The sequence below is a fragment of the Dendropsophus ebraccatus genome, chromosome 1, assembly GCF_027789765.1.
Source record: "Dendropsophus ebraccatus isolate aDenEbr1 chromosome 1, aDenEbr1.pat, whole genome shotgun sequence".
Classification (NCBI taxonomy): domain Eukaryota; kingdom Metazoa; phylum Chordata; class Amphibia; order Anura; family Hylidae; genus Dendropsophus; species Dendropsophus ebraccatus.
This window is the reverse complement of record NC_091454.1, coordinates 11,579,118-11,651,206: the sequence shown is the minus strand read 5'-3', so window position 1 is coordinate 11,651,206 and position 72,089 is coordinate 11,579,118. Positions and strand designations below refer to the sequence as shown.

Here is a 72,089-nt window from a genome sequence, read left to right as displayed (position 1 = left end):
TAAGAGGGCTGTGATCTCCCAGATGAAGAATCAACCAATCAGAAGAGAGAATAGCTGAGCAAGGACTTCTCTTCAAAAAAAAAAAGTTAGGGCCCTATAATTGCATGGAGCAGTAATCTGCCGGATCAGTCCGATCAAGAGAACGATCAACTGAAGAAGAAATCATCAGCTGATCATTGTTGTTCAAACCTGCTTAAAATCATCGGCATCTGGCTCAGCATCACTATGTGTAGTGATGCGTGGCCTAGGGTTGTATTAACATCTGCTGCTGCCCCCGGCACTAAACCGGAAGACGCCCCATCTCCACTCAGCAATTAGCATCAGGATTTTCTAGTTTCTGAACTATATTAATATCTGATCAGTCTTAGGCCGTGTTCCTACATTTACTGTACACCACCTCATGCAGTAACCAATAGATGTATGGCCAATTATCCTGGTAACAGCACATGACCTCTAGGGAAGGGGTGGGAGTGTGGTTTCGTCCACATGCATTTCTCTACATGTAGAAATATTGTCTGAATCGCGTTTTTCATGGTTTTTAATTACTTAAAAACATAAACAAATTTCCACATTGAATCAATGATTAGAGCCGTCTGCATATTGTCTGATGGAATTCTTACCACAGGATAGGTAGGTAATAGCTCAAGTCGTTACATTTACCACCGCCACACCAGACCTCACCAATACCACCATACTGTGACTGGATAACACCGCCACACCAGACCTCACCAATACCACCATACTGTGACTGGATAACACCGCCACACCAGACCTCACCAATACCACCATACTGTGACTGGATAACACCACCATACCAGACCTGACCAATACCACCATACTGTGACTGGATAACACCACCATACCAGACCTGATACCACCATACTGTGACTGGATAACACCACCACACCAGACCTCACCAATACCACCATACTCTGACTGGATAACACTGCCATACCAGACCTGACCAATATCACCATACTGTGACTGGATAATACCACCATACCATAGCAGACCTGACTATTACCACCATACTGTGACTGGATAACACTGCCATATCAGACCTGACCAATACCACCATACTCTGACTGGATAACACTGCCATACCAGACCTGACCAATATCACCATACTGTGACTGGATAATACCACCATACCATACCAGACCTGACTATTACCACCATACTGTGACTGGATAACACTGCCATATCAGACCTGACCAATACCACCATACTGTGACTGGATAACACTGCCATATCAGACCTGAACAATACCACCATACTGTGAATGGATAACACCGCCATACCAGACCTGACCAGTACCACCATACCCCCCTCCAAAAGACACCAGATTTACTGGCAATTCTGAACGGGGAGTGGAAGACTAAAAGAAAAAAAAAGTTGTTTCCTTCCACCTGTTCTCTGGTGCTGCCCACCTGCAAGGTGCTGCCCTAGGCACCGGACCTCGGGTGCCTAGTGGTAAATATGGCCCTGGCGTTGCAGACGGCTGATGACACTGAAAAAATAATAAAGATTATACATACCTATTCTGCCCCAGTGTCCTGCAGCCTCTGCCTGTGTTCCCTGCTCACTGCTGATGCTTCTGGCCCCGTCTCAATCATTGGCCGCAGCACTGCCCCTTTTGGCCAGTGACTGGCTGAGCGGCCTGTCACTGAAGAGACGGGTCAGGAACATCAGCGGTGAGCAGGGAACACAGACGAAAGACTGCATGACACCGGGGAAGAATAGGTAAGTATAGACTTTATTATTTTTCTTGTAAAAAACAAGGGCTGCACAGACATTGCTAATGAGATAGGTACAACCACCAGACACCTCACCCAAGTCTACCAGTGTGCAGACCCCAAGTTACAAAAAGTTGCATGGATCCACAGGGAGACATACAGGGTTATCCAGCTACAATCCGTGACTACACTAGGGTTTATTACCATCTTCTACCCTGGAAGAATTAACCAATACTGCTTGTGGGTACCATATTTTACTCAAATAAAATTGCTATGTTCTTCATATATACAGAAGTTTTGGAGGTAAATTACTTTTCAGTGACAAATGACATGCAAATGACAGGTCGCCCGACACTGGTGGGCAATAGGTGGTGCAAAGACAAAAAAGTCAAAACACGGGCACAAGTATTCTCTCTACTCTCAAGTCTACTTATTCTTTTTCTAAAGTTCCGGCAGAGCACAGTACTACATTGGTTTGGGACTCTCTCGAAATCCCCCTCTCTACTTCTCTGAACTTACTCTACTTCTCAGCACGCAACCAAGCCAGTACGGCTATACTACCTCTCATGCTCTCGGCACAAGTCTTGTCAAGTTCACAGTATATTGCCAAGACACAAGTCTACTGTACACTAATGTATCAAGTATTTCTTAAAGTTAAGAAAAGGTTTTTTATGGTAACAGGACTCGCTGATTATTACCTAAGCACCTACATCGTAATCACACAATCCTTGGGGCATCTCTCCTTTCTGTTGGTGGCGGTACCAATAGTCCGGGTGGGTCACAACTCCACTCCAGACCACCGTTATAAGTGCCCAAGGGACCCTCTAACAGCCCGGCAGGTCACCGGCCAGAGGGGAAAGGGTATAGCCAGCCTCACTAAAATAAAAACAGGCGTGCCATCATACCCGTGTGCCCAACCGGCACTGGCGTCACAACAACCTAACATCTGGCTGAGCTATATCCCGACCAAGCACTACTGTAGTGGAGTCACACAGCACCATCTAGCAAGTGACCGGTCGAGCCTCACAGTGGGGCAGCAGCACAAAATGATTGCTTATAAAATAGAGGTTGTCCGAACGGGGGACTTTTTGGTTATATGCCTGGGGAGTGGGTGATTGACAACAATAACCTTGACACTTACATCCTTGACTACCACGTCGCTGCCAGTATCGAACTGCTCACCCTTCCCCTCAGTTTGGCCACTTCTAAGTTCTGGGGTTTGTGACATTACAAGCCCGTCTAGCCAGTCAGTTGGTCCCACCTCAACCGCTGATTGGCAACATCACGACTAAGATAAAAAATATACAGTATGGGGGAGATTTATGAAAGAGTGTAAATATACACCTGGTGTAAACTGCCCACTGCAACCAATCACAGCTCCTCTTATATTTTACCAGAGCTAAAAGCTGAGCTGTGATAGGTTGCTGGGGGCAGTTTACACCAGGTGTATATTTACACCCTTTCATAAATCTCCCCCTATATGTATATATACCGTATTTTCTGGCGTGTAAGATGACCCCCTAACTTTCAATAAGATTTTCAGAGGGTATACTGGAGCCCTGCTGCGGTCAGGCAGGGGTTAACTGCAGCTAAAGAAAAAAACAACAACAATCAACTCACCCACGACCCGTTCCCGGCAGCCGAGCGTCTCCAGTCCCGTTCCAGGCATAGGCAGTGTGACCCACACTGCTAGTGCCGGAGGTCCCCGAAGCTCTCCTGGGCAGCCGAGCGTCTTATTGGAGAAGTTTGGAGACGCTCGGCTGCCAGGAGAGCTTCGGGAGAATGACAGAGGCTTCGGGGACCTTCGCCGCAGGCAGTTTGCGTCACACTGCCTGCTGCAGGAACAGGACTGGAGACACGCGGATGCCGGGAACGGGTCACAGGTAAGTAGATTTTTTTTTCATTTTTTTTTTTTATAGTGGTCGCCCCATACGGTGAGGATGCGGCCATTTTTTAGCTTCCCCACCGTATGGGGCGACCATACCTGACATATAAGACGACACCCAAAGATTTTTCAGGGTTAAAAAGTCGTCTTATACATATATAAATGTATATATATGTATCTCAGATCACACATTAGATACAGTACTAACTATTGCAACTAGGGATGAGCGAATATACAGTAAGGACGAAGAGAAGCGCTTCGTCCCTATCTGTATTCCACTCATCGGGCTGCTGATCCGCCCCGCGCCGCTCCTTCCCAGGTGCTGGAAAAAGATCGATCCTGTCCTGGGAAACGATTCCCAGAAAGGGATCCATCTCTAATTGCAACCTATATAATAAACTTATTATAATTTATATTTTTTATGATGTTTGGTGTTTGATATGAAAAAAGAAATTCTTTTCTATCAGCCATTTTGCCACAATAAGCATATCGTATCACATGACTAGAGATGAGCGAACCTGGAGCATGCTGGAGTCCATCCGAACCCGAACTTTCGGCATTTGATTAGCGGTGGCTGCTGAACTTGGATAAAGCCATAAGGCTATGTGGAAATCATGGATATAGTCATTGGCTGTATCCATGTTTTCCAGACAACCTTAGAGCTTTATCCAAGTTCAGCAGCCCCCGCTAATCAAATGCCGAACATTCGGGTTCGGATCGACTCGAACCCGAACCCGGTTCGCTCATCTCTACACATGACCATCACTGGGAATGCAAAAATGCTGATTGGTTCTTATTTACATTATAAAAACCAAGTTTGTTCTCTGTTTGTTGAGCTGCTGAGTGACGCTGTGAACCTCGACCTTGGGGAATCTAGTAGAAATGTTCTATTTTTAAAAGATGTTTATTGAATTATTTAAAAAGAGAAAAGTAATAGATGGGACATGTGAGGTATCAGTGCATATTTCTGGATTTTATAAGTGGGTAATATACGTTATTCTTACATATGTCCCTGAACAGGTTAATAGTGACTGATCTTGTGCTGCTCAGCCCTGCCCTGTGTACACAAGTATAAACCCGCCCTCTGGTTTCTGTAGTTTCCTTCCTCTCTTCCTCTATCAGCCATGGCGTCTGCTGATCTCAAACACGAGCTGGACTGTTCCATCTGTCTGATCACTTATACAGATCCTGTAATGCTGAGATGTGGCCACAACTTCTGCCGGCTCTGTATTGGTCGTGTGCTGGATACACAGGACGGGGCTGGAGTTTATTCCTGTCCTGAATGCAGAGAAGAGTATCAGGAGCGGCCTGCACTGATGAGGAACATCGCTCTGTGTAAGATTGTAAAGAATTTCCTGGATGCTGAACCACGTCAGGAGGAGGTCACTGAGATTTACTGCACTTACTGCTTGGACTCTGCTGTACCTGCTGTGAGATCCTGTCTGCACTGTGAGGCTTCTCTGTGTGATAAACACCTGAGATATCACAGCAAGTCACCAGAACACGTCTTATCTGAGCCCAGCACTTCCCTGGAGAAGAGGAAATGTTCTGTCCATAAGGAACCTTTAAGGTACTATTGTACTAAGGACGCCATCTGTATCTGTGAGTCATGCAGATTGGACAAAAATCATCAGGGACATCGGGTAGAGATGCTGGATGAGGCCTTTGAGAAGAAAAAAAAGAAACTAAGAAATGTTCTCCAGAAAATAACCACAAAGAGAAAGGAGGCTGAGAAAAGAGTCCGGAGTGTGGAGGAGCGCAGGAGAAAAGCTCAAGAAAAAGCAGCTGGAGAAGCCGAGAGAGTCACTGCCCTGTTTACAGACATCAGGAGACGACTGGACGACCTGGAGAAGAGGATCCTGAGCGAGATCTCCAGGCAGGAAAAGGAAGAGTCACTGTCACTGTCTGCTCTGATCCAGCAGCTGGAAATAAAGAAGGACGAGCTGTCCAGGAAGATGAGACACATTGAGGAGCTGTGTAACATGGCGGATCCACTGACTGTCTTACAGGAACCAGACACAGGTGACTTGTGTGATCCTGAGGAGGGGGGAGGTGATGAGGACACAGGGGGACATGATAGACAGCTCCATGATGTAGATGACCAGGACGTGGCTGTGATTTCAGACACATTCCGCACATTATGTGACATAATAATAGGTTTAAGAATCAGGATCTATGGGGAGGGTCCTGCAGACATATTACTGGATGTAAACACAGCTAATAATTGTCTCCTCATATCACATGATCTTAAAACTGCAACCAGGACAGAAGAGGAGCAGAATCGTCCAGAAACAGCAGAGAGATTCCAGTGTTCTCAGGTGATGAGCAGCAGGAGATTTTATTTAGGGCGACATTACTGGGATGTGGAGATCAGTAGATCAGGGAGTTGGAGGGTGGGGATGTGTTATCCCAGTATAGACAGAAGGGGAGGTCAGTCACTCATTGGATATAATAACAAGTCCTGGTGTATGGAGAGGTGTAATAATCAGTATTCAGTGAGACATGACAGTAATAAGATCCTGTTACCTGGTAATATCTCCAGTGATAGAGTCAGAATCTGTCTGGATTATGAGGCCGGGCAGCTGTCCTTTTATGAGCTGTGTGACCCCATCAGACACTTACACACCTTCACCGCCACCTTCACCGAGCCCCTTCATGCTGTATTATGTGTATGGGAAGGTTCTATAAAGATATCAGATAGAACAACACATGGCAGAACCCATCATAACCTAATAAACTGGTAAGAGAAACCTAGACTGTGATAATATTTACCTAAGATAATGAATGAGAAGGCAGCTATGGGTAATGATTCTTACATGGCAGCCATCCCCATGGACTCCCATCATGCATGTCGGTTGATCGTTGCTTTTCAACATTAGCTATTACATGAAACGATTATCATCTGGTAAACAGCCAAGTATGGCTGATAATCGTTTTGTGTAATAGAGCCTTAAGACTTGATGACATGGGTGGATGATCTGCTGTGTTGGTACCAGGTGAATGCTCTTTGCTATATTTACTAACCTTAAAGGACAAGTGCCATGAAAAACTTTTTCCCAGTAATTGAAGCACATTACAAAGTTATATAACTCTATAATATGCTTCAATCACCTATCTGCCTCCCTCCCTAACTCACACAGACCTTATTACTGTTGTCACCATCACCAGGCAGCTCCTTCTTGTGAGGATGAGTCATCAGCAGGAGGGCTGGTCTAGGTCCTGTTACACCAGCCTCCCCCTCCTTGTCAGGTGACTCAGCTTGCTCAGCTCCGATTGTCACTTGCTTATCTTCTCTAGTGACATGACTTATTCACTCACTGAGTCCACAGCAGCAGGAGAGAGTATGAGGGGAGGGGGAAGCTGCCTATGTGCCGGAGTCAGTCGGAGGAAAGATAAGCAAGTGACATGTGACAAGTGATGGCTTGCAGTTGTTCAGCCAATGGGAGCTGAGCAAGCTGAGTCACCTGACAAGGCAGGGGAGAGGGGAGGCTAGTGTAGCAGGAGAAGGAGCTGAGAGAAGAGCTTGGCGATGGTGACGACAGTCATTAGGTCTGTGTGAGTTAGGACACTTCCTGGTGGGGGGTGAAGGGGGGAAAAGACAGGGAAGGGAGGCAGATAGGTGATTGAAGCACATTACAGAGTTATATGACTTTGTAATGTGCTTCAATTACTGGGAAAACGTTTTTCATGGCACTTGTCCTTTAAGGGCCCTATTACATGGTCCGATATCGAGGAGGAACCAAACGCTGACCTGTCAGGTCAGTGCTCGTTTCCTTGTCGCTCCTCGCTCGCTGTCTGTGCTATTACATGCACAGACCTCGATTGTGGAGCTGCGGGAGGGGCACATGGAGCGACGGGCAGAAGACCATCACTATTGTGATGAGAACATACTAAAAGACAACGATCAGCCTTTCAACATGAGCTATCACACAAAATGATTAATCGGCCAGAGCGGTCGTCAATTGGCCAAGTATGGCTGACAATCGTTTCATGTAATAGGACCCTTAAGTTATTTTCACACTCAGCATTAAATGCACGTTTCATTAGCGTTAATTATCGCTATTTTGTCGCAAATTGCGCAAGTCGTGATAGAATGGTATTTTTGCCACAATTCCATCAAAATTGCAGCAAAAATATAGCTATTTTACAGCGAAATTGCTAATTTGTGTCAAAATAGTACTAATTAATGGTAAACAAAAAACACACATTAAATGCTCTGTGTGAATATATCCTAAGTGTGTCAATCAAGGTCACAGGTAGCTTTTACCATAGGGTCCTATTACACAGGTTGATTATAGGCAACAAGCATCCCTAGAATTCTGCTGATAGTTGTCTGCAATCAAGCGATGAGCGCGAAAATGAGAAACAAATTCAAGATTATGTTTTAATAGTATAAAGGGCAATATCATCTAAGACCAAAGAATAGATATCTATAGCTACTATACTCATAGTGCCTGCTCCAAAGATACTAACAGACTTACAAAGTGTTTCATCTATTCCGTACATGGAACCATAATATTGTCTAAAGTAATATATCATGATTAGAGATGAGCAAAGTTTTTAAAAATTCAGTTCAGGTTCACAAATTCTTGGCGAAAAAAATCCTGAACTTAGGAACCAAATCTTAACGACCTGCACTAAAATGGCTAAACAATTGTTTAGCTGTTTTAGTGCAGTTTAGCTGTTTGCTTATCAATACTTACCTTTCCGCGCTCCGCTGGGGGACTCCTCTGTGTGTCCAGTGTCCCCAGCCTCTTCCAGCCCGCTCAGCCAATTACTGACTGAGATGGGATTGCCCCAATGCTAGTGAATGGCTGAGAAGGTTGTCACTCTCCAGACAAGAGTGACAGCCTGCTCAACCAATCACTGACTATGGCGTTGTTCCGTCTCCATAAGTCACTGATTGGCTGAACAGGCTGTCACTCCGGAGATGAGAGTGACAGCCAATCGGTGACTAAGATGGGACAGCGACACGGCCAGTGTCAGCCAATCACTGGCCATGAAGCTGGTCTGTTTAGTCAATAATTGACTGAGCGGGCTGCAGTAGGCTGAAGACACAGAGGAGGACACTGGATGAGCTCGGACAGGAGAGCATATTTTTTTTTTTTCTTTTCCACAAAGTTTTGCAAACTTTGCTCATCATGATAGGTATAATATCTATATCTAGAGATCTGGGGAGTAAACTAAACCCTCATGTGAAAAGAATGCGTGAACTCAATAGAATAAGAAATGGTAGGCTCTCAAGAAGCTTCCTCATAGGCATAAAAATAACAATAAAAAGTTTTGGGTTAAAAAAACAAAACACAAAAAAAACCAACTCTTTAATATATTTATTTTATATTTCTTAAGAATTAAGAATGAAAGTTAAAATCAATAAATCATGAAATATCATAAAACAACAACACTAGATATATTGCATAGAACTATATAGCACAATCCTAGTCCATATTATCAGTTTTGGTCACAATGTATATCATAATATATCCATGTTTCATATCCACAAATATCAGTTCTTGGCATCGCAGGGCCCTTGCGTGCTGACACAAAGGGGGACATTTATTAAGTCCAGCGTTTTTTACGCCGGACTTATAAATGTCCCCGCATCTCCGGCGCTACGGGGATTTATGTAGAGGCGGACTGCCTCTACATAAACCCCGTGCGCACCAGTGCGCACAGCCGAAAACCTACGCCACCTGAGAGGTGGAGTAGGTTTCGGCGTATCTCTGCGCATAAAAAATGATAAATCGTGCGGACTCGAGTCCGTGCCCTCCGTAATGCCCCTTCACACCCCCTCCGCGCCCCCCAGCGTACCTGGCGGAAAGTGCCAATTTGCGAATATTTTATTCGCAAATCGGCCATTTGCGAATAAAAAAATACGCAAATCGGCACTTTACACCGAAAATCATCCGTTCGCCGGATGATACATGTCGCCCTTAGTGTGAATATGCCACTTAACTTAACAGAGCCGAATCACCCCCACAATATAATCATATACAGAGCTGAATCACCCCCCACAATATAATCATATACAGAGTTGAATCACCCCCACAATATAATCACATACAGAGCTGAATCACCCCCACAATATAATCATATACAGAGCCGAATCACCCCCACAATATAATCATATACAGAGCTGAATCACCCCCACAATATATTCATATACAAAGCTGAATCACCCCCACAATATAATCATATACAGAGCTGAATCACCCGCACAATATAATCATATACAGAGCTGAATCACCCGCACAATATAATCATATACAGAGCTGAATCACCCCCACAATATATTCATATACAAAGCTGAATCACCCCCACAATATAATCATATACAGAGCTGAATCACCCGCACAATATAATCATATACAGAGCTGAATCACCCGCACAATATAATCATATACAGAGCTGAATCACCCCACAATATAATCATATACAGAGTTGAATCACCCGCACAATATAATCATATACAGAGCTGAATCACCCCCACAATATAATCATATACAGAGTTGAATCACCCCCACAATATAATCATATACAGAGTTGAATCACCCCCACAATATAATCACATACAGAGCTGAATCACCCCCACAATATAATCATATACAGAGTTGAATCACCCCCACAATATAATCACATACAGAGCTGAATCACCCCCACAATATAATCATATACAGAGCCGAATCACCCCCACAATATAATCATATACAGAGCTGAATCACCCCCACAATATATTCATATACAAAGCTGAATCACCCCCACAATATAATCAAATACAGAGCTGAATCACCCCCACAATATAATCATATACAGAGCGGAATCACCCCCACAATATAATCATATACAGAGCCGAATCACCCCCACAATATAATCAAATACAGAGCTGAATCACCCGCACAATATAATCATATACAGAGCGGAATCACCCCCACAATATAATCATATACAGAGCGGAATCACCCCCACAATATAATCATATACAGAGCTGAATAACCCCCACAATATAATCAAATACAGAGCTGAATCACCCCCACAATATAATCATATACAGAGCCGAATCACCCCCACAATATAATCATATACAGAGCTGAATCACCCGCACAATATAATCATATACAGAGCCGAATCACCCCCACAATATAATCATATACAGAGCTGAATCACCCCCACAATATAATCATATACAGAGCTGAATCACCCCCGCAATATAATCAAATACAGAGCTGAATCACCCCCACAATATAATCAAATACAGAGCTGAATCAAACTTTTCCCAGTATTGTATCACAGGCTGTGAGAAATACAGAAAGTACGTCTATAATCTTAAAAATTAGAGCCAATTTCAAAATTTGAACATCATTTTCGATCTCAGCACCCCAAAATTAGTTAAGTTCAACTGTTTTCATGTCGGAATCTTTTTGGCTGTTGACCAGTATAATCAGGCGGAGCCTGACTGGTCATGTGACACAGAGTCGGGAGAGAATTGCGCTCATTCTCACGATCGGTGCAGGTGTGAACACTCAGACCCGGACCAATCAAAACTTTTCACGTCTCTATGACATGGTAAAAGTTTTTCAAAATGACTGTGACACTTTAAATATGATGTGTTTCAATATTAAGTTGATTACAGACTTTGCTAATGCTTTCTTCTTTAATAATCTGCATGCGTATGTAATATTATATATGTATACTATATAGCTAATCTTCCACATGTATACACAAATGCAATCCACATTGTTATAAGGATCCTTGTGAGTCTTCCTTCTATTGTTAAAAAATAAAAGTCAAATAAAGAATGGTTTATACTGTTTTGTTTTAAAGTTTTGATTGCTTTTTATAAAATTTTTTGTGATATATAATTTCATAAAATCTGCAATCCTGGTGCGGTTTTTTTTTTGTTTCCGTTTACGCCGTTCACCGTGTGGGAACAATAATGTTATAATTTAATAGATCGGACAATTCTGCACGCTATGATATGTAATATGTTTATATTTTTATTTTTAAGGACAGAGCCAATTTCGATTTTTGCGTTTTCGTTTTTTCCTCCTTGTGCATCAAAGGCCATAGCAGTTGCATTTTTCCACCTAGAAACCCACATGAGCCCTTATTTTTTGCGTCACTAATTGTACTTTGCAATGACAGGCTGAATTTTTGCATAAAGTACACTGCGAAACCAGAAAAAAATTCTAAGTGTGGTGAAATTGAAAAAAAAAAACGCATTTTGTTTATTTGGGGGAAATGTGTTTTTACGCCTTTCGCCCTGGGGTAAAACTGACTTGTTATGCATGTTCCTCAAGACGTTACAATTAAAACGATATATAACATGTATAACTTATATTGTATCTGATGGCCTGTAAAAAATTCAAACCATTGTCAACAAATATACGTCACTTAAAATCACTCCATTCCCAGGCTTATAGCGCTTTTATCCTTTGGTCTATGGGGCTGTGTGAGGTGTCATTCTTTGCGCCATGACATATTCTTTCTATCGGTACCTTGATTGCGCATATACGACTTTTTGATCGCTTTTTATTACAATTTTTCTGGATTTGATGCGACCAAAAATGCGCAATTTTGCACTTTGGGATTTTTTTGCGCTGACGCCGTTTACCGTACGAGATCAGGAATGTGATTAATTAATAGTTCGGGCGATTACGCACGCGGCGATACCAAACATGTTTATTTATTTATTTATTTACTTTTATTTATAACCTGGGAAAAGGGGGGTGATTCAGACTTTTATTAGGGGAGGGGGCTTTTTATTGACAACACTATATATTTTTTTTTACACATATACTAGAAGCCCCCCTGGGGTTAGGGTTATTCCCCCTAGGGGACTTCTAGTATAAGTGCTTTGATCTCTTATTGAGATCTCTGCAGCATAGATATGCTGCAGAGATCCATGAGATCGGCACTCGTTTGCTTTCGGCTGCTGCAGCCGGAAACAAGCGAGTGCCAAGCCAGGGACGGCGCCATCTTGGAGCGGTCCCCGGCCGGCTTCAGAAACGGAGATTGCTCCTCCGGGATAACATCCCGGAGGAGCGATCTCCGCCACTAAACACCAGGGAGATGCTGGATCCGGTAATCGGATGCAGCTGTCATGTTTGACAGCTGCATCTGATTACTGTATTAGCGGGCACGGCGATCGGACCGTGACCGCTAATATCTGCGGTCCCGGGATACAAGCGGCACCCGGGACCGCCGCGGTTCAGAGCGGGGTCGCCGTGCGGCCCCACTCTGAACGCCCTTACCGGCAATAGGGCGTACCTATACGCCCTTTGTCGTTAAGGAGTTAAACTTTTATTGGGGGGGAGGGTTTTTTGATGCTTTTAAAAACTTTTTTATTACACTTTTTTTTACACTTTTATTTACTGTAAATTATGCAATCATTAAATTGCATGTACTGATCTATGCTATACCATAGCATAGCATAGATCAGTGTTATCAATGATCTATGTATAGAGCCTGCCTGAGAGCAGACTCTATACATGGATCGCTAATCCAACAGGATGGAGGTAAGGAGCTTACCCCACCTGTCGCTGCGGGGTTCCCGATCACTCAGTGCTCTGTCACTGAGCACCTTAAACGTCACGATCGCTGTAGATCGCTGCGTTTAAGGGGTTAATGAGACTCAGCTGCGGGATCGCAGCTGACTCTCATTACCTGCGGCCCTGGACACTGATGTGAGCGGGATCGCTCTCTCTGCAGCGCTCCCGCTCACATCAGAAAGCCCCCGTTAGTACAGGAACATATATATACATTACTACTGCACGGGGTATGTGTAGTAGGAATATACAGATTACTGACTAATTGAAAAAAAGAAGTAAGGCTATGTTCACACAGAGCGTTTAATTAGCACTATTTTACCACAAAAAAATAGCGCTAAATAATGCTGATAAAACGCTATGTGTGAACATTGCCTCAAATAATGCGCCTGCACAAATCTGTATACCTTTACAGTACTCTGTGAATTTATGACAGCATTCATTTTGGGGGAGGAGCATGGTACCTCTAGATTTGTCAATCTATGCCCACTCTTTTTTTGCAAAAGCACTTCAAATCTGACAAGGGCATCTCTTATGTAAGAAAAGACTTCTGTCTTGCCACGCGACCCTACAGCCCAGATATGAAAAGTATTCACATGCAGTACACAACCAGTACTTGTCAGAAATGTTTGCGTCTCCTCATGGCAGCCTCCCAGAGTCATTATGACCATCTTTACAGTGTTCCATAGTGTAGCTAATGCCTTGGATTTCTTTGGAACTGACCGATAGGGCTGTATTTAGACATAATGTTGTCCTAGGCATTTTTCGTGTTTGTGCTCCTTATCTGGGAGGCACCACCATGTCGCACTGCCTGATCATCACATCACGATCGACTGGGGCTGAGTTGTGACCCACAATTGGCAGCCTGTTGGTCACAATGTGGCCCTATTCACTTGTACAAGTGATGGAGTTGTGTGACATGATGGCTTCCGATCTAGGAATCACCAGCCCTGACAACCACCAGCCCTGAAGGTCCAGCAATACATCTGTCTATAGTGTACTACAACTCCCAGCATATCCTGAGGGCTGCAGACTGTCAGTACATGCTGGGAGTTGTAGTGCCTGCAGCTGTTGTAGTTGGGTCCTATACACTGAATGCTTTGTGGCATATAAGAATACAGAGATCTGTGGGGGCTCAGTGCAGGGACGAGACCCCAAAACATCACTAATAGGGGATAGGGGGAGATGTTTTTGTTCTATCCCCTATTAGTGATGTTCTGGGGTCACCTCCCTGCACTGAGCCCCCACAGATCTATGTATTCTTATATGCCACAAAGCATCCAGTATATAGGACCCAACTACAACAGCTGCAGGCACTACAACTCCCAGCATGTACTGACAGTCTGCAGCCCTCAGGATATGCTGGGAGTTGTAGTGCCTGCAGCTTTTGTAGTTGGGTCCTAGTTTAACGGTTTGCGCTAGTGTACTGTAGTGATGGGCTGTAGTGAGGGCTGTGTCAGTACACTACCGCAAACATTACACTGACCCTTATAGATCCCAATGGCACACAGGCTCTGCGTACTATAGAAGTGATTACAGTGCAGTTACTAATGACTCACAAGTGACGTCTCCTCGAATTGTCGTCGTTCACTTTTTGCTTTCTTCTCCATCTGGCGCAGCCATCATGAAGACTTCACTGACCACAACTCATCTGCAGGCGGGCAGCTGGGGGTGACTGGGGAAGGGAGGCAGGGGGAGCAGCTGGGGTGGCAGGGGGAGCAGCTGTGGGGGCAAGGGGAGAAGATGGGGCAGGGGAGAAGCTGGGGGGACAGGCAAGGGGAAGAAGCTGGGGGGACAGGCAGGGGGAGAAGCTAGGTGGGCAGGGAGAGCAGCTGTGGGGTGCAGGGGGAGAAGCTAGGGGGGCAGGGAGAGCAGCTGGGGGGTGCCCAGGGAGAAGATGGAGGGGCAGAGGGAGCAGCTGAGCTTCCAGGCTGAGCTTCTGGCACACACTACCTCTATTACAAGCCGGAAGCTCATAGCTGCAGCCCCGTGGTCCCGAACTTCTGCTCGGCGACACATGTGACATCATCGCTCCGAGCAGGAGAGAAGTCCGGGACCACGGGGCTGAAGCTATGAGCTTACGGCTTGTAATAGAGGTAGTGTGTGCCGGAAGCTCAGCCGGCTTCTGCACAACGCCCCCATCGCCCCCAAAATAGTGAGGGTGAACATAGCCTATGGGCCGCGTTAGATAGAACAATTATCGTCCATAAAGAACGATATCACCCTTTATCAGCCAAGGAATACGTAAATGCTCATTCTTCACCTAATTGGGATGTTTCAACCTATTTTAAATTACTGGTTGTTGGTCGCACATATAAAAACACATGCGATGCAACGCGTTTCGTTTGAACGTCTTAATCGAGCTATGGTATGAGATAGGCTATGAAAAAGATGCTTAGTTGAAAGGCATTGCATCACGTGTTTTTATACGGAGTATTTTACCCGAGGATTTACAATAAACGGAATATTAAGGAAGTTTTGCTGCGTCTACTTTCTACATTGGATCTGTAAATGATTGCCGATTTAGGAGATCAGCGTTCATTGAGGCTACGTTCATACAACGTAAATTTTCTATTAATCCTGGCCGTTGTTACTGATTTGCAACAACGGCCGTGTTTAATAGAAAATTTATATTGTGCTGCAGTCTATGGAATCACGGCGGGAGTGTATACACATAGTATACGCTCCGGCCGGGATCCCTAGCGGCTGCAATGAAAACATGTCAGTTTTTTGCGGCCACTATTCATTGAATAGTGGCGGCACAACCCTGACAGTGCGCACAATGGAGAGTGCGGCTCTGGCCGCACTTTCCATTGTGTGTAATGGTGAATTGGGATGCGGGCGCACATGGATTTGTCCGCATCCCAATTTAATAGAAATGAAGTTTATTCCGGCCGGTACTGCAGTAACGGTGGGGATAACCTTAACTGAAACATACATTGTGTGAACGTGGTCTGACTTTGCGACTCATGAATCTGGTTACTCTGGTACAGTTCTGACCTGCGCCAATACACAGATTACGAAAAAGTCATTTATTTTCCAAGCTCCAATTTTGCTTACCGCCAGCCGGTACTGTTCCTTCACTATGTCACTACATTAGCAGCGCAGCCACAGTCCTTTTCTATCAGCGTCCCACGTGGCGTGTAGCGCACCGCACCATGCAGCTCAATACTGGTATTGAGTTGGCTTTTATGCTCCTCCCTGCTCTCCCTCTAATCAGAGGGGAGCCACGTGACACACATCGGGCCAGTCCTGGCGGCAATTCCCCCTTCTCCCTGCAAAACTGCATCCTCCCAGCATGAAAGCTCCCCACGTCCCCGGCGAGCACCATCGCTCTTCTGCAGCACCACTTTCTCCAGCTCCCGTTCGTCCCAGATGCTCCCTCTCGTCCGTGACTCAGACCGCCATAGGTATCGGCATCCCATATTCCCTGGAGGTAGGGGGAGGACAGAGAGTGTGCGGCTACTCCATCATGCTGCTAGCCACACTACGACTCAAGAATCGAATGCAGTGTAAGGCTATGTTCACGCGATGTATAACAACGGCCGCTGTTTTACATGGTCATCCAGCCGATACTGCATTATCAGCCAGATGAACATTGTTTATTTCTATTTGGATTGCTGGTTAATTTGGGTGTGCCTGCAGTCCAGTTAACCATAGAGCTCTGTGCGATGTACGGCTGTCAGAACGGCCATACATTGTGTGAACGACTACTGACCACAAATTATTTGTACGGGCAGTGAGCAACGGCTGTTGTTCAATACAGCGTGTGAATAACGTCCACTGCTTACATAGAGTTCCATGCAGGACATTATTTTATGACAAGAACGGCCATTGATTTAATCGCCAACAACGACCGTTCTTATCATAAAAAAATACATTGTGTGAACATAGCCTAAAGGCCGATTATCTTTAACAAGCGTTTCATCTGTTAATCGTCCAAAGTAAAAGTGCCGGCGAGTGAGCAAACGCCCGCTCATCGGCTGATTGGATCTTTTGTGCAGCCGTAAAAGTCAACGTTATCGAACATCGAGGGATTAGCAGCCGACGACGTGTATAAATGACCGCACAAACAGCACAGATATTGCCCATGCGGCCCATCCGCTCTATTACTCTAAGACACTGCGAGCGCACTCAGCAGCGCTCTTTTGCAGCCGCACAATAGGCCATGTAAAAGGATCCTTACTGTAGTAATATGGGCCCCATACTGCGGATATCTATAACTTCTTCAGCCCCTCCTGTTTCGCCTTATCAGAGAATTATTTGTTGCAGCAATAATCATCGCATGAGCACCCATCAACAAGATCGCTTTTACACAGGCCGCTGCTCTGTGCCGCTTTTATCGGCTGAATGAGCGTTCCTAGGTACACTCATTACTGATAATCAGCCAGTGTAAAAAGCCTTTACACAGACGCTCTCTGTCACTGTGTCCAGGTCAGGTCGGAGAAGATGTCCCCACTCCAGTACTGCTGCCTGCCTGTATGTGCAGTAGGGCCGGCTCCAGGATTTTGCGGGCCCTTGGGCAACAGAGCCTCAACGGGCCCCTCATTTACACACTATGCACAATAACGTGAGACACCACTAACATGTACAAACATACATTATTGACATAGACACTGACTGACTGACACTGACACACTCAGACACCAACACACAGCAGTTACAGCTTAGTCTTCTCCCTCTTCCTCTCTGTCGGGTGCTCTCCACACTGTAAGGTTGAGGACCTTTGGGTCATGTGATCAGGTCCTTATCTCTTTTCTCTCTCTGTGCAGGTCCTGTGTCTTTTGATGTTCAGTTCTCACCCTGCACTACAATGAGCGGGCTGAACATCAGAAAACTGTGGGCCCCACAGTTGCCCAGGTAAGCCTTGTGCTGATGCCGGCCCTGATGTGTAGGGTGGGGAGAAGATGTCAGGAAAAGTACTGACTACTATTTAACATGAGTTTGTGATTGGCTAATGCTAAACGCATCCACATTCACACCCAATTATAAGAGGTTGTTCACACTTACATTAGCACATTATCTTAGTTTTGTTATTTTTATTACCCCCCCCCCCCCCCCCCAATAATAATTCCCTTGTTTCTAACTTATTTCAAAGCACTTTACACTCAAATAAGTCCCCGTTCCCATTAGGGCTCACAATCTTATTTTACCGGACTAGTTATACTGTATATCCAAGCAGGGCCGGGACAAGAAGTTTTGGTGCCCTAGGCAGAGAAGGCAAATGGTGCCCCCCCCCCCCTTTGAACTTAGCATTATCAGAATCGGTCCTCCCCACACAGTATAATGCCCTGAAAGTGCCCCCACACTGTATTAACAGCCCCAATACATACAGTAGTTATCTTATAACCATCCTACCACCATACAGTGATTACATATTACATGAAAACTGCACTGAACAAAACAGGAAGATATCACCAATGATACCATTACATAATACCGCCACACCATGACCCCTATCAGTACAAGCCTATAACAGAGTGAAGTTACATCCAGTGACTCACAGGGGGCGTCTTCACTGATTAGAGTCTGTCACTTTTTCTTTTTCTCTCCTTCCAGCCTGGGCCACCATGATGTCTCCCCCGGCTGTGAATCTTTTCTCCAGAATTCTATTGCCACCCAAAAGTTATACAAATCACCAATATAGACTTATTACTAGAAATGCTTATAAAGTGCTTATTTCCTGCACTTACTACTGCATCACCATGGATAACATGGTGATGTCACTTCCTGAATAACATGGTGATGTCACTTCCTGGATAACATGGTGATGTCACGACCCGACTCCCAGAGCTGTGCGGCTTTGGCTGCTGGAGAGGATGATGGCAGGAGGATACTGAGGGACACAGGGCACTGGTGGGACACTGAGCATCCCCTGCTATCATCCTCTCCAGCAGCCACAGCCCGCACAGCTCTGGGAGTCGGGTCGTGACATCATCATTTTATCCAGGAAGTGACATCACCATGTTATCCAGGAAGTGACATCACCATGTTATCCAGGAAGTGAAGCCTTGATGCAGTAGTAAGTGCAGGGAAAAAAGCACTTTATGTGCATTTCCCATAATAAGTGTATATTGGTGATTTGTATAACTTTTGGGGGGCAATACAATACTTTAATAAAAATTTTCACCGGACTTCTCCTTTAACAGTGCACCCACACACCCCTGACCCTGCAGAACATTGCACCCACACACTATACAAATAAAAAAATAAAAATAAAACATCAAACACCCCTGAGCCTGCAGAACAGTACTCTCAATGTGCTTTACCTCCTGCTGATCCTTTACCCTGCACCTCCTGCTGCCTCATAAACAGCCCAGGAAACCAGCTGCTTCAAAGAAAGTCCCAGAGGAAGATAGCTCCTCCCACACTGCTCACATGGGCATGACATCATCAAAGGTCCTTTACACCTCTGTCAGTGCTGCTGTATGTAACTATGAGCGCTCGTTATGAACGCTTCATAGTTACAGTGCAGGGCGGGCAAGCGGGGGGGGGGGGGGGGGGGGGGGGGGGGGGGGGGCAGGATGGATGGGTAACTAAATTAATTACTTAGCCATCCAGACTGCTCCCTCCTGACGTTTGGCGCCAGGGCCGGACTGGGACTGAAAATCAGCCCTGGCATTCCAGAGCACACAGGCCCACTCGCCGCGCGGTGATAAGTTATGAGACAACGTTGTAAGTGCAGCGCGGTTACATGTTGTATCATCACGGCCATGACTGGAATTACAGATAATAACACAGTAAATAGGGTCAGAAGCTTCTTTCTCTGTACTGTGTAGCTGAGCTGCAGGTACAGATCGTCACCACTACACAGTGTACAGAGACAGACTGCTTCCGGCCACGGTCACCGTGCTGAGATTAACACCACCACCGCATACTGACTAATACCACCACATATACTGACTAATACAACCACATACTGACTAATACCATCACATATACTGACTAATACAACCGCATACTGACTAATGTCACCACACACTGACTAATACCACCACATACTGACTAATACCACCGCATACTGACTAATGTCACCACACTCTGACTAATACAACCACATACTGACTAATACCATCACATATACTGACTAATACAACCGCATACTGACTAATGTCACCACACACTGACTAATACCACCACATACTGACTAATACCACCGCATACTGATTAATATGATTAGTCAGTATGTGGTGACATTAGTCAGTATGTGGTGGTATTAGTCAGTGTGTGGTGATGTTGGTCAGTGTGTGGTGACGTTGGTCAGTGTGCGGTGGTATTAATGTCACCACATACTGACTAATGTCACCATATACTGACTAATACCACCAGATACTGACTATGACCACCGCATACTGACTAATACCACCGCAAACTGACTAATCCCACCGCTGCTACTGAATAACATCCACTGTACACACTATCACCTTATACAGTCATATAGAGGTGGACACAGCTCTACACAGGTTCGGTACACTATATACATTACAGTGCAGTTATATTAAGTGACTCACAGGGGACGTCTTCTCTGATCAGAGTTCTTCCCTTTTCATTTTCTTCTCCATCTGCCCTGTGCCGTTAGAATTTCTCTGAGCCACGAATCCACAGAATCTGCCAGAGAAACATATTAGGCTCCTCACTCTGTCACCATCCTCATCTCTCTACACACTGCACATCTGTATTGGCCCCTGTACGCCCTCATTTAGTGGGTAGGCTGACTCTATGTGACCCCCTTATAGTATATGGCCCTCCTCTCTGTAGCCCCTCCTTATAGATAGCCCGCTTATGTTGCCCCCCTTATAGAAGGCCCCCCCATGTTGTCCCCCTATAAATGCCCCCCCTTACAGATGGCCTCTCCTATGTTGTCCTCTTAAAGATGGACCCCTCTCCCCCTATATTGTCCCCTTATAGATGTCCCCCTCTCCCCCAATGCTGTCCTCTTATAACCCCCCTCTCCCCCTATGTTGTCCCCTTATAGATGGCCCCCTCTCCCCCTATGTTGTCCCCCCCTTATAGATGGCCCCCTCTACCCCCCTTCCCTTATAGATGCCCCCTTCTCCCCCCCTTTATAGATGTCCCCCTCTCCCTCCTTCCTTATGGATGGCCTCTTCTACCCCCCCTTTATAGATGTCCCCCTCTCCCCCCTTCCTTATAGATGCCCCCTTCTCCCCCCATATAGATGGCCCCCTTTCCCCTCCTTTCTTATTGATGCCCACCCTCCCCCCTTCCTTATAGATGGCCTCTCCCCCCCCCCCCTGCTTATAGATGGCCCCCTCTCCCCCTATGTTGCCCCCCCCATATAGATGGCCCCCTCTACCCCCCTACCCTTATAGATGCCCCCTTCTCCCCCCCTTTATAGATTTCCCCCTCTCCCCCCTTCCTTATGAATGGCCTCTTCTTCCCCGCCCCCTTTATAGATGCCCCCTTCCCCCCCCCCATATAGATGGCCTCCTCTGCCCTCCTTCCTTATAGATGCCCCCCCTCCCCCCTTCCTTATAGATGCTCCCCCTCCACCCTTCCTTATAGTTGGCCTTTCCCCCCCCCCCTTATAGATTGCTCATTCTGCCCTACCCCCCCCCCCTTATAGTTGGCCTCTTCTCCTTCTCCCCCCCCCCCTCACTCATAGATGCCCCCTTCTCCTCATCTCCCCCTGTGCAAAGCAGGTTTAAAAACAAACAAACAAGAAAACTCACCTAACAACGCGCTCCCCCATCGAGACTTTCTTCTCCAGCAGCCTCCGTCGGATGCGCGGCTGCCAGGGGTGTAGCGTCCTATCCCCGGCAGCGCGCGTATCATAGAGCTCTCTGTGTGCTGGTGGCCGCGACTTCCGGCACAGTGAGCGTCTCTGTGCCGGAAGTAGCGGCCACAGCACACGCCCACAGAGAACTCTATGGTACGCGCGCTGCCGGGGATAGGACGCTACACCCCCGGCAGCCGCGCATCAGATGGGGGCCGGACGGAGCGCTGTGGGCCGGTCCCGTGCTTCTCGTGGCCCAGTGACTCGTTTTCCCTGCGCTTGGGGAAAGGAGTTACCGGGTCAGGAGGAACACGGGACCCCGGAAGCCACCGGCCCTTCTGGCATTTGCCAGAAGTGCCCTATGGCCAGTCCGGCCCTGTTTGGCGCCCTAGGCCATCGCCTACCCCCACCTACTCTTTGTTCTGGCCCTGTATCCGGGAGTGGGTAATTGTAACAACCTATACTGGCCTTCTTGGCTATTACACGGCTCCCAGTAAACGTAAAATTTGTGTCCTTTATAATGTTTGGTGATTAACGTGAAAACAGAAATCCAGTGAAATTGTTTTCTTTCTGCATTTTTACCAACTAAACATTTGATATCATAACCATTGCTGTGACTGTAAAATTCTGATTGGTTCTCATTCGTATTATGAAAATAAAAATTGTTCTCTGTTTGCTGAACCGCTGATACTGCTCCATCTCCCTGTGACTCTCCTAGAAATGTTGGTAGATTTTATAAGGTGGCAACGATTTTTCAGTTCACTCTTTCTTCTATTTACTACTAAAAATCCTGTTTCTTTAAGGATCTTTACAAGTTGCAAACTGATCGCAATGTTTGTCCTAAATATACGTTATTCTTACAGATGTCCCTGAACAGGTTAATAGTGACTGATCTTGTGCTGCTCAGCCCTGCCCTGTGTACACAAGTATAAACCCGCCCTCTGGTTTCTCGGCGTCCGGGAATCCTAATGTTCTCTCTTCCTCCGTCAGCCATGGCGTCTGTTGATCTCAAACACGAGCTGGACTGTTCCATCTGTCTGATCACTTATACAGATCCTGTAATGCTGAGATGTGGCCACAACTTCTGCCGGGTCTGTATTGGTCGTGTGCTGGATACACAGGACGGGGCTGGAGTTTATTCCTGTCCTGAATGCAGAGAAGAGTATCAGGAGCGGCCTGCACTGATGAGGAACATCGCTCTGTGTAAGATTGTAAAGAATTTCCTGGATGCTGAACCACGTCAGGAGGAGGTCACTGAGATTTACTGCACTTACTGTGTGGACTCTGCTGTACCTGCTGTGAGATCCTGTCTGCTCTGTGAGGCTTCTCTGTGTGATAAACACCTGAGAGCTCACAGCAAGTCACCAGAACACGTCTTATCTGAGCCCAGCACTTCCCTGGAGAAGAGGAAATGTTCTGTCCATAAGGAACCTTTAGCGTATTATTGTACTAAGGACGGCATCTGTATCTGTGAGTCCTGCAGTTTTATTAAGGAACACAATGGACATAAAATGGAGTCACTAGATGAGGCCTCTAAGAACAAAAAGAAAAAACTGAGAAATGTTCTCCAAAAACTGATCACAAAGCGAGAGGAGACTGAGGTAAGAGTCCAGAGGGTAGAGTGGCGCAGGAGAAAAGCTACAAAAAATGCAGCTGGAGAAGCCGAGAGAGTCACTGCCCTGTTTACAAACATCAGGAGACAGCTGGATGACCTGGAGAAGAGGGTCCTGAGCGAGATCTCCAGGCAGGAAAAGGAAGAGTTACTATTACTTTCTGCTCTGATTCAGCAGCTGGAAATAAAGAAGGACGAGCTGTCCATGAAGATGAGACACATTGAGGAGCTGTGTAACATGGCGGATCCACTGACTGTCTTACAGGAACCAGACACAGGTGACTTGTGTGATCCTGAGGAGGGAGGAGGTGATGAGGACACAGGGGGACATGATAGACAGCTCCATGGTGTAGATGATCTGGATGTGGCTGTGATCTCAGACACATTCTGTACATTATGTGACATAATATCATGTATAAGAAGCGGGATCTATGTGGAGGGTCCTGCAGACATATTACTGGATGTAACCACAGCTAATAATAATCTCCTTATATCAGACAACCTAAAAACTGTTACCAAAATAGAATCAAAGCAGAATCTTCCAGAAACAGCGGAGAGATTCTGGGATTATTGTCCTCAGGTGATGAGCAGCAGGAGATTCTCCTCAGGGCGACATTACTGGGATGTGGAAATCGGTAAATCAGGCGAGTGGAGGGTGGGGATGTGTTATCCCAGTATAGACAGGAGGGGAGGTCAGCCAACTATTGGAGATAATAACAAGTCCTGGTGTCTGAGGAGGTATAATTATCAGTATACTGTGATACATGACAGTAAAGTTATCCAGTTACCTGACAATATCTCCAGTAATAGATTCAGGATCTGTCTGGATTATGAGGCCGGGCGGCTGTCCTTTTATGAGCTGTGTGACCCCATCAGATACTTACACACCTTCACCGCCACCTTCTCCGAGCCCCTTCATGCTGCGTTATGTGTATGGAAAGATTCTATAAAGATATCAAGTAAAGCAACAAAAGGCAGAAACCATCATAACCTAAGAAACTGGTGAAAGAAACCAACAATTGTTGACTTATTCCCTGTGACACGTGACAAGTTTTGTATAATGACAGGGACAAATATAGAATCGTGCTCTGTCATTAGCCTGCCAGGGAATTTCTAACAGCTATCCCCGGTAGATCACTGCATCAGGTACACATTATGGCTATGTTCACACACAGAATTTTTGCTCAGTATTTTGGTCAGTATTTTTCAACCAAAACCAGGAGTGGATTGAACACAGAAAGGCTATGTTCCAACAGTGTTGAAATTTAGTGGATGACCGCCATTAATTCAGAACAATGGCTGCTATTTTAAAATAACCGCAATTTTTTGCCATTAAATGACGGCCGTCCACTAAATTTCAACAGTGTGTGAACATAGCCTTTCGGTGTTTTCAATCTGCTCCTGGTTTTGGTTGAAAAATACTGACCAAAATACTGAGCAAAAATACTGTGTGGGAACATAGCCTAAGAGTGCATCTTGAGCACATGTTTAGCATTTGATTACCGGTAGCTGAAGAAGCTGGATGCAGCCCTAGGGAGTTCTGGAAAACATGGATACAGCCTACAGTTGTAGCAATGTTTTCCAGGAAACCTTAAAGGGGTTATCCAGTGCTACAAAAACATGGCCACTTTTTCCCCACTCTTTTCTTCAGATTGGGTGGGGTTTGAAACTAAGTTCCATTGAAGTAAATGGAGCTTAACTGCAGACCACACCTGAACTGGAGACAAGAGTGGGGCAAAAGGGGCCATGTTTTTGTAGCGCTGGATAACCCCTTTAAGGCTGAATCCAACTTCTTCAGCTACCTGTAATCAACTGGCAAACACAGGGGCTGGGACGGACTTGAGTTTGCTCACGTTGCGCCATTCTATTGTACACATCATTCTTATCAGGCGGTCTTACCTGGGTTTCTGGCCAAAATAGACTGATGAGCCATCAACAGGACAGCTCACCAGTCACTGACACCCAACACCGACGGGATTAGCTTTTCGGCACTCACACTACACAGTGAATGGGGCCAGACGCAGTTTGTCCTAGTTTTCTTTGTAGACCTTATACTGCAGTTCAGTTCCTGTTTACTGATCCATGACTGATGAGCTATCCCGTGGACAGCTTTAAAGGGGTTATTCAGCGCTACAAAAACATGGCCACTTTCCCCCTACTGTTGTCTCCAGATTGGGTGGGATTTTGAAACTCAGTTCCATTGAAGTAAATGGATCTTAATTGCAAACCACACCTGACCTGTAGTCAACAGTAGGGGGAAAGTGGCCATGTTTTTGTAGCGCTTGATAAGCCCTTTAAGTATAATCTTCTATATGTGTACAAATCCACAAAGTCTATAAATACCTGCTGTACAAGTAAGACACGCCTTTGCCTAATATAACAAAACATGTACGTCTTCTACAACCGTCTTCAGCACTCGTCTGACTACTAAGGAAACCTCCAAAGGCCTTTCTAAATGTTACCACATATTAATAGGATCATATTTTGAGGCATTGCGACCACTTCTTAAGACTTGGGAACAAGATCTTAATATATAACTCGGCATTCTCAGCTATTTCCACTGTCAGAAAATTCCAGAAAAAAATTCTATTGTCAATATTCCACCTTAGTACTGTTGGGCTGAATTCACACGTCCCGTAAAATTAGATCCGCGATCACGGACAATTTTAGGAACCATTCAAGTGAATGCGGCCATGCACACGATCTGTGCCACCTCAGTATATACAGTGAGTACACAGGGAGCTGCTGTCAGTATATACAGGGAGTACAGGGAGCTGCTGTCAGTATATACAGTGAGTACACAGGGAGCTGCTGTCAGTATATACAGTGAGTACACAGGGAGCTGCTGTCAGTATATACAGTGAGTACACAGGGAGCTGCTGCCAGTATATACAGTGAGTATACAGGGAGCTGCTGTCAGTATATACAGTGAGTACACAGGGAGCTGCTGTCAGTATATACAGTGAGTACACAGGGAGCTGCTGTCAGTATATACAGTGAGTACACAGGGAGCTGCTGTCAGTATATACAGTGAGTACACAGGGAGCTGCTGTCAGTATATACAGTGAGTACACAGGGAGCTGCTGTCAGTATATACAGTGAGTACACAGGGAGCTGCTGTCAGTATATACAGTGAGTACACAGGGAGCTGCTGTCAGTATATACAGTGAGTACACAGGGAGCTGCTGTCAGTATATACAGTGAGTACACAGGGAGCTGCTGTCAGTATATACAGTGAGTACACAGGGAGCTGCTGTCAGTATATACAGTGAGTACACAGGGAGCTGCTGTCAGTATATACCGTCAGTACACAGGGAGCTGCTGTCAGTATATACAGTGAGTACACAGGGAGCTGCTGTCAGTATATACCGTCAGTACACAGGGAGCTGCTGTCAGTATATACAGTGAGTACACAGGGAGCTGCTGTCAGTATATACAGTGAGTACACAGGGAGCTGCTGTCAGTATATACCGTCAGTACACAGGGAGCTGCTGTCAGTATATACAGTGAGTACACAGGGAGCTGCTGTCAGTATATACAGTGAGTACAGGGAGCTGCTGTCAGTATATACCGTCAGTACACAGGGAGCTGCTGTCAGTATATACAGTGAGTACACGTACTAATACTGTATACTGAACAATTTTACTATAAAGCGGCCAACCTCTTTAAATTCCCTCCCCAAATTTCTCCACAATTGTAAAATATGGTTGGACTCAACATACAATACAGTCCTGATTTCCTGATTGCTTCTCTCTTTCTAAGCATATATACTACCTTATAACCGTAGTACCTAATATTATACCGTATAATCTGTGCTACAAGAACTGCTATCCCTCGTTCTGTTTGTACTTATGTTTCTTTACTGTAAGGATCATTTACATAATGTTATGTATACGTTTCGGAAAATTTCAATAAAAACTAATGTAGTAAAAAAAAACAGCAAATGTGTTACACTGAATTGTTTTTTTACCGTTGTCGGGGCGGGGGTAGGGAGGGGAGTCACATGTTACTGCACAATGACCCCACCCACACAGTATACTCACCAGTCACAGGAGCTGCTGCTCTGGCCTCTATTAGTCAGGCCTGGCCAGAGCAGAGGGATGCAGACAGGGGTAATCGCTATCGGCAGGGAAGACAATGACACCAATACAATGCAAAGCAGAGAGACTGGATGCCTCCTCTCTCTGATCTCTGGACAGGCACCTAATTCTGGACGGCAGATCAGTCAGTGCCCGGGCCCTCCGGTGGGCCAGTCAGACCAAAATTTCCCACCACAAAAATCCTTGGCACAAGGAACAAGACAAGGAATAGATCTGATTATAAATGATTGTGGGTTAGAAAAGTTATCCAGTGTTAGAATAACATGATCACTTTCTTCCAGAGACAGCGCAACTCTTGTCCCCAGTTCAGGGGTGGTTTGCAATTAAAGGGGTTATTCACATTTTTTTTTCCTTTCAAATCAACTGGTTCCAGAAACTCCCAGAGATTTGTAATTTACTTCTATTAAAAAAAAAAATCTACAGACTTCCAGTACTTATCAGCTGCTGTATGTCCTGCAGGAAGTGGTATTCTTTCCAGTCTGGAGAGCAGGAGAGGGTTTCTATGAGAATTTGGTACTACTCTAGACAGTTCCTGACATGGACAGAGGTGGCAGCGGAGAGCACTGTGTCAGACTGGAGAGAATACACCACTTCCTGCAGGACATACAGCAGCTGATAAGTACTGTAAGACTGGAGATTTTTTAATAGAAGTCAATTACAAATACCTGGCACTTTCTGACACCAGTTGATTTGAAAGGGTTTGGTGAACAACTCATTTAAGCTCCGTTCACTTCAATGGGAGTGAGTTGTAAAACCCCATCCAAACTGGACACAAAAGTGGTGCTGTCTTTGAAAGAAAGTGACCATGTTTTCTTAACACTGGATAACCCCTTTAAGGAAAAAATACTTTTGTAACCATACCCATAGAAAAATGTTTTAATGCAAAATATCCAAGATATGCAAGACGTCTGCATCTTCACAGTTCAAGCAAAAACATGACATGTGGAATGTGGTGGAACCTGAAGCACAAGGATATCTTCTAGTCTCGAGTCTCCATTAACTGGATAACTTCTGGCATCAAAAAAGATTGTAGGATTTCCAATAGATAAACCTTCAATCGGGATGTAATAAGATGGAGACATAAGAGGAACAACATTCTTCTTCTTCAGTGTTGTGAGGAGGACTTGCTCTGCTCTGGGACCAGGACCTATGACCTAATGTACAAGAACAGGGGTGTCAAGCTCGAATACACAGTGGGCCAAAATAAAAAAATTGGACAAAGTGGCGGGCCAACCGTGATAATTATTGAGAAGCGCATGCGGCGGTCCTGGTACTGTCAGTGGTGTGCGTCTCCCAGCGCTGTGCACTATGATAAATGACATGGTATATTGCTATCATATGATTAAACCCCAACCCATGTAATAGCCAACCCCCCCCCCAATATTGCCCCATGTAGTAGTCAACCCAACCACAACTGACCCACATATTAGCCAGTTCTCCCAATAGTGTCCAAATAGTATCCAGACCCCCAAGTGTCCCATATAGTAGCCAGCCCCCCAGGTGTCCCATATAGTAGCCAGCCCCCCAAGTGTCCCATATAGTAGCCAGCCCTCCCCAATAATCTCATATAGTAACCAGTCCTCCCCAATAATCTCATATAGTAGCCAGCCCCCCAAGTGTCCCATATAGTAGCCAGCCCTCCCCAATAATCTCATATAGTAACCAGCCCTCCCCAATAATCTCATATAGTAGCCAGTCCTCCCCAAGTGTCCCATATAGTAGCCAGCCCTCCCCAATAATCTCATATAGTAGCCAGCCCTCCCCCATAGTCTCATATAGTAGCCAGCCCCCCAAGTGTCCCATATAGTAGCCAGCCCCCCAAGTGTCCCATATAGTAGCCAGCCCTCCCCAATAATCTCATATAGTAACCAGCCCTCCCCAATAATCTCATATAGTAGCCAGCCCTCCCCAAGAGTCTTATATAGTAGCCCCCCCCCCCATAGTCTCTTATATAATAGCCAGCCCTCCCCATAGTCTCTTATATAGTAGCCAGCCCTCCCCCATAGTCTCTTATATATTAGCCAGCCCTCCCCAATAGTCTCTTATATATTAGCTAGGCCACCCCAATAGTCTCATAAAGTAGTCAGCCCTCCTTAATAGTCTCATATAGTAGCCAGCCCTCCTCCATAGTCTCTTATATAGTAGTCAGCCCTCCCCATAGTCTCATATAGTAGCCAGCCCTCCCCAATAGTGTCATATAGTAGCCAGTCCACCCCCAAAGTCTCTTACATCGTAGCCAGCCCTCCACTGTAGTCTCATATAGCAGCCAGCCCTCCCTAATAGTCTCATATAGCAGCCAGCCCTCCCCCGTAATCTTTTATATAGCAGCCAGCCCTCCCCCGTAATCTTTTATATAGTAGCCAGCCCTCTCCCATAGTCTTTTATATAGTAGCCAGTCCCTAGAACAGTTGTTAAAGGGAACCTGTCACCCGTGGATGGCCCCCCGAACCCACCCTACCCCTGGATACAGCCTCCCATACTTAACCGCTCACATACTCCTAGGACGCAGGCTAAAAACTGCATGTGGCCTACAAGATTATAATATGGGCGGTCCGAGCAACCACCCATATTATAATCTAATGCGATGTCGGTGGGCCAGATGCAATTCTATCTGTGAATTGCCTGGTGGGCCAAAAATAATGGCATTATGGGCCAGATTGGCCCGCGGGCCAGAGTTTGACATGACTGATTTAAACAGTGTAGATGATGCAGTGGCCACTTTGACTCTCCACGATTGTATCACTGATCCATTTTCATGGCAGCCTGAGGCCTTTACTAGGCCTCGATGGATGTTTTCATGGAGTAGGTTACCCCGAAACAGCTGTCTGTGGATGGATACCTTGCTAAGGTGGTTTCTGTGAACCTACTCCACACCGATGAGGGGCAAAAACCCCGAAACAGCTGTCTGTGCATGGATACCTTGCTGAGGTGGTTTCCGTGCTGGAGAACGCCTTTGGCTTGGTTGTTCCTTCCCGGAGGAAGGTCTGGCTAGCTCACTGACGTTGAGAAACATGTGATGGTGTCTCCGCAGTACTTTTGCATATTTGATTCCCCAGGGGGCAATGTTCCTAGATTCACTGACGTTGAGAAACACGTGATGGTGTCTCTGCTGTGTTTTGGTTGATCTCCCTAAGGTCAACCATCATTCTCTTGAATGCCCTTACTAGGCTTTTCTCCCACTAGCCAGAAACCTACTCCACACTGATGAGGGGCAAAAACCCCGAAACAGCTGTCTGTGGATGGATACCTTGCTGAGGTGGTTTCCGTGACTGGAGAACGCCTTTGGCTTGGTTGTTCCTTCCCGGAGGAAGGTCTGGCTAGCTCACTGACGTTGAGAAACACGTGATGGTGTCTCCGCAGTACTTTTGCATCCATGGATGTTTTGACTTATCTAGTGTGTCTACAGCAGGCTGTACCAATAGAGTGCCAATCTAATGGATCAATGCAGTACATATGTAGTGCATTAATCTGTATGAGCAATCAAATCAAATGGGTGGACTGAAAGAGAATATCAAATTTAAAGGGAACCTGTCACCCCCCGTGCCGGGGTGACAGGCTCCCGACCCCCCGTTAGAGACCCCTATACTTACCTCATCCCGCCGGGTCCCGCTTCTGGATTCGGTCGGGTCCCGGAGATCTCAGCCGCTGCAGCCCGGCGCGCGCGCTGACAGATGAGTCCAACGCTCATAGAGAATGACGGAGCGCTGGACTCTCCTGTCATTCTCTATGGGTGTTGGACTCATCTCTCAGCGCGCGCGCCGGGCTGCAGCGGCTGAGATCTCCGGGACCCGACCGAATCCAGAAGCGGGACCCGGCGGGATGAGGTAAGTATAGGGGTCTCTAACGGGGGGTCGGGAGCCTGTCACCCCGGTACGGGGGGTGACAGGTTCCCTTTAAAAGAAATCTTTTTAAAACTGTAACATCCCTTCTATAGTAAAGATTTTAAATAAGAATATAAACAAATCAACTATACTAAATTATTTGGTACTGCCACAAGCAGCATTGTCTGAGCTATTAAAGGGGTTGTCTAGGATTAGAAAAAGCACAGCTACTTTCATACAAAAACAGCGCCACCCCTGTCCTCAGGTTGTGTGGGGTATTGCAATACCTGAGCTTCCATGGAACTGAGGTGTAAAACCCCACACCCAAACTGAGGACAGGAGAGGAGCTGTTTCTGGAAGAAATTTGCAGCGTTTTTCTAAGCCTGGAAATCCTGATCATGTTCCCGATCCACCATGGTGAAGTCCAAAATTGCTGATTTTTGGACACATCACATTACAAGGGCGTCACAATGGTATTGATGATCCTTGTACTCAAAAATAACACTCCACAGAATAAATACATAAAAGTGTTATGGGGTCAGAGGTGGGCAATTTTTCAGCATTTTTTTTTTTAAAGTAAAATAAAATAAAAGCTATATGAACTGGGTATCGTTATCATTCCGATGTGAAAGCAAAAATATCCAGCATCATGAAGGGGTTAAAATGACCAGGGTGATTAAAAATTAACCACAACTCTATGGGTTTTACCCTTGGGACATGTATTACTATACGGGAAAAACCTTTGCAGTATATATGACATTCCCCAGTGTGGTAAGGTATATACAGTGCCTGAAATGGTTCTGTGTGGCAGGAGGTAAGTATCAGGTTCATACAGAAAACCTGGTCACAATGTGGTTCGGCTTATACTGTATACCCTATAACTACAGTATACAGTATATAGCACCATACAGTATAGTGAGAGCCTATACAGTATATACCGCCACCCAGGGTACCTGAACAGTATATAGGGTCCTCATTCACACTATGCAGTTTTCTATCTCTCCTACTGCAGTAAATAACAGTGCAGGTAAACACATTGTAGGAGATTCATCAAACCTTGGGTGGTATAACAGGCACATTAGGGGACAGGGTGGTATAAGAGGCACATTAGAGGAGAGGGTGGTATAAGAGGCACATTAGAGGAGAGGGTGGTATAACAGGCACATTAGAGGACAGGGTGGTATAACAGGCACATTAGAGGACAGGGTGGTATAACAGGCACATTAGAGGGGAGGGTGGTATAACAGGCACATTAGAGGAGAGGGTGGTATAACAGGCACATTAGAGGGGAGGGTGGTATAACAGGCACATTAGGGGACAGGGTGGTATAACAGGCACATTAGAGGACAGGGTGGTATAACAGGCACATTAGAGGAGAGGGTGGTATAACAGGCAGATTAGAGGAGAGGGTGGTATAACAGGCAGATTAGAGGAGAGGGTGGTATAACAGGCAGATTAGAGGAGAGGGTGGTATAAGAGGCACATTAGAGGACAGGGTGGTATAACAGGTACATTAGAGGAGAGGGTGGTATAAGAGGCACATTAGAGGACAGGGTGGTATAACAGGCAGATTAGAGGAGAGGGTGGTATAACAGGCAGATTAGAGGAGAGGGTGGTATAAGAGGCAGATTAGAGGAGAGGGTGGTATAAGAGGCACATTAGAGGACAGGGTGGTATAAGAGGCACATTAGAGGAGAGGGTGGTAAATAAGGCACATTAGAGGAGAGGGCGGTATAACAGGCAGATTAGAGGAGAGGGTGGTATAACAGGCACATTATAGGAGAGGGTGGTATAAGAGGGACATTAGAGGAGAGGGTGGTATAAGAGGCACATTAGAGGAGAGGGTGGTATAACAGGCACATTATAGGAGAGGGTGGTATAAGAGGCACATTAGAGGAGAGGGTGGTATAAGAGGCAGATTAGAGGAGAGGGTGGTATAAGAGGCACATTAGAGGGGAGGGTGGTATAACAGGCACATTATAGGAGAGGGTGGTATAAGAGGCACATTAGAGGAGAGGGTGGTATAAGAGGCAGATTAGAGGAGAGGGTGGTATAACAGGCACATTAGAGGAGAGGGTGGTATAAGAGGCACATTAGAGGACAGGGTGGTATAACAGGCACATTAGAGGGGAGGGTGGTATAACAGGCACATTAGGGGACAGGGTGGTATAACAGGCACATTAGAGGGGAGGGTGGTATAAGAGGCACATTAGAGGGGAGGGTGGTATAACAGGCACATTAGGGGACAGGGTGGTATAACAGGCACATTATAGGAGAGGGTGGTATAAGAGGCACATTAGAGGAGAGGGTGGTATAAGAGGCAGATTAGAGGAGAGGGTGGTATAACAGGCAGATTAGAGGACAGGGTGGTATAAGAGGCACATTAGAGGAGAGGGTGGTATAAGAGGCACATTAGAGGAGAGGGTGGTATAACAGGCAGATTAGAGGAGAGGATGGTATAACAGGCAGATTAGAGGAGAGGATGGTATAACAGGCAGATTAGAGGAGAGGGTGGTATAAGAGGCACATTAGGGGACAGGATGGTATAAGAGGCACATTAGAGGAGAGGGTGGTATAACAGGCACATTAGAGGGGAGGGTGGTATAACAGGCACATTAGAGGAGAGGGTGGTATAAGAGGCACATTAGGGGACAGGGTGGTATAAGAGGCACATTAGGGGACAGGGTGGTATAAGAGGCACATTAGGGGACAGGGTGGTATAAGAGGCACATTAGGGGACAGGGTGGTATAAGAGGCACATTAGAGGAGGGGGTGGTATAAGAGGCAGATTAGAGGAGAGGGTGGTATAACAGGCACATTAGAGGGGAGGGTGGTATAACAGGCACATTAGAGGAGGGGGTGGTATAAGAGGCACATTAGAGGAGGGGGCCCCATACATATAAGATACTATAAAAAAAAAAACCTGTGTGAAGAGAATGCGGCAGTATTATAAGTGGAGGAGCCATTACCAGTCACCCATACAGCTGCCATTACCAGTCACACATGCAGCGGCCATTACCAGTCACCCATACAGCTGCCATTACCAGTCACACATGCAGCGGCTATTACCAGTCACACATACAGCGGCCATTACCAGTCACACATACAGCGGCCATTACCAGTCACACATACAGCGGCCATTACCAGTCACACATACAGCTGCCATTACCAGTCACCCATACAGCGGCCATTACCAGTCACACATACAGCTGCCATTACCAGTAACACATACAGCGGCTATTACCAGTAACACATACAGCTGCCATTACCAGTCACCCATACAGCGGCCATTACCAGTCACACATACAGCTGCCATTACCAGTCACCCATACAGCTGCCATTACCAGTCACCCATACAGCGGCTATTACCAGTCACACATACAGCGGCCATTACCAGTCACCCATACAGCGGCCATTACCAGTCACACATACAGCTGCCATTACCAGTCACACATACAGCGGCCATTACCAGTCACACATACAGCTGCCATTACCAGTCACCCATACAGCTGCCATTACCAGTCACACATACAGCGGCCATTACCAGTCACCCATACAGCGGCTATTACCAGTCACACATACAGCGGCCATTACCAGTCACCCATACAGCGGCCATTACCAGTCACACATACAGCTGCCATTACCAGTCACCCATACAGCTGCCATCACCAGTCACACATACAGCTGCCATTACCAGTCACACATACAGCGGCTATTACCAGTCACACCACATACAGCTGCCATTACCAGTCACCCATACAGCGGCCATTACCAGTCACACATACAGCTGCCATTACCAGTCACCCATACAGCTGCCATTACCAGTCACACATACAGCGGCCATTACCAGTCACACATACAGCGGCCATTACCAGTCACCCATACAGCTGCCATTACCAGTCACACATACAGCTGCCATTACCAGTCACCCATACAGCTGCCATTACCAGTAACACATACAGCTGCATTGGTTTCCTGCACTATAAACCAGAACAAAAGTAATAATCACAGGTGTAGGAAAGTTACTGGTAATAATTGGGATATTTTATATATGTCATCACATTGTAGACCAAGACAAGTGTCCATGAACAGGTTAATAGTGACTGATCTTGTGCAGTTCAGCCCTGCCCTGTGTGTGTTGGGCGTCGGAGAATTGGAGTTTCGTTTCTCTCTTATGACGTCTGCTGCGAGGTGGAGAGGGGGCTGGACCGTTCCATCTCTATGAGCACTTGTACACATTGTGTATTGCTGATGTGGTAACCCAGGGGCTGCAGATAATAAATGCAGGAGCTATAGGTGTTGCAATATCGTTGTAGAACTTTTCACGGGTCCTGAGTGGTAGATAGCTTTCCTAGGTCTCAACAGCCGCCCGTTAATGTTTTCTTAGTATCCCCTCCTGGTGTAATCACAGAGATTCAGGGAGAGCTGCAGAACGTTGAACGTAAAGTGTTTCATGCAAAGTCTTTGTTCACAAGGTGCAGGTTGTTTGAGATTAGGTCTGTTATCATTTCCCGGATATGTGAATGTGAACTTTAAAGGACAAGTGCCACGAAAAACTTTTTCCCAGTAATTGAAGCACATTACAAAGTTATATAACTCTGTAATATGCTTCAATCACCTATCTGCCTCCCTTCCCTGTCTTTCCCCCCTCCACCAGGAAGTGTCCTGACTCACACAGACCTGATGACTGCCGTCACCGTCACCAAGCTCTTCTCTCAGCTCCTTCTCCTGTTACACTAGCCTCCCCCCTCCCCTGCCTTGTCAGGTGACTCAGCTTGCTCAGCTCCCATTGGCTGAACAACTGCAAGCCATCACTTGGACTGGGGAGGGGGGGCTGCTGTAACAGGACCTAGAGCAGCCCTCCTGCTGATGACTCATCCCCACAAGAAGGAGCTGCCTGGTGACAGTAATGAGGTCTGTGTGAGTTAGGACACTTCCTGGTGGGGGGTGAAGGGGGGAAAAGACAGGGAAGGGAGGCAGATAGGTGATTGAAGCACATTACAGAGTTATATAACTTTGTAATGTGCTTCAATTACTGGGAAAAAGTTTTTCATGGCACTTGTCCTTTAATGTCAATTCCTTAGAAAACAGGTTAGAGGACAACAGTCTCTTTGTTAGGCTAGGTTCACACTGCGTTTTCAGCATCCGTTTAACGGATCAGTTTTTTGCAAAAAACGGATTGCAAAAAACGGATGCATTTGTGTGCATCCATTTTTGATCCGTTTTTCCATTGACTTCCATTATAAAAAAAACGCATAAAAACGGATGCGTTTTTTTTTTTGACGCACAATAAAGTACTGTTGACACTACTTTTTTGACCGCTAAAAAAAAAAAGGATCAGTTAAATGGATGCTGAAAACGCAGTGTGAACCTACCCTTAGATGCCTAAGGTAGATTTGACTGTTGTGGCTTGGCTGACTGTCCATATTGGACCCATTAGGGTGCCCTGCTGTTAGGGGTTCCTGTCCACCTTGAATTCAGTTGTGGTTACTAAAGATTTCATCAGAATAACTCGTACTCACGGTAAGGCAGAGTCCATCAAGCTGAGATGAGTTCAGAGTGGCACATCCAGGAATACAGATCGGCGAAACACTGAGAGGAGCCAACCTTGCAACTCTTTGGTCTGCTCCCTCCTCTCAGATATGGTCAGATTTGGAGGATAATAAAGTTACCGGTTACTGTGTAAAACACCAATTGTTAGGTAGGGTTCTGGAAAGAGAGTAGACGAGTGCAGCCCTAAAACTGGCACCCGCCCCAGCTGTCCCTACCTACTTACCACAACAGTACTAAAGGGTTACTGCGAACAACTGGTCAACGTTCCCTATACTAGAATAGATGCAACACAAAACAAAGACAAGACGAACTCACAAAATAATGGAATAGTCAGATATCAGGGTCGGCAACAATCGGGCAGCGAAGGTACAGAATCAGAATCCAGGAAGCAAGGTCGGGGTCACGAAATCCAAAAAGTCAGAGTCACTATAACAAACAGTCAGAGGAGTGCTAGGTCAAGGCACAAGGCGCTATCACAGGCAATGAATGAACACCAAGGGCTGAAACTTATAGTGAACAGGAACCAGATACTGACAGCTGACTGGTCATGTCAAACTACAACACCTAATGGCGATCAGCTGGGGGTGGTGAAGCCCCAGCAGCGGCTACATGAGAAAACAAATAAAAACACAGCAGGCTGGCTGCCAGGGACGCCGTCGGAGCACCCTTAGCAACCAGTCCTTCTCATAACTAAGGACACCATCGGCGTCTCTAGGGGCTGTGTGGGAGGGCATTGACTGCTGCCTATGAGTTAATGACGGACGTTGCCAGTGACAGCAAGTTATCTTTTATTTGTAAATGGAAGGAGGAGCTGGTTGGAAAATTTAATAAGGACCAGTGGAACCTGACTTTTACTTGGACCTAAAAATTCCAAATGTACCAACCACACTGAACTTAAGAGAAAAATTCAAATGAGGTGGTACTTAACCCCTGGTAGGCTGGCACACATGACTCCATACTATTCAAATCTGTGCTGGCGTGGTCGTTCTCGTAAAGTGACGTAGTTGCATGTGTGATGGTCATGCACAAATTTGACCTCTTTCTGGAAAGAAGTCTTCAACCTACTACACTACTTTACACTACTCCCCAATCTCTTAATACCCCGTCCTTTGGAAGTCTAGATTTCCTTCTCTCTAAAATTTTCCCATTCTCCCATAGAATAGTAGTTCATCACATTCTTCTAGCTGCCAGACTTGCTGTAGCTCAAAGTAGAAATCTCCAACAACTCCATCCATCGAAGAAGTGACAGGTCATGTTAATCAACAAGGAGATTATTTAGGAGAAAGCTTAAAGCCCCTATTACTCGCTTGCTCCTCATTCTCCGCTCGCTGCCGGCGCTATAACACTTGTTGGCAATGAGCGGGTAAGACCCGGAGAGGCTTGGGGGGGGGGCTGCCCGGGTGATCGCTAGATTGTCCGGGCAGCCCATAGAAGATATTCAACGGAGAGACGCCTGCAGATAGTTGCTATTTAAGTTGTTTGTCTTTCAACAGGTTGAAAGACAACGATCAGCCGACATCATTCATGTCTGCTGATCATTTTCTTCTATTACACAAGATGATTATCGTCCGGTAATCGCTTCATATAATAGGGCCTTAACAATAGATGGGAGTTGTGAAGCCAAGAAGCTTATTTTATTTATTGTTGTCCAGAGAGGAAGCCTGCACAATTTCACTCTACTAGGCACTCTTTACACTGAGGGGGAAATTCTCGACATACCCTTAGTGCTTTCTGGGATCCGAAACATTGTGGCTTATGGTCCAGACCAGATAACTATAAAAGACTCTTATCCCACTTGGTTCGTGGTTCATAAAGGGGGACTCCATTATAACACACCAATCTCCTTACCAGTACCAGTGACCCAGGTCTGGATGGTGGCCATCTTGAAAGGTACCACGCAGAGCGAGAACGTGAAGTTAGCTGCCTTATGTTCAACTACAGTCAGTGTTGCACCTCAAGACCTCAACTCCCAGTTGTCTGCTTTAGAGCCTGTTCACACTGAGCAATTCTCACAGAGTTTCAAGCGGAGCCTGCGTGCAGATTCTGCTTGAAGTTCTGCCTGTCCTATTCATTGAATAGGATGCCTCATATGCCCTCCGCTCTCTGACAAAAGAATTAACATATATTTAAGAATAGGACAGGCAGAACTTCATGCATAATGGGCAGCGTGGGCTCCGCTTGAAAATCCAAGAGAAATAATCAGTGTAAACTGCCCTAAATCTGCACCTCACCAACATCCAAGGGGACTCGATCAACACCTCAGGAAGATGGAGAGTTGCTTCTACTCGCCCTGTGACAAGGTTATTAATTGTTTATTCAGCGATTCCCTCATCCCTGATTTTCCCTCACTCCAGTCTGCTGCAGTTACGTCTGTTATAACCTGTAGACTAAGCTTGTCTTCCTCAGAGAATGTCCGTTCAGGCCCGATCAAGTTCCGGGAAAACGCCGGTGCCTGAGTGATGATCTGGAGGGTCACTCAGGCACACAGGTACCTCCTAGAGTGTTTGACAAGTTTTTACTGCCAGTAAAATTGTCTTCTGGTGATACAAATTTTTCCTGCCAGGCCATGGTGGATTCAGGCGCTGCCCTAAGTTTTATCCATACACCTGTTGCCTTGTCCTTGGGATTGAAGCTGATCCCTTTGTGCTATCCGTTTTCTGTTTCAGGTGCCAATTCTGCTCCGTACCCCTGAGGTATCCATGGGGGTTGGTTGTCTCCACCAGGAACAGATATCCTTTGTTGTCATGGACAAGCTGCCCGCAGATGTAATTCTTGGGTTGCCATGGTTACGTCTCCATGATCCAGTGTTTAGTTAGAAAACCTCTGAGTTAGTTAAGTGGGGTACTTCTTGTGAGTCCCATTTGGCTCAGGTTTGTCCGTCCTTATGTTCTGTCACTGATATACTGGCTCTGCCTGAATTTATTTCTGACTTCCAGGATGTGTTCGATGAGGCGGTTGCTGACGCCTTGCCTCCTCACCATCCGTATGATTGTGCCATCGATCTTGTGTCCAGGGCCAGGTTTCCCAAGGGTCAGATCTTTAACCTATCCCCCCCGGAGCGAGAGTCGATGCGCCAATACATACAGGACAGTTTAAGGAAGGGTCACATCCGCCCATCCGTGTCACCCATGGGCCGGGGTTTTTCTTTGTGGAAAAGACGGTGGATTACGTCCCTGTATAGATTACAGGGAATTAAATAAAATAACTATTAAGGACCAGCATCCTCTTCCTCTGATCCCAGACCTTTTGTAACCAGGTAGTGGGTGCCCGTTGGTTCTCGAAAATAGACCTTGGGGGGGCATATAACTTGATCCGGATCAGAGAAGGTGATGAATGGAAAACTGCTTTTAACACTCCTGAAGGGCATTTTGAATATCTTGTGATGCCCTTCGGGCTCAGTAACGCTCCGGCAGTTTTTCAAAGGTTTGTCAATGACATTTTCCGTGATTTGTTTGGTCAATTTGTCGTAGTGTACCTGGATGACATCCTCATTTACTCACCAGACTGGCTGTCCCACCAGAAACACGTTCGTGAGGTGTTATCTAGGCTCAGAAAGAATCTCTTGTGTGCCAAATTTTCAAAGTGTCTTTTTGGGGTAAAAAAAATAGGATTTCTGGGATATATCCTTACTCCTGATACAAATGGATCCTAGTAAAGTTACAGCGGTTCTAGAGTGGGCAAAACCTACTACTCTGAAAGAGGTCCAAGGATTCCTAGGTTTTGCCAATTTCTATAGGAAATTCATCCGTAATTTTTCTCTAGTGGTTAAGCCTCTGACTGAGTTGACTAAGAAAGGGGCGGACCCAGCTTCTTGGTCGCAAGAGGCCGAACAGGCCTTTACGCAGTTAAAGAAAAGTTTTTCTACGTCCCCCGTCTTGGTACATCCTGACTTGGATGCTCCGTTTGTGGTGGAGGTGGATGCCTCAGAGTCCGGTGTTGGGGCGATACTTTCTCAGGGGAAAAAACCCTATACTAATCTGAGGCCTGTCGCATACTTCTCCAAGATTCTCCTCTTCCGAGGCCAATTACGATGTTGGCAACCGGGAACTGCTGGCTATCAAATGGGCCTTCGAGGAGTGGAGGCATTTCCTGGAAGGAGCGAGACATCAGATAACGGTTTTAACCGACCACAAAAACTTGTTATACCTAGACAATGCTAAGAGGTTAAATCCGCGCCAAGCGCGCTGGGCATTGTTCTTTACCCATTTTAACTTTATAGTGACGTATCGTCCAGGGTCTAAGAATATCAAGGCTGACGCCTTGTCCCGAAGCTTTGGTGTTTGTGACATGCCTGAGGTTGAACCCGAAAAAATTCTACCTCCAGGCATTGCTAGTATATCCATTGACTTAAAAAAAGAAATTTTGGGATCTCAAAATAACGCACCTTCTAACGTACCTCCAGATAAGTTGTTTGTTCCTGTACACCTTAGGTTAGCAGTATTGAAAGAGATACATGCATCCGTACTGGCCGGTCATCCTGGCATAGCTGGGACCGGCTATCTATTGTCTCGCTCATGCTGGTGGCCTTCATGGCAGAGGGACGTTCGGGATTATGTTAAATCCTGTGAAACATGTGCCCAAGCCAAAACCCCAAGGTCTCTGCCTGAGGGTCTGCTCCAGCCACTACCACTGCCAGGTCGTCCGTGGTCCCATCTGTCGATGGACTTTATAACTGACCTTCCCCCCTCACAGGGGAAGACTGTGATCTGGGTAGTGGTTGATCGCTTTAGTAAAATGTGTCATTTAATTGCACTAAAGAAACTGCCTATTGCCAAAACTCTTGCTTAACTGTTTGTTCGTCAAATCCTCTGGTTACACGGGGTGCCTACCAACATTGTCTCTGACCGAGGGGTGCAATTTGTGTCCAGGTTTTGGAGGGCTTTTTGTGAATTGTTAAAAATATCTTTGTCATTTTCCTCGGTATTTCACCCGGAAACTAATGGTCAAACGGAACGTACTAATCAATCTCTTAAAGCAGTATTTAAGATGTTATGTCTCTGATAACCAAGGTACCTGTTTTGAGTAATGGCCAATGGCTGAGTTTGCTTTAACCTCTTAAGGACATATGACGTACCCCTACGTCATATGTCCTCACTTGCACTTCAAAGCGGGGCCGCCGCTGAAGTGCCGCGATCCCGGGTGCCGCGAGTAGCCCGGGACCGCTGCTATTAGCGGGCACGGTCTGATCGCCGTGCCCGCTAATTAGCTAATCGGAGGCAGCTGTCAAAGTTGACAGCTGCCTCCGATTACCGGAGGCAACGTTTCCCTGTTGTCTAGTTTGGGAGATCGCTCCTCCGGGACCTTGTCCCGGAGGAGCGATCTCCGTTACTGATGCCGGCCGGGGACGCGTCCAAGATGGCGCCGTCCTCGGCTCGGCACTCGTTCGTTTTCGGCTGCAGCAGCCGAAAGCAAACGAGTGCCGATCTCATGGATCTCTGCAGCATATCTATGCTGCAGAGATCTCAATGAGAGATCACAGTGTATATACTAGAAGTCCCCCAGGGGGGTTTCTAGTATATGTGTAAAAAAAAAAAAAAAAGTGTTGTTAATAGTAAAAAGCCCCCTCCCCTAATAAAAGTCTGAATCACCCCCCTTTTCCCAGGTTTTAAATAAAAGTAAACAAATAAATAAATAAATAAACATGTTTGGTATCGCCGCGTGCGTAATCGCCCAAACTATTAATCACATTCCTAATCTCGTACGGTAAACGGCGTCAGCGCAAAAAAATCCCAAAGTGCAAAATTGCGCATTTTTGGTCGCATCAAATCCAGAAAAAATGTAATATAAAGCGATCAAAAAGTCGTATATGCGCAATCAAGGTACCGATAGAAAGATCACATCATGGCGCAAAAAATGACACCTCGCACAGCCCCATAGACCAAAGGATAAAAGTGCTATAAGCCTGGGAATGGAGCGATTTTAAGGAACGTATATTGGTTAACAACGGTTTGAATTTTTTACAGGCCATCAGATACAATATAAGTTATACATGTTATATATCGTTTTAATCGTAACGACTTGAGGAACATGCATAACAAGTCAGTTTTACCCCAGGGCGAATGGCGTAAAAACACATTTCCCCCAAATAAAAGAAATGCGTTTTTTTTTTCAATTTCACCACACTTTGAATTTTTTTCTGGTTTCGCAGTGTACTTTATGCAAAAATTCAGCCTGTAATTGCAAAGTACAATTAGTGACGCAAAAAATAAGGGGTCATGTGGGTTTCTAGGTGGAAAAATGCAAGTGCTATGGCCTTTTAAACACAAGGAGGAAAAACCGAAAACGTAAAAACGAAAATGGGCCATGTCCTTAAAAGGTTAAACAATCACGTCAACGCCTCCACACAGCAAACACCCTTCTATTGTAACTATGGTTATCATCCCCGGTTTTCTGCAGTCCCCAATCAGGAGTCACATTTCACTTCCGTTGCAGAACTTCCCAAAAAACTGTGCACAGTTTGGGCGGAGAGTCTTGTGACTCTAACTGTATCCCAACAAAAACAAGTTCAATACGCTAATTGCAAACGCCGTCCCGGTCCCCAGTATCTTGTGGGAGAAAAAGTGTGGTTGTCTACTAAGAATTTACGTCTCAGGGTCCCTTCAGTCAAATTCGCTCCCCTATATATTGGTCCATTCCCCATTATAGAAATTATCAATCCAGTCTCCCCGGTCATTAAAATTCCATCTGGTATTCCATAAAAACCTCCTCAAGAAATACACTCCTCCTACAGTCACTTGTCCTCTTCCCCTTCCAGTTGTGGTCCAAGGTGAATTAGAGTATGAGATAGAAAGAATTTTAGACTCAAGAAAAATCCGCCGAACCATTCAGTATCTGGTACACTGGAAGGGGTATGGCCCCGAAGAGCGCACATGGGTCACTGCTCGGGATCTCCATGCCCCTGATCTAATTAAAAAATTTAATTTAGAACATCCAGCTAAGCCTGGAGGTCCTAGTGAGGGTCCGGAGGCCCCTCCTCAGGGTGGGGCGTTCTGTTAGGACTCGTTCGGCTCCTGGCACCGCCGATGCGTGCAGTCAAAGCATACATGACCGCTCAGGCCGGTTGCTAGGGGCGCGACGACGGCGCTCATAGCAGCTGGACTGCTTCTTGTGTTTTTTACCCAGGGTTCCACTGCCCTGGCTGAGCAGCATAGGTGTTGTGTGTGTTAGCTGATTGTTGATTGACAGCTGACACTACCAATCAGCTGTCAGTAATCTTGAGTCTGGGGCCTATAAGTATCCTTCCCAGTCTACAATGCTTCGCCTGTGAAAGTCCCTGGCTTGCCTGATGTTACTTGATCTAGCATTCCCTGCATTATATCCTGGTTACCTGACTTTAGCTTTGACTACTTGACTATCCTTTTGGACACGATTTGGTACTTTGTTGCTCGGCTGGTTTTGACTCGAACTTCTGACTTCCCTTTATTGTGTTGTGTATTGTCTTGTTTTGTTTTGTGTATTCACTGTAGTGAGATCAGGGACTGCCGTCCAGTTGTCCGTTTGCTGTATTAGAGCATCTGAGGCAAGCAGGTAGGGACAGTGGGGCGGGTGCCAGCTTCAGGGCTCACCTGTCCTTGTGTCTCTCTGTCCCGGTCCTAACAGCACCACTCTACAGTGAATTTATTCTCTTTCTGTATCAGAGCCAAAATCGGTTTCTTTGGCGCTCCGACATCATGTATCACATGACCATCACTGTGACTGTAAAGTGCTGACCGGTTCTTGTCATCCACAATATGAAGACGGCAAAGCCAAGTATGTAGGTTACATCCAGCTCCGATCTCCGTGTGACCCCCGACCTCAGTGAATCTATTCGCCTGTCTCTACTGGAAATGTTTTAGTTCTAAAATGAAGGAAAAATAACAGATGGGAAGCACAAGTCTCCCAGATTCATCGTAGGGAGGATTTATTATGTAGTAATGATCTTTTATATCAGTGTTTCTCTTCTTTATCACTAAACCATCCTGACTGTTACCGGAAGAATCTTTCATGTAAGTAACAAAAACTTTTACCCATTCATGAATTAGCATCACAAGTTTGGAAAGAAACAAAAAAACTTCTCTGCTTCTCAGACGTCATGGTGGACATGCCTTTATGGTATAACCCACAGTTCACTCACCTGTCGGGTAATAAATCTAGAACCTACTTTTTGGACTAATAATGGGGTTAGCTTTATTAAAGATGTGTACCGAGATAATGGTTTCCATACTTTCCAACATTTTCAAACTTAATATGGTATTTCCAGGGATTCTTTCTATAGGTACCTGCAGCTAAGGCTCGCTTTCCAATGCCAATTCCCTAATACTGGCACATCTCTTTCCAAATATCCCCTGATAGGGATTATTAGGTCCCAAGGCCCAAGAGGACTTATATCGGCCATTTATTCCTATCCTCTTCGGTCTAAATTAGACTTAGAACCTCTTCCAGTCAGAGCAAAATGGGAAACTACAATACCTGGCATAATGGATGAGATTTGGCAGGACATGCTGTCCTCCCACATGAGTGTATCGCCGCCAGCTAACAATAAAATTATACAACTATACATTACTCACCAGAGCTACCTAACTGGGTATGGGTAGATACCCTAATACTGAATGCCACCTCTGCAGAGAGGTTGTGTCAGATTTCTGGCTCATTATCTGGGGATGCCGTTTGGTCCAGGATTTTTGGAATAAGGTACTGAATGTACTGACAACTAGATTGGGAACCCCATTGTCTCTAGATCCAAAAATATGTCTGTTTGGCATACTGGATGAGGAACAATGGTCGCACCAATTGGGGATATTCCTTACAGAGGCTTTATTCATGGCCAGGAAGACTACAGCTATTAGATGGATGGATAACCGACCACCCAGACTGAGAAAATGGAAAACTCTTATTAATGCGATGCTACCATATGAATATATTACTTATAAGGATAGAGGATGTGTTAAGAAGTTTGACAAAGTATAGGGTCAATGGTGTGCCTCACCTTACAATCCCAACCAATATATCCGAACGAGGGAAGAGATGGGACTTATTGTTTAATATGCATGAAAATTTATACTTCTGTTATTTCCTGGCAATGTTACTTTGTGCACTCGACTAGCGGGACGGAAATGAGATTTGTTTTCATTATGTACAACGTATATAATGTGAATGTCGGAGTTGAGGCTCAATTGAAACCAGAGGACTGTTTCTGTATGTTGTTTGTATATCTTTATTATCTGTTTATACATTTGATATAGAAACTTCAAGAAATCAAGTTTAAAAAAAAAAAAAAGGAACAACCCGACTCTTTATATATCAGCACAATGTAGGTCCTAAACACACAGCAGATCCAATATATGATGAGGACAAGTGTCCAGGAACAGGTTAATAGTGACTGATCTTGTGCTGCTCAGCCCTGCCCTGTGTACACAAGTATAAACCCGCCCTCTGGTTTCTGTAGTTTCGTTTCTCTCTTCCTCCTCCGTCAGCCATGGCGTCTGCTGCTCTGAGAGACGAGCTGGACTGTTCCATCTGTCTGATCACTTATACAGATCCTGTAATGCTGAGATGTGGCCACAACTTCTGCCGGGTCTGTATTGGTCGTGTGCTGGATACACAGGACGGGGCTGGATTTTATTCCTGTCCTGAATGCAGAGAAGAGTATCAGGAGCGGCCTGCACTGATGAGGAACATCGCTCTGCGTAATCTAATGGAGAATATACTGCTGACTCCTCCAACACCGACAGAAACCGGGATCTGCTGCACTTACTGTGTGGACTCTGCTGTACCTGCTGTGAAATCCTGTCTGCACTGTGAGGCTTCTCTGTGTGATAAACACCTGAGAGCTCACAGCAAGTCACCAGAACACGTCTTATCTGAGCCCAGCACTTCCCTGGAGAAGAGGAAATGTTCTGTCCATAAGGAACCTTTAAAGTACTATTGTAGTAAGGACGCCATCTTTATCTGTGTGTCCTGCAGTTTGGCCGGAGAACATCGGGGACATCGAGTAGAGATGCTGGATGAGCTCTCTGAGAAGAAGAAGAAGAAACTGAGAAATGTTCTCAAGAAACTGACGATAAAGAGAGAGGTGACAGAGGAAAGAGTCCAGAGTGTGGAGGAGCGCAGGAGAAAAGCTCAAGAAAAAGCAGCTAGAAAAGCCGAGAGAGTCACTGCCCTGTTTACAGACATCAGGAGACGGCTGGACGATCTGGAGAAGAAGGTCCTGAGCGAGATCTCCAGGCAGGAAAAGGAAGAGTCACTGCCACTGTCTGCTCTGATCCAGCAGCTGGAAATAAAGAAGGATGAGCTGTCCAGGAAGATGAGACACATTGAGGAGCTGTGTAAGATGGCGGATCCACTGACTGTCTTACAGGAACCAAACACAGGTGACTTGTGTGATCCTGAGGAGGGGGGAGGTGATGAGGACACAGGGGGACATGATAGACAGCCCCATGATGTAGATGATCTGGATGTGGCTGTGATCTCAGGCACATTACGCAAATTATGTGACATAATATCCGGTATAAGAATCTATAGGGAGTATCCTGCAGACATATTACTGGATGTAACAACAGCTCATAATAATCTCCTTATATCAGACGACCTGAAAACTGCAACCTGGACAAATTTTGAACTGAATCGTCCAGAAACAGCAGAGAGATTCCAGGATTATACTCAGGTGATGAGCAGCAGGAGATTCTCCTCAGGGCGACATTACTGGGATGTGGAGAGCTGTGGATTAGGGGAGTGGATGGTGGGGATGTGTTATCCCAGTATAGACAGGAGGGGAGGTCAGTCAGGCATTGGATATAATAACAAGTCCTGGGGTTTGTTTAGAGGACAGAGGAATAAGAAATATTCATTGGTATATGATAGTAAAGTCGTGCAGTTACCTTACCAGATCTCCAGTGATAGAGTCAGGATCAGTCTGAATTATGAGGCCGGGCAGCTGTCCTTTTATGAGCTGTGTTACCCCATTAAGCACTTATGCACATTCACCGCCACCTTCACCGAGCCCCTTCATGCTGTAATTTGGCTAATGGGAGATTCTATAAAAATATCAGGGAGAATGAGCAAATGGGAGCAGCTGGAGAGGGTAACCAGGGGTCTGATCAGTGAATTATTTCAAGTAAGTTGAATGAAAAGATCTACAGGTCATTCCCTATAACTAGATCACACGAATGGATGCGGGATCTGTACAAGGTATCTGTCAGAACATCTGCAAGAACTCTACATATTCGAAAGGATATACAGCAAAATTATAATAGCCAAAGATGCTCTAAACAGGATTATATGTAAGCACACTGAATGAAGGATTATATATTGTAGCACAGTAATCTAAGATTTGGGTTCTAGCAAAGACTATAACACCAATAAGAAAAAAGCTGAACCACTCACATTAGTGGAGAAAAAATGAAAAAAAAAAAAAAAAAAAAAAATTATTAAAAACACCATAAATATACAAATATCACTAATAATGGTCTACGAATGCTAACATATAACACTAAGAAAAGAAAAGGGGACCGAAGGTGGAAAACATTACTCATCTAAAGTGTATTGCTATAGCAGCAGAGTATACAGTACAAGTAAACATAATAACTCATGAATACAGGGAAGCGCATACAACACAGTGCAGGTGGTACAAAAAAACAAGGGCTATACCTGTAAATGTGTAATAGGGACTGGGTCCACACACAGCCCCCGTCCTGACGTATGTTTCAGCAACAGCCTTTGTCCAGGGGTACAACCATTAGCATGGGGTCAGGGTATTTGTATCATCCCATCCACATAGGCAGCCAATCCTCAATAAAACACCCAAGTGTTCCAAATCAGTAAATAGAATACCCATAATATCCATTTCTTAAAGCGACTCTGTACCCACAATCTGACCCCCCCAAACCACTTGTACATTCGGATAGCTGCTTTTAATCCAAGATCTGTTCTGGGGTCCGTTCGGCAGGTGATGCAGTTATTGTCATAAAAAAACAACTTTTAAACTTGCAGCCCTGTGCCCAACAGCCGTGGCCTAGAGTGTGTATGCATTAGGCTGGCACACCCTCTCTGTCCCTCCTCATCATTAGGAATGCTCCAGGCAGATTGCGTACTATTCCCCACCTGTGTCAGCACGGCACATGGGCTGGATCGTTAAGGCACCTGTGCAATGTTCAGACAGGAGAAAATGTTCCAGTGGCATTCCTAATGTTGAGGAGGGTGGATAGGAGGGACGGAGGGGGTGGTGCAAGCCTAATTCATACACAATCTAACCCCTGGCAGTTGGGCACAGGGCTGCAAGTTGAAAAGTTGTTTTTTAGGACAATAACTGCATCACTTGCCGAACGGGCCCCAGGACAGATCTTGGATTAAAAGCAGCTATCCGAAGGTACAAGTGGTCTGGGGGGGGAGCAAGCGAGCTCTGACCTGTCAGATGAGCGCTTGCTTGCTCCTCGTTCCCCCTTGCTGCTGGCGTTATTACACTGGTCGACAGCGAGCGGGTAAGAGCGAGGAGGGGCCCATAGAAGATAGCGGTGATCTGCTGCCGCTGTTCCTGTTACACCGAGTGACGGCCAGGAGACCATCATTATCATTCTAGTTTTTTTAACATGTTGATAGACAAGGATCGTGCATGTCGGCTGATCGTTGCCTTTTAACAGGCGCTATTACACCAGGTGATTATCATCTGTAATGGCTGATAATCGGTCAAATACGGCCAATAATCGCTAGGGCCTTTAGTCAGCGCCATGGGCGCATTCACCGACATCAGGACTTCCAGGTCCAGAGTCACATGGGCCATCACGCTAGAATGTGCAGTCACATGATAGACTGGTGATAGTATAGTGAATCACTATGTAAATAATATGTAATACACTTTAGATTATATATCACTTGCATCTGAGTAGTGTTTTCCACCTTCGGTCCCCTTTTCTTGTCTTAGTGTTACGTTAGCAGTCACAGACCATTGTTAGTGGTATTTGTATATTTATGGGGTTTTTAAGAATAAAATTTTTTTTTATTTTTTCTGTACTAATATGATTCAGTGGTTTCTTTTTGGTGGCATATTCCATAGACTTTTATTGAACGGACATTGTAACAATATTTTACCCATTTCCCAATAGTGTGGGATACAAAAGCGGAGCAGACCGCACTTATGAGTCCAGCACAGAATCGGTATGTGTCAGGAAACGGACAGAACATAGGAGGAGATTTATCAAACATGGTGTAAAGTGACACTGTCTCAGTTTCCCCTAGCAACCAATTAGATTCCACCTTTCATTTTCCAAAGTGTCTGTGAGGAATGAAAGATGGAATCTGATTGGTTGCTAGGGGCAACTGAGCCAGTTTCACTTTACACCATGTTTGATAAATCTCCCCCATAGTCTAGTAGATTACATTGGGGCTAATATAGGCTACAAGCTTGTCAGGAATGTACTGTGGTATATGTCAACACACAGTTATACAGATATTCCTAGATATACCCTGAATATATGACCTGCATGTGATGTCAACATGACCCACCTAAAACTGTTTAAATCTTACTGTAAATTGAGATTAGACTGTATAAGTATGTGGCAGATTCACCACAGTGGTTCATGCTGTATGTTGGATTTGAAGCCTCTTGTTGACTGAATTTTGAGCCAAAATGTTGATTCAGAAGCCTTAAGGCCCTATTACACTGAGCGATTATTGCTTAATAATTCGCCATAACGACCGAAAATCAATAGTTTTCACTAGCGACCAATTGTTTATCTTTAGTTAATCTGTACACGATAATTGCTATGTGTAATAGGGCCTATAGCAATGACTGCATGGCCCGTCCAATAAGTCACCAGTATGGGTGAATAAGAATGTCAGTAAGTAGAAGCTATACAGTCATTGTCCTTTAACCTGCTATGTGATTCAGATAATTCCGAGGACAGAGCAATGAGGTGACCTTATATATATATTCCGCAACCCCACCAGAACATATGTCGTTTTTTTTTATTTAAACCAATAATTCAGGACATCTGATAATCCAACATCAGGTTCCACTCATTTTTGAATAAAGAAATTGTATTGTTTAGGTTTTGGGGGGAAATTATTATTTTTTCTTCTTTCTTTGGATTGGGTCGTTATTATAATAATGTAATAATCTTGAAATTGACTTTTTCACCAGTGTTTGTGTGTGTGGGGGTTAATAAAAATCTAAATATACATTATGGGTGCCTGTTCTTTATTTTGTTAAGATACATATTCAGTGTGGTGTCCCACAACGGTGGTTCTTTTTCTTTTCTCTTTCTTTTCTTTTCTTACACCTGTCCAAAACGTTCTGTCGTCAGCTTAAAGGAGAAGTCCGGGCAAACACAATTTTTAAATATCAGCCCCACATCAAAAGTTACATCAGTGCCTAATATACTCTACTTAAGAATTCTGCCAACTTACCACACTTTTCTGGGCCTTGATTCCCGCCAGAAGTAGTGTAATCCTGAAGAATTTGCTTAAGTCACGAATCGTGCTCACCATCTTGATTTGTGATGTCATCAACGGGGGTGTTGATAATTGAGGTTCAGAGCTACCCACTTTATTAACTGGATGGAATTATGCCGCCCCCCCTCCCCTGTGGGTGGTCTCCCGGAAGAAGCTCTGTCCTCCTGGCTAATGAGGGAGAGCTCAGTCTCTGCACGGCAACTCCCCCTGCTCAGGCCGATGTCACAGGAGGAGGCAGGGAAAGGCTATCGGAGGGGGCAGGGATGCTGCTGTGACATGTAACTCCTCTGCGTCCTCCTTCAGAAGTTGTTGTGCCGGGGTCTGGAGTCAGTCTGCAGTGAGGAGCCTCAGACAGGCCTATTGAAGTCCCACAACTAGCTGACAGCTTCAGTGCTGAGATCGGAGGTGATCAGAGCAGGAGCTGACGCCTGCACTGATGAACTCCGACCTCTAACTGCCGGCAAGCTGCAGGACTCCAATGTGCCTATCTGAGGCTTCTTACTGCAGGAGCAGAATGTCCTGCGTGCGAAAAAAGGGGGGGGGGGGGGAATTGGGGATACACAGAGCTTTTTACCTGCAGTCACATTGTGCCAGCCTGTACTTACTACAACCCCCATCCTTATACACTATACCCTCATTTATATATACACTACAACCCCCATCCTTATACACTATACCCTCATTTATATAAACACTACAACCCCCATCCTTATACACTATACCCTCATTTATATACACTACAACCTCCATCCTTATACACTATACCCTCATTTATATATACACTACAACCCCCATCCTTATACACTATACCCTCATTTATATATACACTACAACCTCCATCCTTATACACTATACCCTCATTTATATATACACTACAACCTCCATCCTTATACACTATAACCTCATTTATATATACACTACAACCCCCATCCTTATACACTATACCCTCATTTATATATACACTACAACCTCCATCCTTATACACTATACCCTCATTTATATATACACTACAACCTCCATCCTTATACACTATACCCTCATTTATATATACACTACAACCCCCATCCTTATACACTATACCCTCATTTATATATACACTACAACCCCCATCCTTATACACTATACCCTCATTTATATACACTACAACCTCCATCCTTATACACTATACCCTCATTTATATATACACTACAACCCCCATCCTTATACACTATACCCTCATTTATATATATACACTACAACCCCCATCCTTATACACTATACCCTCATTTATATACACTACAACCTCCATCCTTATACACTATACCCTCATTTATATATACACTACAACCCCCATCCTTATACACTATAACCTCATTTATATATACACTACAACCCCCATCCTTATACACTATACCCTCATTTATATATACACTACAACCCCCATCCTTATACACTATACCCTCATTTATATATACACTACAACCCCCATCCTTATACACTATACCCTCATTTATATATACACTACAACCCCCATCCTTATACACTATACCCTCATTTATATATACACTACAACCCCCATCCTTATACACTATACCCTCATTTATATATATACACTACAACCCCCATCCTTATACACTATACCCTCATTTATATACACTACAACCTCCATCCTTATACACTATACCCTCATTTATATATACACTACAACCCCCATCCTTATACACTATACCCTCATTTATATATATACACTACAACCCCCATCCTTATACACTATACCCTCATTTATATACACTACAACCTCCATCCTTATACACTATACCCTCATTTATATATACACTACAACCCCCATCCTTATACACTATACCCTCATTTATATATACACTACAACCCCCATCCTTATACACTATACCCTCATTTATATATACACTACAACCCCCATCCTTATACACTATACCCTCATTTATATATACACTACAACCCCCATCCTTATACACTATACCCTCATTTATATATATACACTACAACCCCCATCCTTATACACTATACCCTCATTTATATACACTACAACCTCCATCCTTATACACTATACCCTCATTTATATATACACTACAACCCCCATCCTTATACACTATACCCTCATTTATATATACACTACAACCCCCATCCTTATACACTATACCCTCATTTATATATACACTACAACCCCCATCCTTATACACTATACCCTCATTTATATACACTACAACCTCCATCCTTATACACTATACCCTCATTTATATATACACTACAACCCCCATCCTTATACACTATACCCTCATTTATATATATACACTACAACCCCCATCCTTATACACTATACCCTCATTTATATATACACTACAACCCCCATCCTTATACACTATACCCTCATTTATATATACACTACAACCCCCATCCTTATACACTATACCCTCATTTATATACACTACAACCTCCATCCTTATACACTATACCCTCATTTATATATACACTACAACCCCCATCATTATACAGTATACCCTCATTTATATATACACTACAACCTCCATCCTTATACACTATACCCTCATTTATATATACACTACAACCCCCATCCTTATACACTATACCCTCATTTATATATATTCACTATAACCCCTAATAATATACAGTATACACTCATTTATATATACACTACAACCTCCATTATTAAGTAGTGTATAATGATGGGGGTTGTAGTGTGTATAAAATGATGGGGGTTGTAGTGTATATATAATGATGGTATACTGTATAATGATGGGGGTTGTAGTGTATATATAATGAGGGTATACTGTATAATGATGGGGGTTGTAGTGTATATATAATGAGGGTATACTGTATAATGATGGGGGTTGTAGTGTGTATAAAATGATGGGGGTTGTAGTGTATAATGATGGGGGTTGTAGTGTGTATATGAATGTGTATACAGTGATCAGAGGTGGAGGGGGGATGAACATGACAGGCTATTCACTGACTGATAACACCTATGTATACAGTGATCAGAGGGGGAGGGGGGATAAAAACACCGTCATGAGTATAAACTTATGCACCAACTCTATATTATCTAAAGTGTATGTATGTGGTGATTTGTGCATCTGGTAGATGGTTCCAGAAGTCATCAGCAAGTCCTATTAGGAATACAGACACCAGGGGCGGGCTGGGCCGGGGGGCAGGGGGGCACATGCCCCCCGGGCCGCTCTTCCCCCAGCTGTCAGGGCCGCATGGCTGCTGACAGCTGGCTGGAGTCCTCAGTGCCTCCCCTGCTTACAGCCCCGCCCCTCTTCAGTCATATTTACCTGTGGCTGTGCTGTGGATCCGGACTGTGATGGATGCGGCCGCTGAAGCCCCGCCCCCATAACGTTAAGCCCCGCCTCCTTTATGGCCATTATGCTTTCCTATAAGCCTATGAGGCTTATGGTAAAAAGCAGACTGCTGTACGCAGTATCTTCCTCCGGCCACCAGAGGCCGCTCTCTCCTCCCAGCTGGTTCTCCTGTGTCTGGGCTAGAAGAGCCTGAAGACCGAGAAGATGGAGTCTGCAGGAAGCCAGGTACCTACACAGCAGGCCATAGGGCAGGGGGAGGGGACCAAGGCTCTCCAGCTGTTGCAGAACTACTACTCCCATCATACCTGGGTAGCCATAGGCTGTCCATGCATGATGGGAGTTGTAGTTTTGCAACAGCTGAAGAGCCAAGGTTCCCTATTCCTGACATAGAGGATACATATACACAGGAGGATACATATATACAGGAGGAGACATACAGAGGAGTGTATAGAGGATACATATATACAGGAGACCTACACAGGAGGATACATATATACAGGAGGAGACATACAGAGGAGTATATAGAGGATACATATATACAGGAGGATACATACAGAGGAGTATATAGAGGATACAAATATACAGGAGGAGACATATATACAGGAGGAGACATACAGAGGAGTATATAGAGGATACATATATACAGGAGGATACATACAGAGGAGTATATAGAGGATACATACATACAGGAGGAGACATACAGAGGAATTAGGGCTGGGTGAGTAAACAAATTAATTCGCCCAGAAGGTTAGAATCGATTAGATTTTTGTAAAAATCTTAAATTAAATTTTCACAAAAAATCATTGCAGGCGGAGCAGCATGGATTGTCGGGTTGGCGGCCGGGCAAGAGGTGCAGGTCAAGCGTGCGGCGCGGAGGTGAGGTGCATGGCGGGCTTATGGCGGTGCGTGGAGTGTTGGGCTGGAGGTGAGGTGCAGGGCGGTCGGGCAGTCCGCCTAACAGAGCTGCGACTGACCTGCCTGAGCTATAAATATCACGTCCTGCTCCCCTCCCGGCCACACGTGCAGGTCCCTGGTCTCTGGAGCAGGTGATATCACCACTACAGTCCCTGCGGCCTCCTTCAAAGACTGGGGACCTGCATGTGTGGCGGGGAGGGGAACTTGTGTGCCAGGGTGAGAGGAAGAGGAGGAGGGCTATGTGCACTCCTGCCCCAATCACCCCCAGCTGCCCCAGTCCCCCTAGAGTCACCCCCAGTCTGCCTCAGTGCCCCTCAATCACCCCCAGTCTGCCCCAGTCCCCCTCAGTCACCCCCAGTCTTTCCCATTTCCCCTCCGTCATCCCCAAGTCTGCCCCAGTCCCCCTTCAGTCAACTCCAACTGTCCCCAGTCCCCCTTCAGTCAACCCCAGTTTGCCCCATACACCCCCAGCTCTCCCAGTCACCCTCAGCTCCCCCAGTTTGCCCCATACACCCCCAGCTCTCCCAGTCACCCCCAGCTCCCCCAGTTTGCCCCATACACCCCCAGCTCTCCCAGTCACCCCCAGCTCCCCCAGTTTGCCCCATACACCCCCAGCTCTCCCAGTCACCCCCAGCTCCCCCAGTTTGCCCCATACACCCCCAGCTCTCCCAGTCACCCCCAGCTCCCCCAGTTTGCCCCATACACCCCCAGCTCTCCCAGTCACCCCCTGCTCCCCCAGTTTGCCCCATACACCCCCAGCTCTCCCAGTCACCCCCAGCTCCCCCAGTTTGCCCCGTACACCCCAGCTCTCCCAGTCACCCCCAGCTCCCTCAGTTTGCCCCGTACACCCCCAGCTCTCCCAGTCACCCCCAGCTCCCCCAGTTTGCCCCGTACACCCCCAGCTCTCCCAGTCACCCCCAGCTCCCCCAGTTTGCCCCATACACCCCCAGCTCTCCCAGTCACCCCCAGCTCCCCCAGTTTGCCCCGTACACCCCCAGCTCTCCCAGTCACCCCCAGCTCCCCCAGTTTGCCCCGTACACCCCCAGCTCTCCCAGTCACCCCCAGCTGCCCCAGTTTCCCCCAGTGACCCCTCAGCTATACCCGTATTACTACTACACCCCTCATCTTTACCTGTACTACTACAGCCCACATCTGTACCTGTACTACTAATCCCCCTCATCTGTATTACTAATACCCCCCATATCTATACCTGTACTACCTCACCCCTCATCTTTACCTGTACTACTACACCCCTTATTCACTATACCTCCACTACTACACCCTACCTAGATGGAGGCACCAGTGGTATGGTGGTATAAGTAACTATGTGGTGAAGGAGTGGTGATAATATTTGTTACTTATATAATGGTAATAGATGATGTGGCTATGGGGTCATAGAGCACAGTTATGGGCGTGGCTATGTCCCTCTTTCCCCCCAGCAAAAGTTGGGGGGTATGCATATATACAGGAGTACATAGAGAAGACATATATACAGAAGTATATAGATGATACATATATACAGGAGTACATAGAGGATACATCATATATCCTCTATGTACTCCTGTATATATGCATCCTCTATGTACTGCTGTATATATGTCTCCTCTGTACTGCTGTATATATGTCTCCTCTATGTACTGCTGTATATATGTCTCCTCTATGTACTCCTGTATATATGCATCCTCTATGTACTGCTGTGTAGGTCTCCTCCTGTGTGTGTATATATATATATATATATATATATATATATATATATATATATAGTTACACTGATCCAAATTTTCCTGCATTGCATATTCCCTCGTATATATATATATATATATATATATATGAGGGAATATGCAATGCAGGAAAATTTGGATCAGTGTAACTATATATATATATATATATATATATATATATATACACACACACAGGAGGAGACCTACACAGCAGTACATAGAGGATGCATATATACAGGAGTACATAGAGGAGACATATATACAGCAGTACATAGAGGATACATATATACAGGAGTAGACATACACAGCAGTACATAGAGGGGACATATATACAGGAGGAGACATATACAGGAGTACATAGAGGATACATATATACAGGAGTACATAGAGGATACATATAAGTATGTGTGTTTGTTGTTTTGTTTATTATTATTTTTACTAATGGGGGGTGCACACACGAGGGGGGTGTTCTAAAAAGAGGAATGCCTATACCCACAGGACCACAGCAGTAAAAAAAAAATACAGAAACCCCAGCTTTCCCAGCATCTTGTATTTGTAGTCAGTATAATGGAGGTCACCCAGCTTTTCCACCATCTTATAGTCAGTATGATGGAGGTCACCCAGCTTTCCCAGCATCTTATAGTCAGTAGGATGGAGGTCACCCAGCTTTCTCACCATCTTATACTCAGTATGATGGAGATCACCCAGCTTTTCCACCATCTTATACTGCGTATGATGGAGGTCACCCAGCTTTCCCAGCATCTTATAGTCAGTAGGATGGAGGTCACCCAGCTTTCTCACCATCCTATACTCAGTATGATGGAGGTCACCCAGCTTTCCCAGCATCTTATAGTCAGTAGGATGGAGGTCACCCAGCTTTCCAGCATCTTATACTCAGTATGATGGAGATCACCCAGCTTTATCAGCATCTTATACTCAGTTTGATGAAGGTCAACCAGCTTTCCAGCATCATATACTCAGTACGATAGAGGTCACCCAGCATTCCTTGCATCTGTCTATGGGTACGTTCAGTGTCATCGCTGAGCCGCCCCATAGACTTATACAGGAAAGTGACTTCTGATCCCTTCACAGGGCACAGTAGGATATTTGGTCACAAATGACGAAGATGTTATAGGTAAGGGCCAGAGTGGTCCTTAAAGGATGGGCCGCCAGCCTGCTACTTATGGGCCAGTGCTGTGTGCTTGCCCCCCCGGGCTAAAATTTGCCAGCCAGCCCCTGACAGACACTGTACCAGAACAGAAGAGATGCTACTGAAGATGCTGAGGCTGGGATACAGGCAGCAGAGTGATAGGAGAGGAAAGGAGAGGGGGGTGGTAACATTTAGGGGGTGGGACAAAGAGGAAGGCTTTACATAGTGGGCTGGACAAGGAAAAGAAGGGAGTGTACAGAGAACAGAAACAGGGAAGAGGATGCTGGGAAATGTAGTAGAGGAGCTGCAGCTCAAACAGGAAGTGAGAAGACCTGATGATGAGAACAGGCGATGTGGGGGTCAGAGCTGCGATATTAGGCTCAAACTGTTCCTATACAAAAGGTACATATGATCCCTTGTTTATATAATAATAGTTTTTTTAGCAGACCCCGGAGTTGTCCTTTAACCCCTTAACGACATCGGGCGTATATTTACGCCCTGATGCCGGTAAGGACAATCAGAGCGGGGCCGCGTGGCGACCCCGCTCTGAACCGCGGCTGTCCCAGGTGCCGCTTGTATCCCGGGACCGCAGGTATTAGCGGGCACGGTCCGATCGCCGTGCCCGCTAATACAGTAATCAGATGCAGCTGTCAAACATGACAGCTGCATCCGATTACCGGACGCAGCACTCCCCCGGATGTTATCCCGGAGGAGCGATCTCCGTTTCTGAAGCCGGCCGGGAAACGCTCCAAGATGGCGCCGTCCCCGGCTCGGCACTCGTTTGTTTCCGGCTGCAGCAGCCGGAAGTAAGCGAGTGCCTATCTCATGGATCTCTGCAGCATATCTATGCTGCAGAGATCTCTATGAGAGATCAGAGCACTTATACTAGAAGTCCCCCAGAGGGAATAATCCTAACCCTAGGGGGGCTTCTAGTATAAGTGTAAAAGTAAAAAAAAAAAAAAGTGTTGTTAATAGTAAAAAGCCCCCTCCCCCTAATAAAAGTTTGAATCACCCCCCTTTTCCCAGGTTATAAATAAAAGTAAATAAATAAATAAACATGTTTGGTATCGCCGCGTCCGTAATCGCCCGAACTATTAATTAATCACATTCCTGATCTCGTCCGGTAAATGGCGTCAGCACAAAAAAAATCCCAAAGTGCAAAATTGCGCATTTTTGGTCGCATCAAATCCAAAATTTTAATAAAAAGCGATCAAAAAGTCGTATATGCGCAATCAAGGTACCGATAGAAAGAACATATCATGGCTCAAAAAATGACACCTGACACAGCCCCATAGACCAAAGGATAAAAGCGCTATAAGCCTGGGAATGGAGCGATTTAAGTGACGTATATTTGTTAACAATGGTTTGAATTTTTTACAGGCCATCAGATACAATATAAGTTATACATGTTACATATCGTTTTAATCGTAACGACTTGAGGAACATATATAACAAGTCAGTTTTACCCCAGGGCGAATGACGTAAAAACACATTTCCCCCAAATAAACAAAATGCATTTTTGTTTTCAATTTCACCACACTTTGAATTTTTTTCTGGTTTCGCAGTGTACTTTATGCAAAAATTCAGCCTGTCATTGCAAAGTACAATTAGTGACGCAAAAAATAAGGGCTTATGTGGGTCTCTAGGTGAAAAATGCAAGTGCTATGGCCTTTTAAGCACAAGGAGGAAAAAACTAAAACGCAAATATCGAAATTGGTTCTGTCCTTAAGGGGTTAAACAATCTGTTCTAGTAACACCCACTGACCTTTATATATAATGTATTGCACTTGTAATTATGTTATCGTATTGTAAATGTATTGTACATTTAAATTATTTTTTTTTAAATTTAAGTTAAATAAAAGAACATAAAATAATAGACGTTACGTTAAATTAATTTCCGAGGAGTTCTGCTTGTGTCAGGGACCTAATAAAAGTGACATCAAGTAAAATTATAAATTGACTTTTCTGCTGAAGTTTGACCATAGATAAAGTGAACCATTAAATAGTTTGCTCATCTCTATTCACAGATACTTTACAGCAGAAAAGTAAAAAATTCTACTATGGAATAATAAAATACATACATTGTTAAACACACAGCAGGTACAATATATGATGAGGACAAGTGTCCATGAACAGGTTAATAGTGACTGATCTTGTGCTGCTCAGCCCTGCCCTGTGTACACAAGTATAACCCGCCCTCTGGTTTCTGTAGTTTCATTTCCCTCTTCCTCCTCTGTCAGCCATGGCGTCTGCTGCTCTGAGAGACGAGCTGGACTGTTCCATCTGTCTGATCACTTATACAGATCCTGTAATGCTGAGATGTGGACACAACTTCTGCCGGCTCTGTATTGGTCGTGTGCTGGATACACAGGACGGGGCTGGAGTTTATTCCTGTCCTGAATGCAGAGAAGAGCATCAGGAGCGGCCTGCACTGATGAGGTGTGTAGCTCTATGTAAACTAATGGAGAATATACTGCTGACTCCTCCAACACCGACAGAAAGCGGGATCTGCTGCACTTACTGTGTGGACTCTGCTGTACCTGCTGTGAGATCCTGTCTGCACTGTGAGGCTTCTCTGTGTGATAAACACCTGAGAGCTCACAGCAAGTCACCAGAACACGTCTTATCTGAGCCCAGCACTTCCCTGGAGAAGAGGAAATGTTCTGTCCATAAGAAGATGCTGGAATATTACTGCACTGAGGACGCTGCTTGTATCTGTGTGTCCTGTTATATGATTGGAGAACACAAAGGACATACAATGGAGTCACTGGATGAGGCCTCTGAGAAAAAGAAAGAGAACTTGAGAAATGTTCTCCAGAAACTGATGACAAAGAGAGAGGAGACAGAGGAAAGAGTCCGGAGTGTGGAGGAGCGCAGGAGAAAAGCTCAAGAAAAAGCAGCTGGAGAAGCCGAGAGAGTCACTGTCCTGTTTACAGACATCAGGAGACGGCTGGACGACCTGGAGAAGAGGGTCCTGAGCGAGATCTCCAGGAAGGAAAAGGAAGAGTCACTGTCACTGTCTGCTCTGATCCAGCAGCTGGAAATAAAGAAGGACGAGCTGTCCAGGAAGATGAGACACATTGAGGAGCTGTGTAACATGGCGGATCCACTGACTGTCTTACAGGAACCAGACACAGCTGACTTGTGTGATCCTGAGGAGGGGGGAGGTGATGAGGACACAGGGGGACATGATAGACAGCTCCATGATGTAGATGATCTGGATGTGACTGTGATCTCAGACACATTCCGCACATTATGTGACATAATATCAGGTATAAGGAACTATGGGGAGGGTCCTGCAGACATATTACTGGATATAAACACTGCTAATAATTATCTCCTTATATCAGACGACCTGAAAACTGCAACCAGGACACGAGAGGAGCAGAATCGTCCAGAAACAGCAGTGAGATTCCAGTATTGTTATCAGGTGATGAGCAGCAGGAGATTCTCCTCAGGGCGACATTACTGGGATGTGGAGAGCAGTAGATCAGGGGAGTGGAGGGTGGGGATGTGTTATCCCAGTATAGGCCGGAGGGGAGATCAGTCACACATTGGATACAATAACAAGTCCTGGAGTATGAGGTGGTGTAATAATCAGTACTCAGTGATACATGACAGTAATAAATTCCAGCTACCTGACAAGATCACCAGTAATAGATTCAGGATCTGTCTGGATTATGAGGCCGGGCGGCTGTCCTTTTATGAGCTGTGTGACCCCATCAGACACTTACACACCTTCACCGCCACCTTCACCGAGCCCCTTTATGCTGCATTAGGTGTAGGGAAAGGTTCTATAAAGATATTGGGGGGGTGGGGGGGCAGCAACTGGAAGAAACCATCATAACATCATAACTCAGATTGTAATTGGCAGATTCAGTTAATGGGATTAATGAGAAGGCGGAGCTACAGGTGATGATCCCTACATGACAGCCGTCCGTATGACTAGATCACATGGGGGAGGGTCTTAGCTCAGGTCTCACTGATTGACACATTTCTACAAGTTGGTGCAGTCAGGTGTTAGAGGAGATTTATGGATAATCCACAGGGTAATATTGTCTATGACCTGACCCCTTTATGCTGAGACCCCCCCCCCCACACACACACACACTCTTACAGAGACCATGTCCTTTATACAACCAGGTGGAAAAGTGTCTATAAGGCTGGGTTCACACTACGTATATTTCAGTCAGTATTGTGGTCCTCATATTGCAACCAAAACCAGGAGTGGATTAAAAACACAGAAAGGATCTGTTTACACAATGTTTAAATTGAGTGGATGGCCGCCATATAACGGTAAATAACTGTCATTATTTCAATATGTCTGCCATTGTTTTAAAATAACAGCAAATATTTGCCATTATATGGCGGCCATCCACTCAATTTCAACATTGTGTAAACAGATCCTTTCTGTGTTTTCAATCCACTCCTGGTTTTGGTTGCAATATGAGGACCACAATACTGACTGAAATATACGTAGTGTGAACCCAGCCTTAAACTGTATAAAACCTATAATAGATCTGATACAAGTCATGTGACAATTATTATTATTCTTTGGTTACAAATTACGTCAGAATGTTGTAATAGTAAATCTGGGCCATAGTGTCCACTCTGAAGTGTCTGCCAGTAGGGGGCGCTGCAGACATAGTGCTCTTATACTGTTTCCTCTATTCCATACATAGCTCCATAATAGCGTCTCCCATAGAGTCCCATATAATATTATGTTATACATATAGGAACAGCCTAATTGGCAAATATAAAACTATTTTATAAGTGGAGAGCACAAGGGATTGTCTTTTATGTATCCATGCTAGATTGCTATATCAGGGTGGTAGTGGTGGTGGTGTGTGTGTGTGTGTGTGTGTGTGGGGGGGGCATATGATGTTTTACCATATAACTTCAATGTAACTACAGATGTTACTAATGATCACAGGTGAGCGAGCACACGCTATCTATTCTAATCCTCTGCATATGTATGTAATCTATACTGGTAATCTTCCTTATATGTATACACAAAGGCAATAAATACAATGTGCACAGAAATGTGCGACTTTCGGTTCCACTACGCCTCTTACTTGATTTCGGAAAAGGTCTTAAGAAATAAGTACCGTATTTTTCGCTGTATAAGACGCACCTGTCTATAAGACGCACACCTGATTTGGAACACTGAAAACAGGAAAAAAATATTTTATGCTAATTAAACTTCCCTGGTGGTCTAAGGTCATGAAGGGGTTAATGCACTGAAGGGGTCAAAGTTGATTAAAATGAAAGTGTCTTGTATCTACACATACACAGCTGCTGCATGCACAACACACTCAGCTCTGCTACACCATACACTCTCAGCTCAGCTACACACTCAGCCCTGCTACACCATACACTCTCAGCTCAGCTACACACTCAGCTCTGCCACACCATACACGCTCAGCTACACACTCAGCTCTGCTACACCATACACTCTCAGCTCAGCTACACACTCAGCTCTGCTACACCATACACTCTCAGCTCAGCTACACACTCAGCTCTGCTACACCATACACTCTCAGCTCAGCTACACACTCAGCTCTGCTACACCATACACTCTCAGCTCAGCTACACACTCAGCTCTGCCACACCATACACGCTCAGCTACACACTCAGCTCTGCTACACCATACACTCTCAGCTCAGCTACACACTCAGCTCTGCTACACCATACACTTTCAGCTCAGCTACACACTCAGCTCTGCCACACCATACACGCTCAGCTACACACTCAGCTCTGCTACACCATACACTCTCAGCTCAGCTACACACTCAGCTCTGCTACTCCATACACTTTCAGCTCAGCTACACACTCAGCTCTGCTAGACCATACACGCTCAGCTACACACTCAGCTCTGCTAGACCATACACTCTCAGCCCAGCTGTATCACACACACTCAGCTGTGCAAACATATCCACAAGCACACACAATGTTATATCAACACACACACAGGGTAACACACATAGGGTAACACACATACCTCTTCTGCTCTGTACTTAGATGCAACCATTTAGCGTAGGACCTGCGGGAATGTGAGCTGAAGGACCTTCTCTGATGTCTCTGATGTGACTAATCACATGACTGTGACATCACCGAAGGTCCTTCAGCAGGTTGCCGTGCATATCTCCTCCCGATTTCTCTCCTGCCGGGCACTGATCTCACTGATCAGTACCGACAGGAGAAGGGAGAGGACTGCACAGCTGATGCAGCCTTCTGGACCATCAGGGAAGGAGACAGGGCACTCTGACAGTGTCGGGCTGCCCTGTCTCCTGAATATAAGACGCAGGCACTTTTTAGCAAGATATTTTCTTGCTAAAAAGTGCATCTTATAACGCGAAAAATACGGTAATTTCCAAGCCGACTGATTTGCGATTCATGATGTGCGACACCAGCCTGAACCGTGCTCATAAACCTGTGTACTGCATCATTGTAGTGTTTTATTAATATGATTATGACTACTGACTGCAATTACTGAGGAAAGCCGGAAATATACAGGAAATATCTCAATTTTCAATAGATTTCATTGTATCTTCAATCATTTGAATGTAATAAAGTCTCCTGACCCCTCACCAGCGCTCTTCTCTTCTTCCATAGTAGTACCACTAACCGTCATTTACCAGTAAGGCTATGTTCACGCAACGTTTTTTCAGCTCCATTTAAAATGATGTCCGTTATTTTGAGTCTAAAATAACGGACATCATTAACTGTCTGGTCTCCCCTTAGTGCAATGACTGGTGTTTGCACATTATTCTAGTTTGGTTACTAATTGGACTTTGGATGCGGCTTAATTGAAAAGTCCATCGAATTTAATAGTAAAAACGGAGAAAGAACGGTGACAACCAATAAAAACGGTGAACAACCAATAAAAAATGTCCGCTGTTTGCAAAAATAATGATCATGTTCATTATTTTGACGTCCACGGTTAAAACGTCCGTTATTCAATGCATTGTGTGCATTGGACGTCCGTCTTCCGATTGACTTCAATGCATTGCCATTGCAGGCAGTTAAATCGCGGCAAAAACAGACGTTTTTCAAAATATCAAAATCGGACGCCTTTTCTCTATTTTTGACGTTGTGCAAATATAGCTTAACTGGGGTACACCTTCCCAGATTGGTGCAGAAAAGAAGGGTGTTACCCAGCAGATAGTGTGACCTGAACGAGCCAATCAGAAGTCTGGGATGATCAGCCAATCAGAAGTCTGGGATGATGAGCCAATCAGAAGTCTGGGATGATGAGCCAATCAGAAGTCTGGGATGATGAGCCAATCAAAAGTCTGGGATGATGAGCCAATCAAAAGTCTGGGATGATCAGCCAATCAGAAGTCTGGGATGATCAGCCAATCAGAAGTCTGGGGTGATCAGCCAATCAGAAGTCTGGGGTGATCAGCCAATCAGAAGTCTGGGATGATGAGCCAATCAGAAGGCTGGGGTGATCAGCCAATCAGAAGTCTGGGATGATGAACCAATCAGAAGTCTGGGATGAGGACTTGAGCACAGGATCATAGTCATACAGACTGAGGTCAGACACAGGAGAGGCAAATGTGCTACTAGGGAGCGGGCGGAGAAGAAGTGGAGAACAGGGCAATAGGGAGCAAAGATGACCAATATAAATAAACGGGGGCCATATATGATATAAACACATATATAAATAAGCACAGGGACTATATATAATAAACCTCTCAGTGAGGTACCAGGGCTATAGCCACATAAAAGGAAGGGACCATACACTAAGATCAATAAGAGGAATATAAGACCCCTCCTTGGCCACAGAACAAGGACATAATAGATATAGGAGATAATAGAGATCTCTGTATACACACTGGGTATCACATAGTTGCCAACAGTTTCGGGTATGACCCAATAAGCCCCGCCCCCATCACTGTAAGCCCTGCCCAACAGTTAGGGCCCCATTCCACCGGACGATTATCGTTTGCATAATTGTTAACGATTAATGATCTCAAACGACCGCTATTGCGAAAGATTATCGTTTAGATTCGAACGATTTAACGATAATCTGGACGATAATCGTCCGGTGGAATAGGGCCCTTAGGGTACTATTACACCAAGCAATTTTCCGACGACTAACGATAAACGATCTTAAACGACCGCTAAAGCAAACGACCCGAAATCGTTCGCCCAAGTACACGAAACGATGATCGTTATTTATGATCGTTCTTGCGGTCGTTTAGTCGTCGCTATTGCGTATGTTTCAGCTGTGAATTCTTATTCCACCAAACGAATGCGAAATGCGAACGATGTGCGAACGATCAAACAATAAAAATAGGTCCGGATCCTATTAAACGATCAACGATTTCTTGTTGGTCGTTTAATCGTTGCCTGCTATTACACGCAATGATTATGGTTCAAATCCGAACGATTTAACGATTTTAAATAACGATAATCGTTCCGTGTAATACCACCCTTAGCCACGCATTGTGCACGGGGGTGGGGGGGTTTACTGGGTCATACCCGGGACTGTTGGCAACTATCAGGACTAATAAGGTTTGAGAAAATAACTGCAAACAGGAAAAACTCCATAACTCCCAGGATGCTATACATATAGGGAAACAATAAGGGGGAGGTTTATTAAACTGGTGTAAAGTAGAACTGGCTCAGTTGCCCCTAGCAACCAATCAGATGGTAATGGTTACAAACATTTCATAATCTTTCATTTAAATCAAATTTCCTCATTCTTGTCCAGGTATATGTTGTCTAATCCCCCAAATTTAAGATTGCCGTATACCCCTCCATGTGTGACATAGAGCTTGTCACACATGCAGTATACTGCGTCCTATGACCTGCAGCTATTATACTGCCTGATCTGGTAGATCTCGTTATCAATGGGAATAACAAACTCTTGTACAGCCGGAAGAACAGAAGCTGCATCCACCACAAGGAGAGGAGCCCAGAATCCAATGTAATTCCTCCTCACCGCTCCCCTCTGTAGCTGAACTGTCATTTCTCTCTGCACTGACATCTTGTGGTTGTTTACTGTCATTACATTAGACACACATAGCCATCCACTTCTATATACTAATATACTGACATCTAGTGATAGAACTTGGTATTACTATTCATCATAAAACTAAGCTGCAAGGAATTTGAATACATCCAGCCTTCTGTGTCCAGACAATCCCGATCCTCTATAGTGTCTCTCCAGGACACACACACGTAGGATGATGTCACTTATACTGTGGATGTGTGTCCTGATGGATGACATTATCCAGATCTCAAGGGGCTGCAGGCATGAAGCTGTCAAACAGCCTAGAAGATGGTAGAGAAGATGTCAGTGACTACTGAGTCAGGAGCTGAGGTGAGTCTGTTTGTTATTTTTTAAAATCTTGAATAAACTACCTACTGGGGGCTATCTATAAGGGGAAACTACCTACTGGGGGCTATCTATAAGGGGAAACTACCTACTGGGGGCTATCTATAAGGGGAAACTACCTACTGGGGGCTATCTATAAGGGGAAACTACCTACTGGGGGCTATCTATAAGGGGAAACTACCTACTGGGGGCTATCTATAAGGGGAAACTACCTACTGGGGCTATCTATAAGGGGAAACTACCTACTGGGGGCTATCTATAAGGGGAAACTACCTACTGGGGATACCTACAGGAAGATAATACTACTAATAGAGCAGATGTACAGGGGAATCTACCTATAGGAAATAACTACCTACTGGCGGCTTTGTACAGGGGGAAAATACAGACTGTTTGGCCTTTGTCGTGGGAAAAATACCTACTGGGGACTCATAGACTGAGGAAACTACTTACTGGGGCTATTTACAAGGGGAAACTACCTACTGGGGGCCTATCTGTAGTACAAACTTCCTACTGGGAAGGCCTATATACTGTGGAAACTACCTACTGGTGGTGCAGGGGGATGGGGCTTTATTTTAGACTGGTATACGGGTATGCCGGTCAGGATACAGTCCTCCCTTTGTCTCTTTTGCAGCAGCAGCTGTCAGTGAAGAGAGAGACAGCCCAGCCTGGGGTCAGGAGAAGGATTCATCCCTGGGGGAGCGGACATACAGTGGGAGGACAGAGCACAAAACAAGCTGTCACTCTGCGCCCTCCAGGTAATTCAGGTCTCCCTCCTCCGGTCCTCCTTCAACTCCCGGATAGTGGTGCTGCCTGACCTGGCGTGAGGAGGTCATGAGGTCACATTAGTTCAGCTCCTCCTGCTGTGCAGCCTGTCTGCAGTTTCCTCCTCCTGTTCCTGGCCCATCCACCTGCTTGGAGTGACTGACCCCTCTGGCCTGTATAAACCCTATGTGGCATGTAAGCTATCCCTATCCTCATAACGTAATGTAAAAAGCTATGTAAAAATGTATGGCGCTCCATCAGTGATGGCCAGTGGCGGATTAAATGTACCCTAGGCCCCTGGCTGTCCACCCAACCTGGGATCCTAACCACCCCCCATAAACATATTGCCACCCACCTGCCCCCCTTGCAGCTTGCCCCAATGAGCATTGTCCGGTCCCACTGCCAGCCCAGCCCCCCTCCCCTTAGCCCTCAATGGTCCATGTTCCGGTCCCAGCACCCCCCATTGCATCAGAAAAATAACTTAAATGTTAAAATGGCTCACACAGACACAGGCTTCTCCTGGGCCGGAGGCGGACGCTGCTGCTACTGTTCGTTCTGCTCAGTCCTCTCCTCTTCGTCATGGGCGGCACAGACTCGGTCAGCTCACGTCACATGACTCAGGTCGCCAGCTTCTTCACAACGCAGCGCCGCGTCCCGACCACCTGGAGCAGCATACAGCCGCACTGACACTGTACACGCGTCAGAGGGGGAGTTGCTGTTCAGCCACAGAGAATATCTGGGGGGGGGGGGGGTCCTAAAACATTAGGTCTCCTCTGTGCCCTATATGCCCTGTGCTCACATAGTTGTAGCCGCCCGACCCTGTGTCTGCATAAATTATAGGCCTCAACTGTGCCTTCAAATAGTAAGGTCCTCATTCAGCAGTCCTCATGTAGTATATGGCCCCCTGTGCAACACACTATAAAGTATATGCCGCCTCATGCATCAGCCCCCATATAGTATATGCTCCCCTCTGCTGTGCAGCATCCCCATATGGAATATCCCCCCTGCTGTGCACCCAAATATAGTAATAATGCTCCCTGCTGTGCTATCCCACATTGTTAAATGCCCCTACTGTGCCCCCATATAGTAATAATGCTCCCTGTGCCCCCATATAGTAATAATGCTCCCTGTGCCCCCATATAGTAATAATGTCTCCTGCTGTTCCCCATATAGTAATAATGTCTCCTGCTGTGCCTCCATATGGTAATAATGTCTCCTGCTGTGCCTCTATATAGTAATAATACCCCTGCTGTGCCTCCATATAGTAATAATACCTCCTGCTGTGACTCCATATAGTTATAATGTCCCTGCTGTGCACCCAAATATAATAATGATGCCCCCTGTCCCCCCTTAGTAAAAATACCCCCACTGCTGTGTCTCATATAAAATATAGCGTCTACATTAGTAATAAAGTTCCCCCCTCTGCCTACAATAAACCTGACCCCCCCTACATACACTCTACCCCCACCTGACACCCCTACACACTACCCCCACCTGACACCCCCCTACACACACACACTACCCCCACACACACTCTACCCCCACCTGACCCCCCCACACACACTCTACCCCCACCTGACCCCCCCTACACACACTACCCCCACCTGACACCCCCCGACACACACACTACCCCCATACACACACTCTACCCCACCTGACCCCCCCACACACACTCTACCCCCACCTGACCCCCCCTACACACACTCTACCCCCACCTGCCCCCCCTACACACACTCTACCCCCACCTGACCCCCCTACACACACACACTACCCCCACCTGACCCCCCTACACACACACACACTACCCCCACACACACACACTCTACCCCCACCTGACCCCCCCTACACACACTCTACCCCCACCTGACCCCCCCTACACACACTCTACCCCCACCTGACCCCCCTACACACACTCTACCCCCACCTGACCCCCCTCCACATACACACTACCCCCACCTGACCCCCCTACACATACACACTACCCCCACCGGAGCGCGGCGGGGGTGAAGTTCGGCGCCGCTACGGCCGGCTGTGGAGCGCTATAGGACGCAGGGTGACGTCCCTGTAGCGCAGAAGAGGAGGCAGGGCAGCAGCGTGCGGCCGTCCGCTGTGGCCCTCCGTCTAATGCGGGGTGACGTCACTAGCAGGCAAGGACGTACGCCGGGCACTAAGTGGTGACGGCTGATCCCGCTCCCGCGGCCCGCCAGCGCTAGTGTAACAGCAGCCTGGGGCCTCTGATAGTGATCTCTCACAGGCCCCGGCTTCTGTTATTTCGGCGCTGGTGGGATATAAAAAGCTTTCGGGGCTAGGCAGAAATCTGTCTGTCCGTGGAGCCACTGCTCCAGGGACAGACAGCGCAATCCACAGCAGGCGCAGCACATCACTCAGGGGCCCGCTGGGCCCCGAAAGTGACGTGCTGCCGTGTTTAACCATCCTGCATACTTTAACAATGTGGGCCGCCCAAACCGCCCACATTATAATCCGCCACTGGTGATGGCAGCTCCAGGGCTTACCATGTGTTAGGGATCGTTGCTAGAGGCGGGTGGCTGTTTCAGTGCACTAAAGTACCATCCCTAGTACACTGAGTGGTTATAAATCATATTACTAACAGTCGCTACATAAATATGCCATAGTGCATTTAGTGCAGAGCCGGACTGGCCATCTGGCATTTTGCATATTTCCCAACTGTCCCGGATTCAGTGGGACAGTCCCAGTTTGGGGGTAATGTCCTGCCGCCCCAGGCCGGCCCCCATGTGTCCCGCTCCCCACCACACTGCCCCCGCCCCATAGGCGTACTGTCCTAATATTTAATAGCACAGTACATCGGTGGGGTTGGGGGCAGTGTCGGCCTGGCCCTTAGCTGATGCGCGCTCTCTGGGGATGTCCTGGGCATGCACCAGTGACCTCAGTGTGCGCCGCTGGCCTGTACTTCCGGTAGAGGGAGCTCTTGTTAGAGACGTTCCCTGTACCGGAAGTACCAGCCCTGTGGCACACTGAGGTTACTGGTGTGTGCTCTGCTGGGGAATCCCCGGGACATCCCCAGAGAGCGTGCATGAGCTGGGGGCCAGGCCGGCAGGCAAAGAGAAGAATACAGCTGCAGCGGGGGAGCAAGGTGTTAGGTGAGTTGTGTTTTTTTCTTTTTGTCTGTGGAACAACATAAGGGGGACATGTATTATGGGGCAATCTATTAGGGGGACATGTATTAGGGGGCAATCTATAAGGGGGACATGTATTTGGAGGAAACCCATAAGGGGGACATGTTCAAGGGTCATCTATCAGTGGGACATGTATTAGGGGGCAATCTATAAGGGGGGCATGTACAAGGGGGGCATCTATAAGGGGGACATTATAAGGGAGCAATCTATAAGGGGGACATGTAGAAGGGGGCCATTTATAAGGGCGATGGACACATCTTGGACACGTGCTGCCTGTGCCGGAAGAAAG

General features: G+C 45.8%; 4 protein-coding genes across 4 annotated transcripts; all 4 read left to right on the top strand.

The window, feature by feature from the left end:
- Positions 1-4,742: 4,742 nt before the first annotated feature.
- LOC138772020 (E3 ubiquitin/ISG15 ligase TRIM25-like) lies at positions 4,743-6,920 on the top strand. Its single transcript, XM_069952097.1, has one exon. The coding sequence runs from the start codon at positions 4,746-4,748 to the stop codon at positions 6,363-6,365; it is 1,620 nt and encodes a 539-aa protein (XP_069808198.1). The 5' UTR covers positions 4,743-4,745; the 3' UTR covers positions 6,366-6,920.
- Positions 6,921-22,808: 15,888 nt separating this feature from the next.
- LOC138772013 (E3 ubiquitin/ISG15 ligase TRIM25-like) lies at positions 22,809-25,684 on the top strand. The gene has a single exon (XM_069952085.1). It carries the CDS (start codon positions 22,869-22,871, stop codon positions 24,516-24,518), a length of 1,650 nt encoding a protein of 549 aa, XP_069808186.1. The 5' UTR covers positions 22,809-22,868; the 3' UTR covers positions 24,519-25,684.
- A 20,721-nt stretch (positions 25,685-46,405) lies between these two features.
- LOC138788813 (E3 ubiquitin-protein ligase TRIM11-like) lies at positions 46,406-48,396 on the top strand. Its single transcript, XM_069967124.1, has one exon. The coding sequence runs from the start codon at positions 46,441-46,443 to the stop codon at positions 48,085-48,087; it is 1,647 nt and encodes a 548-aa protein (XP_069823225.1). The 5' UTR covers positions 46,406-46,440; the 3' UTR covers positions 48,088-48,396.
- A 12,374-nt stretch (positions 48,397-60,770) lies between these two features.
- On the top strand, positions 60,771-62,752 carry LOC138788818 (E3 ubiquitin/ISG15 ligase TRIM25-like). The gene has a single exon (XM_069967136.1). The coding sequence runs from the start codon at positions 60,777-60,779 to the stop codon at positions 62,379-62,381; it is 1,605 nt and encodes a 534-aa protein (XP_069823237.1). The 5' UTR covers positions 60,771-60,776; the 3' UTR covers positions 62,382-62,752.
- The last annotated feature ends 9,337 nt before the right edge of the window (positions 62,753-72,089 follow it).

Excerpts from the sequence above, each read along its gene's own strand:
- LOC138772020 (XM_069952097.1), top strand. The coding sequence starts at position 4,746 with ATGGCGTCTGCTGATCTCAAACACGAGCTGGACTGTTCCATCTGTCTG.
- LOC138772013 (XM_069952085.1), top strand. The coding sequence starts at position 22,869 with ATGTTCTCTCTTCCTCCGTCAGCCATGGCGTCTGTTGATCTCAAACAC.
- LOC138788813 (XM_069967124.1), top strand. The coding sequence starts at position 46,441 with ATGGCGTCTGCTGCTCTGAGAGACGAGCTGGACTGTTCCATCTGTCTG.
- LOC138788818 (XM_069967136.1), top strand. The coding sequence starts at position 60,777 with ATGGCGTCTGCTGCTCTGAGAGACGAGCTGGACTGTTCCATCTGTCTG.